General features: G+C 41.7%; 4 protein-coding genes across 8 annotated transcripts in view; 1 reads left to right on the forward strand and 3 right to left on the reverse strand.

The window, feature by feature from the left end:
* The first annotated feature begins 215 nt into the window (after window positions 1-215).
* On the forward strand, window positions 216-4,659 carry LOC133408716 (uncharacterized). Of its 3 annotated transcripts, none has more exons than XM_061687882.1 (3): window positions 216-1,140; window positions 2,237-2,632; window positions 2,709-2,893. In XM_061687882.1, the coding sequence occupies exons 1-3, from the start codon at window positions 945-947 to the stop codon at window positions 2,801-2,803; spliced, it is 687 nt and encodes a 228-aa protein (XP_061543866.1). In that variant the 5' UTR covers window positions 216-944; the 3' UTR covers window positions 2,804-2,893. The 3 variants fall into 3 exon arrangements, with proteins under 3 accessions (XP_061543866.1, XP_061543864.1, XP_061543865.1); XM_061687881.1 differs by having other exon boundaries at window positions 221-325; window positions 991-1,140; window positions 2,237-4,659; XM_061687880.1 differs by having other exon boundaries at window positions 218-1,140; window positions 2,237-4,659.
* A 5,040-nt stretch (window positions 4,660-9,699) lies between these two features.
* Window positions 9,700-43,723, reverse strand: trim62.1 (tripartite motif containing 62, tandem duplicate 1). Its single transcript, XM_061687188.1, has 6 exons — window positions 43,656-43,723; window positions 41,476-41,999; window positions 19,639-19,734; window positions 16,319-16,575; window positions 15,753-15,868; window positions 9,700-12,254 (listed from the first exon to the last, which is right to left on the reverse strand). Exons 2-6 carry the CDS (start codon window positions 41,881-41,883, stop codon window positions 11,704-11,706), a joined length of 1,428 nt encoding a protein of 475 aa, XP_061543172.1. The 5' UTR covers window positions 41,884-41,999; window positions 43,656-43,723; the 3' UTR covers window positions 9,700-11,703.
* Window positions 43,724-45,896: 2,173 nt separating this feature from the next.
* On the reverse strand, window positions 45,897-54,696 carry tnfrsf1b (tumor necrosis factor receptor superfamily, member 1B). Of its 2 annotated transcripts, none has more exons than XM_061687191.1 (9): window positions 54,577-54,696; window positions 53,234-53,339; window positions 52,357-52,482; window positions 52,110-52,268; window positions 50,496-50,589; window positions 50,208-50,425; window positions 49,032-49,124; window positions 46,627-46,685; window positions 45,897-46,526 (listed from the first exon to the last, which is right to left on the reverse strand). In XM_061687191.1, exons 1-9 carry the CDS (start codon window positions 54,646-54,648, stop codon window positions 46,134-46,136), a joined length of 1,320 nt encoding a protein of 439 aa, XP_061543175.1. In that variant the 5' UTR covers window positions 54,649-54,696; the 3' UTR covers window positions 45,897-46,133. The 2 variants fall into 2 exon arrangements, with proteins under 2 accessions (XP_061543175.1, XP_061543174.1); XM_061687190.1 differs by having other exon boundaries at window positions 50,196-50,425.
* Window positions 54,697-58,781: 4,085 nt separating this feature from the next.
* The window catches only part of miip (migration and invasion inhibitory protein), a 13,658-nt gene continuing 861 nt past the window's right edge, over window positions 58,782-71,578 (reverse strand). The window contains exons 1-9 of one of the 2 annotated variants that reach the window (XM_061687898.1): window positions 70,162-70,291; window positions 67,791-67,945; window positions 66,813-66,918; window positions 65,819-65,930; window positions 65,656-65,735; window positions 65,454-65,580; window positions 62,071-62,167; window positions 61,895-61,996; window positions 58,782-60,711 (exon numbers count right to left, since the gene is read on the reverse strand). In XM_061687898.1, the coding sequence (XP_061543882.1) occupies window positions 60,586-60,711; window positions 61,895-61,996; window positions 62,071-62,167; window positions 65,454-65,580; window positions 65,656-65,735; window positions 65,819-65,930; window positions 66,813-66,918; window positions 67,791-67,945; window positions 70,162-70,168 (912 nt within the window). In that variant the 5' untranslated portion in view covers window positions 70,169-70,291 and the 3' untranslated portion in view covers window positions 58,782-60,585. Of the gene's footprint in view, window positions 60,712-61,894; window positions 61,997-62,070; window positions 62,168-65,453; window positions 65,581-65,655; window positions 65,736-65,818; window positions 65,931-66,812; window positions 66,919-67,790; window positions 67,946-70,161; window positions 70,292-71,578 lie in introns of those variants that run through there. The other variant, XM_061687899.1, reaches the window with a different exon arrangement.

Consider the following 71,578-nt stretch of genomic DNA (forward strand, 5'->3'; position numbering starts at 1 on the left):
ATTAAAGTATATTAGCATGCAGTTGTCTTAACAAGTTAAATAATTCCCTCTCTCTTTCACCTTGTTTGTCTTGACACGCTCATCTTGTGTGCCAGCTAGTTGCCCGACTGGTTCCCCTAACCTGTTCAAACAGTGCCACGCCCGCCTTTGCTCCAGGTGCAAGCGAGCAAGGCGCCCTGGGAGGCAACAAGGGAGGGGGAGTGTACTAGGGGGAGGGGGGTTATTAGCAAAAGCAAAAAGGGGTTGGGGAGGTAAGAGGAAAAGAGAGCGTGTTGAAGAACTCCGGAGTGACATGTGGCTCTGAAGGCTCCCAGGGGGCGACCAGGTAATGAAAACTTAACAATGTTGTCATTTTTTCAGTGAGGTGGGTCTGTCCATGTCCACTTCACAATGTTGTGTTGCTGACTAAAGTGAATATTGCTTGAGTGTGTGCGCTTATGATTGGGGCGGGTAGGGAGTGGGGGACATGATTCAGGATCACCTCACACACAAAGGTGAAACATTCTCTCGCACACAACTGAAATGCATATTTCAGTGTATGAGCGCATTTCATTATGATGTGTGAAAGGATTTTAGCAGTTTGTGTGTGAGCGTTTCAATATGCATGTCAGTAGTGCGTGTAAGCTTTTTTTGGTTTTTAGTTGCGTGAGAGCTTTTCAGCAGCAGCAATTCGAGAGAGCACTTGAATAGTGTGTGAGCGTTTCAGTAGCATGTATGAGAGTTTTTCAATAGTGTGTGCGAGCATATCAGTAGCATATGAGAGCGTTGCAGTAGCGTGTACGAAAGTGTTGATGTCCCAGGGGCCCTCTCATAGTAAACAGTGCAAAGTTCAAGTATTGATCTCCAAGCCAGGGATGGATAGAAACAAGTGCAAAAATAATGATTACTTTCATAGTCTGCGGAGGAGCTGACATTCCTGAGCTCCTCCTGCACCTCGAGGCAAAATGTGGGAAACCCGTTTTGAGGTGCGCGTGTGTCGTGTACCCGCAGACATGGACGGCGTGTTGGACGGCGCGTCGGTGTTGTGCGTCTTCAAGCTGGTGTGCAGCCTGCTGTGCCTGCCCTCGCTGGCGACGTCGCGCAGTCCCGTGGGATTCTGCAGCTGCTGCATCCTCATCTTCACAGACTTCCTGCTCACAGGTGAGCAGGAAGTGTGCCTCGGGTGCTAAAGAGTTCATTGTATGAATGTGTTTCTAGACTGTCCGTGTTTCCTGCACCCTTATGTGTCCACCATTCCCAGGCTTTTGTAAGCGTCAAATGTACATATACAAAGGGTGTATTTGGTGACTAAATTGCAATAATTAATGACAAAAACAATTGGCCCACTGAAGCAACGGTGTTTGATGTTTACAAATTACTTCAGTGTCTTTGATGTGTACAGTACACATTAGGTAGATTGAAGACTTGAAATAATTTGTTCACAAATGTACACGTTAGATTCTCTGAAGATCAAAGTGTCATCAATGTTAACAAAAACACAAATGCTAGGTTAATTGAAGCATCAAAAGTGTCTGAGGTTTACAAAAATATTTGTTGGCCTCATTAAAGACCACATTGCTTTCAATGTTTTAAAAAACATTAGTGTCATCAAAATGTCTCCTATGTTTACGAAAACATTTTACCCTACGTTCGTTGTAGCAGGTGTCTTCGATGTTTACAAAACCACATAAGGTCATTCTAAGACCGAGGGCTCTGTAACTTCGTAGACGGCGCATCTGTGCGGGTGTGCAAATGCTGGCGTATCCAGATTTTGCGCAAGCGCAAGGCTCGCTGTGTGTGTTTGACAATTTGGCAGACTGGTTTAACTAGATGACCTTTAATGATTAAAAACTGTTAGTTCCATTAAACGTTGACAAAACCACATAAAAAAAAGAAGAAGACTAAGGCGTCTTTGATGTTGACGATGTATACTTGAACACTAAATTGCCTTAATGCTTAAAAACTGCTTCCATTGGCGACCAAGTGTTCTTTATGTTGACAAAAACGTGTTAGTTCCTTTAAAGCCCAAAAGTGTTGTTGATGTTTACGAAACACAACACTAAAAATGTCTTTGACGTTCACTTAATAGGTTATTTGAAGAGGAAATTGTGTCTCTGATGTTTACTAAAGTAGATTAGGTAGAATGAAGATCAAAATGTATTTGATATTTACAAAAATGGATAGACTAAATGCGTCTGTGATGTTTACAAACGTATGTGGGTCCACGTTATCATTTTCAAATCGTGTCTTTGTGCAGTTTACCTGAGCTTCCTGGGCCTCTTTGAGTCATGGTTCATCGAGCTGCCGCCGCTGCCGGGCGTCGTCGCTCTGCGCTTCCTGCTCTTCCTGAGCAACACCTACGGCGCCGTGCTGATGCTCATCACGCCCCTGGTCGCCGTGGAGACCCTCACTCGACTCCTGCGGTCGATGAGAGACGTAGAAGAAAAGGAGGAGGATGAAGAGGAGGAGGAGGAGAAAGGTGGCTGGCGGTGTTACGCGATCGGCTACCTGTGCTGTTTGTCGGTGTGGGTGTCGGTGGCGCTCAGCCTGCGGTGTCGATGGAAGTTGGAGGAGGCCAGGACGGCGGGTTGTTTGGTCGCCGGGGGCTCTTTGATGCGTTGCCTGCCCAACCTGCTGAGCCCCCTGCCCAGCGGTATGCGCCCATGCTGGGGTGCGGCTTTCCTCTACTTGATGCTGATCCTGCTCACATGCTTGCTTCTTCTCATCAGACGAACAATGGCAGGCCACGACCACGAAGAGAAGGGACACACGATGCCGCCTCTCGAATGGGCACACAGGCGTCAGTGGTGGGGTTCGGACTTGACCCTTGCCTCGCTGGCCGTGATCGGCGTCCTGGTGCTTCCGCTTTATCTCGGCGTCAACATCCTCCTGCTAAGGAGCGTGGAGACCCTCCTGGAGACCTGCATGAGCTTCTTTTTGGGATCCGCCCCCCGAGGCTCCACGGCCGTCACGCCGGTGTGAAGCGATTGGACACCTGATTTAAACGGGATTACTATGATGCGGGGACAGTGTTTACATGCGGGGATTGGAATCCCAGCGAGATGCTGAGGAGGCAGGTTGAGGGAGGCTAGCTGGCTAAAGCCGAGGAGGATTACAGGTCACTACGAGGACGAAGACGCAGCGACACAGGCGTTAGGAAATAAAAGTATGTCCATACGTGTGAATCTGAATGTGAATTGTTGTTTAACCACAATAACGTTTATAGTTTCCTATAAATGCCGCAAGATAGCAGCAAAGCACTACTTTTCAACTCGACGGAGCTTTAGACTGTCAAAATGAAGCTCCTCTCCTCACTTCAACATAGTTCCTTGGCACAAAGATGCCACATGATGGCGCCAAAACATTGGACTAACTAAATGAAGCTCCTCTCCTCAATTCAACATAGTTCTTTAGCACAAAGACAGAACCAAAGCATTGGACTGACTAAATGAAGCTCCTTGCCTCACATCAATGTAGTTCCTTGGTACCAAGACGCCGCCAAAGCATTGTACTGACTAAATGAAGCTCCTCCCCTCACTTTGACATAGTTCCTTGGCAGCTTCCCCCCTCTCACGTCAACATCATTCTTTGGTGTCGGAAAGACCAAAGTGCTGGACTGTCTAACTGAAGCTACTCCACTCACTTCGACATAATTCCTTGCTACAAGATGATGCCAATGCAATAAATTTGTCTTAGACAGGGCCTGAGTGCAATAACGGCAAATAGAAGTTTTTCAGTGAATAATGGAGGACAGGTTTCACAAAAATCTGCAAATAGCGAATTGTGAAAATTCGGGGGTTCACTCCTCTGCTGGGATAGGCTCCAGCGCCATGGAAAATGGATGGTGGATAATAAAAACATCCAGAAGGACAAAAAGTGGGGCAAAAAAGGATATACAGTACTAATTGTTTAATGCCGCGTTTGACTGTTACAACTAAAAATATATTAATATAGTAAGAGTAACAAAAGAATGACATCTTTAAAATCAAACACTGGGCAGACTGATTGGTCAGATAAAACAAGAGGCGTGGCCAATGAGGTCTGTTTAAACATATTGTAGTGAGACGCAGGTGAGGAAACAAAACAATGGGTGGATGATGGATAAAACCATAACACAGGAAATTACACGGAAAGTTCCACAGTATAAAATTAATCTTAAAATTAAAAAAAAATCAGGAAATCATTATTTTAGTAACAATAACAACACAAAGTGTAAAAACTAAAAATGAATTTGAGAAATTAGCCACGTGAAAGAGCATTTATTTAAATATGCCGAAATAACGTTTCTAAATAAAATTAGGTAATAGTTGAATTCCTTTTTTTTTTTTTTCTTTTTCTTTTTTTTGTTCCATAAAAAGTAAAATAATTGGGCAGCACAGTGTACTAGTGGTTAGCACGCCTTCCTTACCGTTTCCGGGTCCCAATCACCTCTGACCTTCCTGTGTGCCGTTTGGATTCTCTCCCTGTGCTTGCGTGGGTTTCCGCGGGGTATTTCGGCTTCCTCCCACATTCCAAAAACATGCACCCTACCTTCATTGGAGACTTTGCCGGTGTGGCAGGATAGGCTCCATCTCACCCATGTGACCTTAATGACGACTGAAGTGCTTTAAAAAAATGGATGGTTTATTTGAAAATTAACAATGTGTAATATGTATGCCAATTTTGTATTAAATTCATTTAAATATGAATTGCACTAGTTTCCTTGACTCCCCCCTCATGTATTTGTTTCCCTTCTTCACAAAAGCCAAAAACTTAATGAAGTATCATAGAACATTAGTCATGTTAAGTATGCTAATTTTGTATTACATTAACATGAATAGGAAATGCCTTTCCCCATGAGAGCAAATACAATTTCAAAATAACATCTAAAAACTTTTTTTTTGCTTCATAAAGACCCAGAAACAAAACATGATAAAGCATGAATGTATATTGAGTAATATGTATACCAGTTTTAGAATAAATGTATACATTTTTTCACTGAAGGAAATGACATTTCAAAATGCAACCAAGAAGCAAGTTTTTTTTTCTTCATCATAAAGGCCCACATAAACAAAACAAACAAAAATCAGCTAATTTGGATAATTATGCTTGTGTAATATGTATGCCCATAATTAGATTTTTCTTCTCTGTGTAACAAAGAAATCATATTTCAAAATATAACCAGCAGACATGCTTGTTTTTTTCCCTTTTTTTCTTCAGTAATGCAAAAAAACAAAACAAAAAGACATATTTGGATTATTTCCTTGTCTAATATGCAGAGGTGGGTAGATACAAATATTGTACTCAAGTAAGAGTACTGTTACTATTGAATATGACTCAAGTAAAAGTAAGTAGTCCTCCAAATATTTACGTGAGTAAGAAAGTACTCAGTGAAAAAACTACTGAAGTAAAGAGTTAACTCATGAGTTAACTTCTGATTGATTTAAAAAATAAATAAATAACATTATTAGCATTAACGTCAAATAAACACACAAAAACAAGTAAACACTCTCGCGGCTGTTTTTTCTCTCCCCAAAATGAGTCACTTTGATTGCCCTACGAAGGGTTTGCGCGCAGTCTGATGAGTGAATTTGAGTCAAATGACACTCGTGACCACGGTTGGATTGGCGCAACACCGCCCTATGCGGAAGTCGAAGATGGAGTCTAAAAATAGACGCGCACTACGCAATAATGGATGAATAAAAGTAGCGAGCGGCATGTCAATTATTGTAGCGGAGTAAAAGTAGCGATTCTTCTTCACATTAGTACTCAAGTAAAAGTAAAAAGTATGGTACTTTCAAACTATACTCTCACAAGTACAACTTATCCAAAATGTTACTTGAGTAAATGTAGTGCGTTACTACCCCCATCTGCTACGTATACCAATTTTGGATTCAATTATTTTTTTCAATAAAATAAATGACATTTAAAAAAAACCCAGTAAACAAGTTTTATTCCAATTCATAATTTTTCTTTATTTTGGTTCATAAAGGCCACCCAAAAAGACAAATCAACGATAACAAATACATGTGTATGCCGATAATTTATCCCCCAATGCTGATAATTTATCCCCCAATTTATCAATGAATTATTACATTTTTCAACGAAGACATGACATTTCAAAATAAAACCAGACAACAATAGTTGTAATTATTTATTTTAGGAGTTTTAGTCTACATTTATTTTTTTGCTCCATAAATAAATGGCAGACTAAACAAAATATTAAATAAGCTTGTAATTTTAAATAAAAAAAATAAAAAATCTTTAACAGAACATTTTTAATCTACAATAGATATTGAAAATTGTTTTGGGATGACATGTATTCAAAGTATTGAAAAGCACAGTGCTGCATGTAGCACTTGAACTCATCTTTCCATAGTGGCTAGTGCTAGTGGTTCTTGTGGTGATTATTGTTGCAAATGTAAACAAATACGAAACTGAACTCACTCACACACACACACTCACACACACACACACACACACACACACACGGTTACACGAACCTGCCAGCTCCCACGCTCAACGTTTCAGATAATGTACACACCAGAGGGCGCCACAAATTGCCTAGAACAGCCTGAGGATGGAATGTGAGGGGGAAACAAAGTGGAGCTGGGAAACTGACAATTTCCTTTCCTGTGTTGAAGTCAAAATGACATTACGTTTTGACAATCAGGTCCTACATCCTTTTCATAATTATTACAAAGCAGCCCACAGATGAGCCTGGTGTTATTTTAAGGTTAAATGGCTAAAGTATGTTGGCAACAATTGTTTTTGACAGCGCGCACACATACATTTAAAAAAATAAAATAAAGAAAGTTGAAAAAGGTGACACTCTCCATCAGGAACCCTCGCAGCCATCAGCGAGGAGTTATAATGAAGAGATCACTGACTTTTTAATGGACATTTTTCCCCTTGAATTAAGGAAAAGAATAAAGGGTGAGCTGCTACTTCTCAGATTTATAAAAAAAAAAAAAAAAAAAAAAAAAAAAAAAGTCAAAGATGAGGATGAACAGCTGGTTGAGTTTTAATAATAATATTGCCGCAAGACTGCATTGCATTCAAGTGTGAAATAAGGCAACAAGATCATCTCATCTGAAAAGTGAGGCCTCAAATGTTATGTCTTGCAATAACCAATCCTCAAGGATTGTACTGTACACCCTCACGAGGGTACATACAGTTGGCATACAGCATCCTCACAAGTATCCTGACACGGACACTGTACACTCTTCTACGCACAAATCGCACAAAGTACATCCTCATTAGTATCCCCTTATAACTATACATCCTTACAATGATTCTTCCTCAAAAGACCCTTCAAGTATGCGTCCTCACAAATAGACACTTCTATGTCTGGTTGGCAATGATTGGTTCTACCAAGTACACATTCTCAATATTATGTTCACAGGTATTGTCTAAGGATGTATCCACACTAGTATCCGCTGCAACATATAAACCCTAACAAGGATACCCAATGACAACCCACAAGGATACATACATGCTTTAAAGGATTCACCTAAAGTATACAGTTCTGAAAGGAAGCAGCCGTATAGAGATGCACCTAGTAAAAGATGCACCCTTAAATTTGAACTAAGATTCAACCTTAAAGGTCAGAGGACAAAGATGTTGAACATTTTCTTGAGCCCCTTTACAAACCACATCTGGCATTTCGACGTGATTATATAGCAGATATACAGCCGTTAAATTGATAAATATGATTCAGCTTTTTGCATCCAGTGCCTTTCGGTTTTTGGCTCTTTCCGGCGCTGTGACATCACACGAGTCAAACAGCCTGTTCATTCGGCATTATGTGCTATTGCTCCATGCTGTTGTTCCCGTCCTTGTATATTTGTTGTCGTATGATTTAGCGATTTCACGATGGTTTATTGTGTGGCATCTGGTTGTAGAAATGGTTCAGGCAGTGGCAAAAGTCTTTTTTTTTTTGGCTTTCCAAATGAAAAAGGAATATGAAAAAGGAAAGTCAATCGACAGGGGAAGACACGTGGTCAGCTATGGGTGCCTAGCAAGCATTCCGAACTCCGTGCTGATCACTTTCAACCGGCGTGTTTTGAGAAAGACTTGGATACACAGGTGTCGTCAGGCAGAGGCTGAAACCAGCTGCGGTCCCAACTATTTTTCCTACGGCCATCGGCCGCCAGTAAGAGAACTAAATCTCGTAGCCGCCACGGTGCAGCGGCGAAGAGGCGCAGACAAGAGGTGAATATTTCCTTGTATATAGCTACGACACTATTATGGTTATTATGCACTGGGCAGTAGGAAAAGAAGACCCACGCAGTACTTTTCAGTACTGTCGTCTGTACTTCTGCCTGTATGACAAGCCAACAGACACGGCAAAGACTTTCTGTGCAGCGTGTTATAAAGCTACTCTCGCGAGGGGCACACAATATATAGGAATACTGCATACTATGTAAAAGTTTGTGCCCTGTCACTGAAACATATGAATATATAATACGTAGAATCATGCAAAAAAAAAAATAATGGCACCCCTAGGGCTACTTGGCTGAATGAATCATGCACCCTGACAAGTATACCCTTACATATTCTCAAAGATACCCCCCAAGCGCATCCTGACAAGGATGCATCCCAACAAGTACATGTACATTTTGAAAAGGATAGTCTTACAAATATATAAGGATACACCCCAACAAGAATACATCGTTCCAAGTTCTCACAAAGTTACTTTTCACAAGTGTACACTGACAAGAACACGTTCTAACAAGGACGTTCTCACAAGGATATTTCATTTCCAGGAATTTTTACCTTACATAGATATACATGTACCTTGACAATGAACGCCCTCAATAAAATCGGACAAATACGCAATCTAAGAAAAAATTGTCCTGACAAGGATTCACCAATAGGATACACAATAGGTCCTCACGAGGAAAAATAAGCATTTGTTATAAATTCTCCCAAGTATGCATTCAGACACGGATACGTTCTTAAAAGTGCATATCGTCACTCATTTAATAAACTATCAAATGGATTTCCATGACAATTTGCTCACATGCACGAGTGTATAATCTCTCATAATCCTCTGCTTTTTCCTTGACGTTTGTGTCATTTAGTAAAACAGCTCACTATGATCCAGGCCGGAATCCTCAGAAGTCTTGTGAAGTCTGCCGAGTCACGACGCTAATGTTCAAAATAGGCAGAGGTGATGAAAGGCACAGACAGAGGATGATTTTAGCAGTCATTTATTGTACATTAAAATACATTTCAACACAAGCCTCCAGCAGCAAACTGGAGTGTTCGCAAGTCGATGGGAGCACAGCGGCCATCGTTCAAAGACACAATCGTCAATAGAATCGGAAAAGTATCGTAGACATGAGTGTCGTTAACATTTTTTTTTTTCTGCCATCCCCGCTGCCTCCATGGCATCGCACATGAAACTCAATTTAAATATTGAAACGCTTAACGGTCAACGATGACATCACTGAGGTATCGCCAACCTTTCAGTTCCAGTGTACTGATAGGTTGAGCCCTAGGTTGGTTTTTAAAGCAGACGAATGGATTGTATTTATCAGAAACGTAACCCTGACAGATTTGTGCGAATCAACAACAACAACAAAAAGACGAGAAACATTCCGAACATTCGCAATTGGACCTACCTGGTTAGCTGACACACAAAGGACGGCTGAGGGCACGGTTTGTTCCGTAGGATCCCAAAAGAAGGTACACATGGGTTTAATGAAGGACGAACTATGCTGGATTAACCCCCCCCCCCCCCCCCCCCCTACCAACACACACAGAAATCTCTCAGCATGCTGGATTTGGCCACAGGACAAGAAGCTCTTAGGACTCGTGTACACATGTGCCGATTAGGCTGAGTGCTTGGAGCACGTGGGGCCAATGAACATGACGGAATCATCTGTGATTTTGTCAAACGGATTAGCGCCACTAACCTATGATTTAATATCACCCCGGAGGAGACGTGTTTTAATATAGCTACATCAAAAACCATTGGGGAAGAACCTCTTGAACCACAGAACTGGAAACAGAACTCACCGTCACATAGGAAGGGGTCATATGAGCAATACAACTCATTAAATGTCACAAGGCTGAAACTATAAAATACCATTAGGTGTTCCCATGACCTCTGTGTAGTTTTATAGTGGGTATGCGTGTCATACAAATCAGTTGGCTTTATACTATTGACCTACAGGGAATTTAAGGTTTAAAATGAGAAAACCTTGGAAGTCAACAGCGTCACAGAACGGACTTTTCCCTCCCCACTGTGCTGTACAAGGAATCCTCGGTTTATGATGGTCATGACAAACCATGTTTCGAAGTGATGAACTTCACACAACAAACTAGTTGGAGTAAAAAGGCACGTTCATTTACCACTGTACTTAGTGTTTTTCATTTAATTGCTTTATATATATATATTTATGGTCAAGATTTATTTTCCATACAACTATTTTCTGTAATTAGGACTTCACTACTGAGTTAGCGTAGGTAAGTGATCGACTACTGCGGGTTCATACAAACTGGGGTTAGGCCGCAGGCGTAGGAACGGAACTCCATTGTAAACTGAGGACCCCCTGTATGTGAATTTATCGCAGTCACGTGTGTTTAAAGTCATGTCACTGCGTATACTGTATGTAGACATTCATGAGTCCTTTCTCTGTCAATAGCAGCATCGTTTTCCCGTATGGACACCTACGGGGTGGGGGGAAGGACACAAAAGTACAGACAGAGACTGTGGGCGAAATAAGTGAGGTTCCACAGAGAAAAACGATGCAAAAAGCCTTGCCCTCGACTGGCAAACAATCCAAGGTGTAGTCTGCCTTTCAAGTCAGTTGGGATAGACTAAAGCTTTCCGGACACCCTGAATAGGATAAGCGATCATCAATGGATGGTCACAGCCCCATTTCACCTCGAGGGACATGTGTGTGCCCATTTTGCGGCCCACAGTAAGGTTCCACCAAGGAAAAAGTCAAAACAAAGCAGAGCACCTTGCGATTAACTGACAACTAATCTTGCGTTCTGTGCCCATTTCAGCCAAAGTCAGCTGTGATCGACTCCAGCTTTCCTATCACCCTTAAACAACATAAGCGGTTCAAAATGGACGATCGCAGCCCGCTTTTACCTTCAGGTTCATCCCCTTTCTCTCCATTTTGCGTTATCTTCAGTTGGCTGCCATTACAAGTTGGACATCAGTGAGTTTCTATCGGGAAACCCAAAACAAAGCAGAACACTTGCGTTTGAGTGACGACTAATCTAGGGTGTTGTCCGAGTTTCGGCCTAAGTCAGCTGGGATAAGACTCCAGCTTCCCCGCCACCTTGAACGGGATAAGTAGCAGAAAATGGATGATTGCAGTCCGGTTTTACCCCCAGAAACAACACTCTGCCTTTGGGTCCTTTGTGTCCTCTTCAGTGGCCATTAGCGCAAATCAGACATCAGTAAGGTTTCAGATGGGAAAAACAAAGCAAAGCTCCCTGCGTTTAACTGGTGCCAAATTCAAGGTGTCTTTTGGTCAAACTCAGCTAGGATAGAGTCCAGGTTCCCCGCCACCCTGAACAGGATGAGAGGTAGAAAATAGATGATTGCAGCTCCATTTCACCTCCATTTAAGACCCCTTTCCCTCCAATTTGTGATGGACGTCAAATGGAATCTTAACAGAACAGATAAACACCTCATACGTAACATTTTAAACTAATTTCTTGAACTTATTTTGAAACCCGCATACGATTAATCAAAGTGAGGACGGCCACGCGGATCTCTTAAAGGCGCACGGTGTTAATGCGCAGAGGCTGCACGTTCTTGCCGTTGGCGTGGCTCTGACCTGGACTGAAGTAAGGGAAGACCTTCATTGGGAATTTCTCACGGTAGGTGTATAGCCAGGACATGTCGTCTGCATTGTAGAAGATGAGCAGGCCTTTGGGGTAGTCCAGGTACACACCCACCTTCTCCAGCTTGCTCTTGACATTGAGACGGGTCCAGGGCTCAGTGCAGGCGCTGTACTGGTTGCCGTCATGCATGACGATGCAGTAGAAGCCGCGGCCTGGTTGGATCTGGATGCTGCCCTTGCGGCTCACTGTCTCGCTCGCCACACCGATCATCCACTGCGTCTTCTCCGACACCATCACCTCCCAGTAATGCACGCCGGACGCGAAGCCCTCTGCGCCAAGGACAGACACTTCCACGTCAAAACGCCGTGGAGAGTCCTGTAGCGGCTGCGGGTGGAGGTTTCCGTAGGCGACGATGGTACAGTCGTCAGATAGGATCAGTCTTTGGTGGGCCGTGATGGGGTCCAGCGTCAAGGCGGCAGGCACTGACAAGTAAAAACAGAAGGTGGAGTTTAATATTCAAGTATTTGTTTTTGCTCAAGGGCACCCCCTACAGTTGAAGGTATAATGTTGTTGTTTTTTTTGTTGTTTTTTTTTTTAGTACACTGAAAGGCGCTTTGTAAATAAAATGTAACAACACACCACTGCAGTGAACACAAACTGCGTAACCAACTCCACGCTAAGATGGTAGCAACAAAAGACAAAGAAGCTAAAAATATGAGCAAACATGCTAAAATAGCCTTAACCCTAACCCAGTGTTGTATCTTGAATTTTTTGTCTGTCAGTGAAAGCGCTTCACCAAAAACATTTTAGCACAGATGTTAGCACTTTTACAACAAGAGAAGAAGTGTCCTGGCTGATGACCAAAAAAATTTAAGAAGCTAAAAATAAGTACTAACATGCTAACAGAGCTTTAATTATCGTTCATATATGGGACATTTTGTACACACTGCATGCAACTACAGATGTTAGAGTTTAGCACATACTAATACCACAACAAGGGGTGACCTGGCTGGTCCAAAATACGTAAAATGCTAGAAACGTGTGCCCCCCAACATGCTAACATAGTCCTGTCCCAAACCCATCCTTGTGTCTTGAATTCTTTGTCTTTCGTTAGAGTTTAGCACAGATGCTAGCACTAGCACAACACAAGAGCTGTCCTGACTGGTCCCAAAAATATGAGGCTAAAAATGCTAATATGCTAACAAATCCTTAACGTTAACCCAATAAGCACTGCACGCAACTCCCAATAGTAAAGTTTAAGACTGATGCTAGCGCGTAATGCAACAAGATATGTCCTGGCTGGTCCCCTCTCAAAATAAGAATCTATAAACGTGTTAATGTGCAAATAGAGTCTCATTCCTACCCAACCATCGTGTCTTGAACTGTTCGTCTTTCGGTAGAGTTTAGCACAGAACTAATATCACAACACTAAAGGTGTCCTGGCTGTCCCCCCAAAATTAAGTTAAAATATTTGTTAACATGCTAACTGAGCCTTGTGTGTGGGGAACTTTGTACAAACATTGTACGCAACTCACAATAGTAGAGGTTAGCATAGTCGCTGGTGCTAAAATGTCTAAAATCCCCTGGATGGTCCCCAAAAATGTAAGACGCTAATATGTGCTAACACGCCAACCAAGCCCTAACAGTAAGCCATCATTGTGTCTTGAATTTTCATTTGCGTGTGGGAAGTTTTGTACACACACTGCATGTAACTCCCAAAGGTAGAGTTTAGCACAGATGCTACCGCTAACAAAACAGGAGGATTCTTGGCTGGTCCCCCCAAAAATTATACAAACCACAACAGTGGGTGAGCTGAGGTGCTATTCTCTTTATTACCAGCTAGCGCATCTTCAAATGTCAATTTTTAAGATGATTTGTACAGATTGAATTACAGTACTACAAACTGAGTGGCGTTAGACAGAAGAGATAGAAATGCAAGTGCGTAGTCTTTATTTATAGTTACACTGCCAACTACTCGCCTGGCATGTGTATTACTGCAGTCTGTGTGAAGGGAGGAACATTTAGATAAACTTTTCCTTACCGACAGAGGGGTATAACGTTTGGGAGTGAGGGAAATGATGCACGCTGATTATATGGTGTTTACGCTGGAGGGAAAGAGTCCCCATTACTGTTTTGATAATAAGTGCACCCTACCAGAAGATTCCTTCTCTCTTCAGTGTAGGGTGAACTCACAAAAAGAAAGACAACGCTGCAGGAGGCGATCACGGTGCGTGCTCCGAGCACAAAGATGACTGATGGCTTGTTGTTATGCGGCACGCCCAACTGGCAGCTCCACTTCTGCATGATTCAAGTGCTCTCCAGTGTGCAAGAATGTTGCTCAATTTCGGCAAAGCAAAGAGCAAGCAGAAACAGTAAGAAGTAATTGATGGGAGTTGATGCTAGGTGCCATTTTGGGGTTAGGGATTTGATCCTCCTACCAAGTTGGCTAAATTGGTCAGTTTTTGCCGAGGAACAGTTTGTTGCTTAATTTAGCCCCTTTTACGCTACATACAAAAGTCGTATTTTTATGCCTCCCCCCCTTTTCACGCTACATACAAAACTTATTTTTCTTCCCACCCCACCCCGCAATGTGGTAGTTCTGTAAGAATGGGACTGACATGAATGTGGGATCCCAAGACGACCCGGCAATATTCGCTTTACGAAGTAGTAGTTTGTCAGTGTTGAACAGTTTGACAGTTGAAACTCAATTATCTCACTCTATTGCGTAGAAAGCAATTCAAAGCAAAGCAAAGCAAAGTCATGTTATATGACACACGAGACCAAAGGCCAATAAATGCCAAATTTTGGGTGCCGGATTTTTTGTGACAGTTTTTTAAATTCTGCATAAAAGAGGCCAGGGTCAAAAGGAGCAAAGTGGTAAAGTAAGTGTCTGTCATCCAGCCGGCGGACAAAATGGACCCTTTGCCACTTACACAACGTGATTGGTGTTTGTTACAGCCATTAAAGATTTACAATCCAAAGCGTGTGTTGTTACAGACACACGGGAATAACAAACAACAGCCCCACGCTGAGCCTTGTGGTGAGACCTACGCTTTGTTCTTAGCAGCTAGCCAAACAATGGTTGGATGATGGGAGAACGTCTTTGTCTCATCTCTGACAACCACCCCTGATGGATTGGAAACAATTGTTCCATTTGGCTGTCAGTCAAAGGAAGAAGGGGAAAAAAAGCCTGGACTCCCCTTCGCGAGCACCAGGTTGAAATAGAAGGACTGAGGGAAGGATTAACAAAAATTACTCTGCACATTATTTGAATCGTCTTCAATCGTGACTGATGGAGGCAGGCAGAGCTCCTATCAGCACTGTTAGACGCAAGAAAGACAAGGCGGCCCAATGGCTCCGACAACCATTTCTAAGCTAAGGGCGGGAACCATACCGAGAAAGGCCAAGATCAGTTCGTGTGCATTCCTTGAGGCTAAGTGTTTCCAACACAAACGAAATAGCCACGATTCTAACTAGTGTGATACAGTAATGAAATTGTTGTCTCCAATGTCAATCGTTGTTAGATACCAATAACGGAGGCTGAGGAGGTTGTTACTGTACATGTGAACAGATTGTCTTGAGAGATGCACGGTTTTGAGCTTACAAACCGCGTGCAATGAACTACTTCCATACTTACAGTTTTACACGTATGGCCACATAGAAGTGTTTATCTTACAAGTATTTACTGTAACTGTTACTTTCCTTCTGATGTAGCATAGGTTAGTGATAGAATACCGCCCATTCTGACTTGTGAACAAATCTGGGCTGTATGGTTTGTCAATAAATATTGCCACAAAAGTACGATGATATCCATACAATAACACAGGTTTACAGAGGAGCATCTGTTCCTTACAATAACATGAAGGGAATGGAAAGAGGGACCATTGTTGTCCTGTGTTTGCAAGTAGCTAATGCACCAATGTTTACTTCAAACCGCACCATGGTGAGCTTAACCATACATTTCCTATACCCATGCTTACCTGGAGAAATATCCTGGAAGAGCGACTTCCAGATGGTGTATTGCAAAGGCCCCATGTACTTGGATGTCGGGAAATCCTCATACGTCAGATTGGTCTCGTGGATCTTCCCTTTAATCCTGCAACAGAAACAGAACAATGCCTGTCTAAACCCGCTCAATTACCTCAATGATGGGTGATTAATCTTGTACGTCGGTGAAATGCCAGGCTTTTATTAGCATTAAGTAACTTGAGTGCCTGAATGGGGTTAGATGATGATCTCAACTCCTGTAGGACCTTGTGAGTGGGTTACTTCCTGTAATGCAACGTGGGCGCAGAAGGACATTCTGCAGGTATGTTATACTGTACTGCCAGATGTGATATAAACCATGTATGTAAAGATCTGTAACCATCCTAGATGAATCATTACAGGTGATTTTCGGGGACTGAAACGTCATCTGCTCTGAGATTATTGGAACCTGTTTTACAAATCTAGTTCCAAGATTTAAAATTTCTTTTAGATGTCACCATTAGTTCGATCTATCCTCTAAATGTAGATATTAATGTTGTTCTCATGAGGACTGCCTTACCTCTCGGATGTGACTGCCACCCCCTCCAGAAAGTCGTGCCGGCCCGTCTCGTTAAGGCGCTCCTGCAGGATTTGGATGCCTTCCTTGACGTCGTGCAGCTGCTGGCTATAGCGTTGAATCTTGTGCTCAATGTCGGTGAGCTTGCGCGCCGTGTCCATCTCCAGTTCTTCCAGCATGCTCTTCTGACGCTCACGCAGGAAGCGGTGGAGACGCTCAAAGGCTTCGCCAATGGTGGCACGCAGACCTTTGGCTGAGGACTGGAAAGGAGATGCAAAAACACCTAATTCTTTGCTGTCTGCAAACATTGGCTAGAGAAGAGCCAAATAATAACGTACATTTCCCAAATGAGACGGTAAGGAATTGATTAATTTAAGAATGTTAATTATTGTGCTTCATAGAGTGACCAGAAAAGAGTCACACAAAGCACATCCTGGGTGTGGTTTTCAAGAGCTGCAGTGAGCAAGACAGGCTCAAGTCAGCTGAACAATTCGCAGGGAACATCAGGTGGTAAAGCAGAACAGTTGAGCTCACCAATTTGAGAGATAAAGAGAATGGATCTCAAAGAGAATGAGCGTCAGAAGCGACAAAAAGAGCAGTGAGGATGTTGTCAAGTCTAAACATCGGGGAAACAAAACAGGATGCTTGCTCTTTATTCAACATTTGGTTAACAGATTCTTCGAGTATCTTGGACTGTCATTAATGATCAGTCATCTTTTTGCTCTTGAACTGATTGTGACTGTTTGATCAATATGAAAATCAGTTGAAAATTGTAATTAGTGGATATGTGTCTTCAAGGAACCAGGTGCAGACCTCTACCAATGCTAAATCCATAATGGTTTTTGATGCGCCAGGCGTTACCGTTCCACTTCCTCGTCATATAAATATTTAAATGCATGTCTTTTTATCCATCACAGGTCCATCAGCTGAACTCACAACAAAAGCTGAAAATAAATCCCTAGAGCATCCAACTATCTATTTTTCTCCCGCTTTTCCTGTGTTAATAGTCCATGGGAAGCTGGAGCCTTTTGCAGCGGACTCTGGGCGAAAGGCAGACTACACCGTAGTTGGATGACAGACAACACCTACAGTCAGTGAGCGAGAATCGATCCAATGCTGGCTGCAAGAAATGTGCAACAACAGCACACCAACGGTGACCTTCAATCTAGACCTCTATCTATATGGGTTATTCCTTGGCCCAGTGTGCCACCTCCCGTCAAGGATATGATGAAATTGTTGTCTAGTGGTGTGTGTTCACACAGGTGTTGCGGTTTTGCGCATTCAGATAATTAGATGCTCTTCACACTTCTTCCTGAGATACAGTACAGTAATCCCTGAAATCCTGTACAAGACTGTCACTTATGTAGTGCTGTCAAGTAACCCGTATAGACTTGGACCAGGTGTTCCTCCTATGAAACAATGTAGGGTCATTTTGGTTTTCTTTATTACGATCATTAGGACACTCGGCTGCACAAAAATTATTTTGCCTCTAGATACTATCAATCTTTCCTCTGAACTTTAAAATTGAATTACATTGGTCTAAATTTCTCCCTCCCTTTCCAAGAGTGGGTATGCTCTCTGTGGGAGCCGGTTAAAGGTGGCGATTTGTCAAAGAGTGTGACAGTTAAGACATTAGGGCGGGCTGCGTCCCAGCCCTCCTAGCTAGTCGATGAGTTGAGTGGGCGGATGAAGGGGTTTGATGATCAGTGTCGCTGACGTGCTGCTGAGGCCCAGCAGATCGTGAAGATACCGAGCAGGTGGCTGGAGCACTTGGAAACGAAAGGCTGGCAAACTTTCAGGCAATCATATGATGATTAAGAGAATTCCCTGCGGCTAAGTGATGAAAACACAATGTCTATCCCTCAGAGCAGGACCCTACAAACAAGTATTCAAAATGTATTGTGAGGCGGCCACCTTTTAATCGAGAGTTTAGCGGCTGCTGTGCTTGCTCCTCCATCTCGCTGCGTACAAGAACAGGCAATGTCGGCCACAATGTGACACATTGACAGAAAAATTAAACAAGTGGCCCTTTTTGCGAGGACGTTTCCTAAATGCCTCAGACACTAATGTTGTGGCGGTGTGGCAGGCTTCCAGGCAGGGAAAAATGGATGGAAATCTAATGAGATTAGCGCACTGAAGCGTGACTTAAAGGACAGTATTCTCCAGTTAGGGCACATCAACAGAGTGGGTTGGTGGTGCTCTGACAGGAAGTGATGAGATGTTCCAACTCTGCACAGCAGGTGTGCCAAGGCATTTCAGTCTTGATGTGTGTCGTCTAGTGTAGTGTGCAATGGTAACTGTCACTCCAACTCTCGAGGGAAGACAGCGTTTCTTGAGAAAACGTATGTTCCTTTCTCCCATCGATGAAACCAACAACAATGTTCAAATGAGCATCACCCGTGGCAAAAAAAAAAGCCTCGGTGGTGCATTGCAGGGTACACATTTTCACGAAAGTGTCTGATTGAACATTTAGGCAGTAGGATATTTAGCAAATAATCTGCTGTTGTCTGATAAAATACAAAGGACGCTCAGACCTCAAATACAATATCCCCCATACCAGAGAAATTATGAATTATAAGAAGCAGGTAATGTTTTCAATATTTTATTTTGTTGTCATTTATGTGAAAAAATATACTCCATATATTATAGTATAGTGGTTCTCAAACGTTTTACAACCAGTACAACCTAAAAAATACTAAGCTCTCCAACTTCCACTATAATGACCCACATTAAAAGTAAAAAGTACTGTATATTTAACATTTTTGTAAGCCACTGTAACATTATGTACATTATATTAATCAACACTGCACTTGAATATAGGAAAACAGAAAAACTGCACTTTTAAATGATTCAATTAAAAAGTATGGCATGCAAGTTAAATAAAAATAGTATCAAAATAAATGTTTAAAAAATTGAACCGTTTTTAAAGACTAAATGCAAATGTATTGTACTTAAAAGTTAAATACAACAGAACTGTAACTACTTTTATTTGTATATTTGTATCTCCCTTAATTATCTTGGCATTGGTTAAAAAGATAATTTTATTCATTCAATATGTTTGACTGTATTTCATGTTTTAAATGCATTTTATTTATTTACATTTAATTCAGTAGTTGTCCTATTTGGTTGGAATTCTGGTAGGTTGGTAGTCAACAATGACACACTTAACACTGTCTCCTATTTTTCAGGACAACTGACTTATTGTCCATCTGCGCTTCTCTTGTGTAAAGATTTACTGTTGTTTTGAAATGTATAAATGTGTTTTTTTTCCCCAGGGTAACTGTGAGAACAAGAAGTGTTTTTAAGGAGAATTAATGCAGTACCTTAGTCTCAGTGAGTTGTCTCTGCAAGAGCTGTAGGGCCTCAGTGTGACCCTTCTCGCTGTCCTGCAGGGTGGCCAGCTGCTCCTTCATCTCCCTCTGCAACACAACCAAACGACAAGCAAAGGCGGGTCAGCAACATGTGATCAGGAACTAACAGACTAACAGTAACAGATAACAGCATTCAAGATAATATAACACAATCCTTGATTCACTTTTGGCTTGCTCAGCTACATGGAAATGCTCATGAGTAGTTCCAGCTCAACTACATCCAGTTATGTTTATCCGACTTCGTATTGTTTGTTGTTCCTGCTTGTTCTGCTTCAGCGCAGATTAAAACCCACAGCTACAAAACAAGGAATGCAGATGGAGAGCCAAGACATTAAAAAACCGCATGACATCCCAGGGGACGTCGGGTTGCGTCAGAGGAAAGAGGCTCTTCGTCTCTCGTCGAGACCCACGCCGGTTCCGCTCAACCCTCCTCGGGTCTCCTCACGCAAGGGGCAAGACTCCACAGGGGCCGGTTGGGGTGGCTGTTACAAATAATGCACGTTTACACGGATCCTGTAGTCTGGAGCATGTACGCACATCTGGGATGAGCAGATGTTTCTTCATTTTTTAATTAACACCTGGTTGATGTTGTTTGGCTCAGTTTCTTGTGCAGTATTATTTAATCTATTCCACTTTCCTGGTTGGATGGTTTGATTTAAATGGTGTAGTGGGTTACATACCTATCCTGGGTCTATCACACAGGTGTGACCAGTTCCAAGGGTCATTCAAACTTGTCATTCCATAGGTAACGAGCCCACTTCTAAAGTAACTCGTCATAAATATCAAAGGAGTAGTAACTCACCCCAGATTTGAACCTCCGTCTGTTTTGTTGAAAAACCTGAACCTAGACAAAGACACCAAAAGAACCACATTCTTTGGGTAAGGGAGCCTACATATGTATAGTAAACTGAATAAAAGCAAGCATCATCCACTTCAAATTCCACAGTTGAGGAAATCATGCCGCCTTGTCACTTTGCTCGGTTGTCACCTCCCTTGAACACCTACGACAGCACAAATCCTCCAAATGGAGCTGCCAACTCGGGCGACTAAGTGGGGGTGGTGGTGGTAGTGGGGTAAATCACTGAAGTACTCAGCTGAAATAAATATGAGACTAAATATCTGCTGACAGAGGGAAAACCATGACAATTTAAAGCATCTAATGGGATGTATGCAACAGGAGGACTTAAAACACACAAGCTATTTATTAGTGTGTGCTGGAAACTCCCTGAGCTCAAGAGCTTGTGACAAAATTAGTCTACGCGCTGGCTGACGGCAGTTAAAAATATGCTGCATTTTTCCTCTCAAGGACATAAGGAGGGGAAAACAAACGGCTCCTGTACAGGGTGGGGCGGGGTGGTGGAGAGCGTGACTCTCCATGTTAATGATGGCAGTGCAGCAGCTGACAGACTGACCGAGAAAATGTGCTCCCCGGCTATTATGTTGAACATCGGGGTACTGACTGGTGCGAAAATCGGCAACAATTACACGGCAAGCTAATGGACTCGATACAAGCTCAAAATGACTGAAATCCCTAAATCAACTGCTCTTTGGAACTTCACCTTAAATTTCCTCTTGCTACCATTAGGCAAGAGCATTTGATGGTGGGTGTGTTGCGCCTATATCCCCCACCAAAACCCAGGCACATCATGTGTCTTATTCACTGCCTACACCTCGAGGTGCCCTGAAATTGGAGCCCATCAATTTTAGCTCTGAAACCTAGCGACCCCAGTCCAGAGACAAATGGAGCAGAATTGTTACGCTATTTAAAAGTAAGCTAAAATACAAATGACAAGAGATAATTTATAGATGCAAAGGCACATCATGGGTGAATATAAAAAATCCAACAGCACACTTAAATGAACTGCCTTCTACTTAAACTGTATCCTGATCGCTACAAATATGTATGATAGGGTAGCAACAAGTGGATATAGAAAGCGAACAACACACACCCGTTAGAATACAAGGCTTTCTGATGAGTAAAATAAATCAAACAATTTCAAAAACATGTTTTTGCAGAAAGTAATATGAATTAAAGCCGGGAGCAGTAAACAGGACAGGCAGAGGATTTAATGCAAGTACAGTATTTATAGTTTGAAGGAAATGTGATATAATCTTATACAAAGGATGTTTGGTTAAGTGCTGACCTTGTGAAGTTATTTGACTCATCAGTATTTGCTGCCATGTTCTTGGTCACCAGCAGTGATGAAAACTACATTTATTTTGCAATTTAGTGTCATCCATTTGTCTAGTATCCAATTTTTTTACTCATTGGAAAAAAATCTCTCAGGCAAATTTATTTTCAAAGGTGGGTTTTGGGGTGGGTTTCTATGACTTTTCTATGACTTTTTTTGTGAGTCTACTCATGATTGACCTCAGTACCAAATTTTTTGTTGAAATTAAAAAAATAAATAAAAATAAACAAATTCATCATCATGTTGCGTAAAGGTGATTTGCTCTGGCAACCGGCAACTTTAAACGTCCATCCTTAGTAAATACAATGGAATGGATATACTGCACGCCTACTTTGAAGCCCAGCCTGCAAAGTTGGCTTCATTTTTGCATTGTTTAAACCTGTTAAAATCCTCATGCATACATTGCAATGCCTCCACTCTTCCATAATGTGCAATTGCATAATCCTCTTTAGTCTTTGTGCTATCGAAGAAAAGTTCTCTTAGTGTCCTACAGACATTTTCTTTGGTAGTGGAAAGCTCTTGAGTTTTATTACGACGTGCACAAGGAATTGGATCTGGAGTGCCGGTGCGCTGCAGATGCCCGGAGAAAGATAAAAAGCAGGTGGCTGAATCCTAAAAGGGACGTTTGTGTTCGCTAGTGTGTGTTTTGGTCTGGTGTTGAAGGAAGTCTCTCACCTCTCTGCCTGATGCCAGTCTGAAGGGACATCTCGCCAGGACGCCAGCTTGCAGGAAGGGGCGAGCAAAAGAAAGAGCTAATTTGATCCCGCCTGAAACCCTTGCACTGTTTTTAAAGTTAATACACAGTGGAACTCGGGTTGAGTGTTTGATTACATGACCTGGGAACAAATTAAATTTCTATTACCACCTGGGAACAAATTACATTTCGATTATTTCCTATGGATAGATTTTTTTCCAAACACAGCCAAATCCAAGACTGATCAGTGTCCCGGAACGCACACACATACCAAGTTTTATAATGTGAGAGACCCTTGACATGATGATGGGAATTTATTTTCTTTTAAACTAAAATCAGCATTCATGCGTTTACTGCTCTATATCTATTATAGTGTGTGGTGTACTGTACTCGAGATGACCAACACAGTACACCACACACATAATACATACATCTTTTGACAATTGCAAGTTGCTGTTCTAGTACCAAGGCTGCCACTAATTACCAGAACTGCTGTACATTTAGCGTAATGGTGAGTTGTACTTTTAATAATTTGTTGTTGTTTTGTTTGTTTCTATGTCGGTCCATCGAAGTACGTATGTATGTATTACATGAAAAACAGTAAGTGATACAAAAAAGGGACTGCTGGACTGTGCTGAAGAAATATCAATAACATCGATTAATCAACTTTGACTGGACTTTCATCACATTAGAATCAACTTACCAAAAAAATAAATAATCTATAGTCGTTCAACGCCTATTCACATTACATGAAATTGACTCAAGATAATTTTTTAGAGACAATTGTTTTTGCGTAATTAGTTATTTGAATAATGTGAAGGAGGAGTGTTTTTACAAGTTCAGTTTAAAATGTTTCTCTGGCATACCTCAGGAACATAAATATACATCACTGTTAACATACCATAGGATTAAGAGACTCATTCCTTCACTTATTTGAGTTTTCTTGAGGCAATTTTACCAGAATGAGAAGCAACAGCGAAAAATTGTCAGAATGGATCATTTCATGATTTGTATGCATGACACTAATAATGTCGTCCTTCCCAGATGAAGGATGCCAATTTCAAGGCTCAAAATCATTCTGTGCTCCATGCTGAAAGGCTTTGTTCATCATTTATAGTGTCTGAAAGTGCATGCTTCCCCGTGGCCCTGCATTAAAAGCCAACACAAATCCCTCTAACCGTCCATACTGATGCCATCTTTATTATTCTCTCCAGCTCCTTCAGGATATATAGGAGAGTGTTGGGTCAGAGAGATGAAAAATCAAACAAAACATGCACTTTCACAGGCATGAATAATTATTTTAAGAAAGCTTACAGGATGGAAAATGTGCTCTAAATATTATCTGACATCCCACAGACTTAATTCCCCATATGCAGGTTGACTAAAGATGAATGCTGCAAACTCGCACACCACTTGGACATGTGTGGTTGGCCAATGGCCATGCATACGTTCACATGAGATAAAAGCCAGTCAACATGTTGCAGAGGCATTAGCTTTAGCTGCATGAAGAGCGGTGTCCTAACCCGCAGACTGGGCTTCTCACAGGAAAATTATTATTATTTTTTAAATTTCATATTGTATTATACCAGATTGAATTGCTTTATGGTTTTATGACTTAATGACAAACCGTGTTAACATTTCAAACAGTTATTATTACTGTTTTATATTGTAGTTATCATTCATACCGTATTTAGCAGGGCCCAACTGATTTGTTTAGGCTCATACCAATTCAGATATTTGGCGGGAAAATTCTGATAAAAGATTAATTGACCAATTAATTTAAAAAATATATAATGAATCAAATAACTTGTTTTTCTTATTCATTTTTAAAAATGTTTTCCAGAAACAAAGTTTAATGTCAAGAAATGTGCGTCAACAATCACACAAACGATGACACTTAACAAAAACTTGCCCCTGTTTGCCCTTCGGTTGCTATACGCGGTGGATTTAAAAATGTGTTTTATACTGTTCCCCATCTCTACTCATTGCTGAATGTATGAAGCAGAAGATTTTGCTGTAAAAGCAAAACATGCTCAGGAGCTTTTGTAGTACGAACGTAACCCGGTAGTTATCCATTGTTGTTGAACAATGGCGGTGTTCACATACAGTATATATAGAGTAAACATGCATTGGAATTTAAATCGGCAAAACGCTGCCGGATTAGGATAATTTTGAAAAGGGCTAATATCAGCCGATAAATCGGTCAGGCACTTGTATTGAATGTCTCTGACACGTAACAGCTCTGCCACTGGCTCCTCTCTGCATTCTGTGAAACAGTGATATTGGGCAGGCAACGTTTACCATAATTTCCCATGGCCATTTCCCCCCCCTAATATTGTCAAAAGTCAATAGTGCGCATTGTACATAGGTATAGGGGAAAATGTGAAAAACTTTCACATTTTATAAATGTATGCCGCAACCAAGAGGTTATGAGAAAGGTGTACACTTTCATTCTAATAATATGCCACCGCCACCTAGAGGTAATGAAAAAGGTGTAGCCTACACTTTCATTCCAATATGATAGGGGTACGTATGACTGCATATATGTACAGTTGTGCTCATATGTTTACATACCCTGGCAGAATTTGTGAAATATTGTTATTTTAAATACGACTGATGACTGAACAATGAACAATTTATTAATTGAAACACATATATTATGTTATCCAGTTTGGGGTGTTGCATTTGCACACATAAAACAGAAAACATATATTATGTGTTTCAAATTGAATTTTGAATTTTCTTCATGTTTTGTTTTAGGCTAGTAAGCATTTATTTTACCCCAAAGAATTATAGCATACACTCAAAATCCCACGATATGGCAAATTATGCGCTATTTGAATTTAAAAAAAAGATCTGCAATGCACTCAATCCACAATAGGTGAACCGCAATATTGCGAGGAAACACTGTACTCAAGTAATTTGAAGGACTAACTTTTACCAGAGTCATACAGTAGTATTATAATTAATGCTTACTTGAGTAAAATGTATGATTACTCTACCCACCTCTGTATTCTTTTGACCAACAAGAGAAGAGACCGATGTCATGTGGTTTGCTGTGACACATTTTGGGATCTTCTATGCATGAACATTAATTTTGATTGCTTTAGTTTACAATTTCTAATGTGATAAAGGTGCCTAGGGTTCCCAATTCGATATTTTTTCCCCCAATTTAAAAAAAAAAAAACTTGTTGCAATGCTGCAGAGATGCATCCATGTACAGTATTTCCTTTGGTAATGCCATTATGATACCAATCACCAAGCTAATTTGTCAATACTAGTGATATTAAATTTTCATACCATTTAATCTCTAGTATTATGTATGCCATGCAGCAACATGAGGGACTTGACCTTTACACCAAATGTTCGGTAAAAGAAGTCGTGAGGAAAAGAGGCGTTTGTGGCCTCTTGCAGTCTTCGGTATATAGGGCGCATCATGCAAATGATGACTTGGGGGTCTGATGCTCTACTGCATAGACATAGGAAGCTCACGCGGTATGCAAATGCAACACCCCAAACTGGAATACCGAAGGAAAACAAAACAGAATGAATATTTGAATATTTTTTTTCATCCCTTCACTGTAAGGAAATACTTTTCAACTACTGAGAAACTTAAACCCCTCTCACGCTGCTACATAGTTTTGCTGGCTTTTGTGCAAAAAGCAGAGGCAGATGATACTTCTGTTGAGGCAATTTTAGGGGATCTCTGTGTGTAGAAGCAGCTTATGACACTGTACTGGAAATTTACCAGATCAGGCTGCTACATACAATGTAGTTGCGCGCAGAAGCAGCATGCGGCTCATTATACGTGACATGAGTGTGACAAACAGCTGCCGTGTTAGTCAGAAGCACTTGTACACTGCATTCAGTGCTCTCTGCAATTTATCTTCACTTCTGGCAAAGAAATAAAGCAAAAATGACAAGTACTGCCAAAGCAGACACAGATAAAGTGTGAAAGCCCGTGCTGTGGTAATCAGAAGACCTTGTATATTCTATTGCTACAACAGACACACACCCAGACAAGAGTTAATAATACTGTGAGGAAAAAAAAAATCCAATCCAACCTCATCTTAAATGCACACAAACAGGTTTGTTGATCAGTTTCTCAGCATAAAAGTGTCAACATCTTGAGCCCCCCCCAAGTGTTTTTTCTCCAAACAAACAAACCAAAGAGGTGGTTGGGTGAAGTCCACATGGAGATAAATGCACAACACAACGCTTTCATCTCTTGGCTCACCCTTGAAAAGTGGGGAAAATGAGTAAACACATCCTGAAAATGACCCTTAGATGTGTTTGACTGCCAGAGGAATTTCACAACAACCCAATGAATGCCAAAAATATCTTTTTTTGTTTTTTTGTTTTTTGTAAAGCCTCTTAGGATTAGTCAGGCTTCTAGTTGTCAGCATGTTATTAATATAAAACCACGTAGAACGTGTCATGAACACGTGGTTTGATGCTGCTTCGGCTTGACGGAACGGACGCAGTGAAGGGGCGATTGTATTTGACATGCGCGCAATAAGCAGGTCTCAATTCTCGCAGAAAGAACTGGCCAAATTAAGAGTGCGCCTGGGTCTCCTTTCGCTCAGTGCCGCTGACAGCCAATACATATTCGAAATAAAGTCCCACTGTAAAACAACAGCATGGCTCTGTGAATTTTCAGTGCAGCCTGCAGTCATGGGTTCATACGGTAGTCATATGATATCAATATCCCCTGATGATTTTTAATCATACACAAAAGAAACTGGAACATACTATACAGTAGTATTTTGTATGTTTGTTTCTTTTTACAAATTTTGATTGGCATCATGAGGTACAACATGAGGTGGAATCTCGACTTAACGGACCCCGATTTAATGGTCCTCGGATATAAAGGAAAGAAGATACAGAAGATCCTCAATAAAACGCACCCCGATATAATGGATATCGGATAGAACGGACCGCAGAGACTGAATAATGTGTCCAAAAATAGCTTCCATTTGTCACATAAAATGCCGTTGACAACGTCTGTTAGTTCCAGAATTGAACTGTTAAACTGTTGTTTACTGACGCTATGGCGCAATGAAAGCAGAAAATGGGACTGACGTATTTCCGGGTCACAGATGTACAATAGAACTAGATCCAATTCCCAAAGACGTGTTTCCCATGCCTACGTGGCGGCCATGTTGAATGTGGGGCATTGACGTGGCGGCCATGTGATGATGGTTCCATCTATTGTCTATTTGTACTTAGAGCGCATGTAGAGAGAGTGTGACATGTCTGCGGTGTTAACTCTGAGGAATACAAAACAAGACTTTGGAGTCTGGAACATGCCAATTTTGGTACAGTAACTTTTTTTGTCAAGCCGTTTGAAACTAGGAAGCACACCAATTCCTCGCGGTACTGTACGTCAACAATGTCACCATGACAAAGCACACCGGTGTGGTAAATTTGGATAAAAGTTTAAACTTTCAAACATTTTCAAACTTTTTAAAAAATATTTATTTACAATAAATTTGCACTGGACTGGACGTTTTAGGCCACAAAAACAAAAAAAAAAGAAAACAATTTTGTACAGTATTATGGGTGCCTATGGCTTCAAAACAAAAGTGCTTCAATGTAACTGACAATTGGCTATATCGGACAACCCCCGCCCCTATTTATCTGTTCTATCGAGGTTCCACTGTAGTTGGATCTCAAAACGCCCCTTTGTAGTTGACAAAGTCTGTTAGTTCCAAATTTGGTCACTGTTGTTTACTGGCGGAATCAACAGGCAGAGACTGGTAGGTCTACCCGTATTTCTAGGTTGCGCCGGTGTTGTCACAGATGACTGAAGACGAGATCCAGCTAACAGATGAGCCTACTTGGCGGCCATATTGGCAGGGGTGAGGTTCTCATCGAAGGCAATGCATGGGCATTAAATTAGCGTCGCTGTAGGAACACAACTCAAAAGAGGCGTGTCATATCTACCTATTCATGTCTATGGCTGTTGTTCGAGTGCTCGTCGTGCCTCGTCCGTCAAACAATCTATACTGCTTTTGGTACAGTATAGAGTTGTTGTTGTCAAACCCTTCTCATGGCATCGAATTATAACGGAGGTGAAATTTACGAAACATTTGTAGTGTACTGGGTGTTTATAGGCCACGAGAAAAGGTGCTTCAATTTAATGGACAAACAGCTTTAACAGAAGACCCCTCCCCCTATTAGTCCGTTAAATCGAGGTTCCACTGAACTCCTGAATGTCTGCTACTATTTTGGCAGATAGCGAAATTCTTCGCAACAGTTCAACTTTTTATCTCATTACTTCCCATGAGAATTTTTTTCTTAAATTAGAACAACTTTGAAGTCAGCCAGCATCACAAAAAGATTGTCTTCAACATCAGAGCTTTCATTGTATTTGCTACATTTGTACCAGCTACCCCGACTCATAGGCGATTAATTAGCACTTACAGCGGGAATTCATAATAAGATGCTGGTTATATTACTGCAGCACAAATTTGCAGATGCCTGAACCATGTCCCCACTAGAAGAACTGCCTCACTCTCGCACTGCCACAGGGAAGCTCATTTGTTATAGAGTGACACAGCCGTGTGAGAACCTTCGCTTATTAGCCTGACCATCAACCTAAATGGGTATGGGTATCTAATGGCATTTTGGGTAATAGGAAATAAATTGTGAGGGACTGTAAAGCTCATCAAATGGCAATTCGGGCAAATTGGTGGTTGAATTGCTAATATAACTTAGAAACGCTGACTGGACACAAGGTACTGTACACTTTCGTATGATGAATATTCATGAAACATTCCACATTTAAAAAGCTATAGGTTTTCCAAGATGAATTACTTTACACATGAACCTCTACAGTTGGATGATCCTGAGGTTGTGAAATTTGGATTTCAAATTTCAGGTTTGAAGTTCAGATACTGTATCTGCAATTCAGTTTTGCCTAGTTGAAAGTCAAAACTGAATTGCATATCTGAAACATAATTTTACCTAGGAATAATTACGTAAATTTTGCAATTCATGTGTATGGGGTTTGTCATTACAGATATCTTCTATTCAACAGCCAATATCCGGTAGCGAATTACAGAATCAGCGGCTGAAATAAGCATTTAATATGTCATCATTTTTCTCACAAAATATATTTTCAAAAGGTGCTATTGACATGAACATTTCACCAGATGTTGGGAACAACCCAAGTAATCCATACATACAAAGAGAGTAGAACAAATAAACTCATAAATTAAGTTATAAATTATTTCAAATTCCCTTGTTGCACAGCAAAACTGTTCCAGCACAAAAGGCATACAAATCCACCATTCTGCATGGCCATGCAGCTGAACAGGACGGGTTAAAAAAAAAAGAAAAAAAAAAAAAAAAAAAAAAAGGGAAATCCCAATTGTGGATAGGAAGAATGATGTTACGGATATCGCTCATGTTTTTTTGACTAGGTAAAATTGAATTACTGATATCTTCAACACATATCCAGTCCAGTTATTAAATGTTAAAATGGCTTGCCATAGCCATAGCCGTGGCCATTAGTTATGCAGTGATTCAAAATTGGAATTGCCTGCGAACGCCGTTGCTATGTCGCAAATGTAACAGCCAATCAAAAATGCATATTATATGTGTGGCGTTTGCATGTTCTCCCTGTGCCTGTGTGGATTTTCTCCGGGTACTCCGGTTTCCTCCCACATTGCAAAAACATGCGTGGTGGGTTAATTGAGGACTCTAAATTGTCCGGAGGTGTGAATGCGAGTGCACATGGTTGTTTGTTTATATGTGCCCTGCAACAGGTCAAGGTGTACCCCGCCTCTCACCCAAAGTCAGCTGAGGTAGGCGCCAGCACAGCCACATCCCTAGTGAGGATAAGAGAGTTGGAAAATGGATGGTAGGAGTGATATTCAATGGCAGTCAATACATTTAGAATCTCCCATCCCTTCAAAGTCAATACAATTAAAAATTTATTAGTTTAATTTTCTCCATGATTGAGGAAATATTGTTAAATGCTAATCCTTCACTTAATGTTTATGTGATTTTCCTTTGTAGTGGCGTACAACTCCACACAGAGGTTTTTCTACTATTTTGCCCATCTCAAGTAGCTACCACCTACCAATGTTATCTTTTGTATTGGATCTCTGCTCTTGTCTACCTTATGTGGCTGGTTAGTGGTGTTGAAACTAATGCCAAAAAAATGTGTCCCTTCCAAGGCTGGTAATTAGTCAAACACTGCTCTTGCTAAATGTGACAAGATTTCAGATTCAGTAGATAAGACGAGACTGAAACCAAGCGTGTGGGAGTGCCCCGAGCTCTGCCCGAGTCATGCGGTGTCCTTCTGCAGCAGGACTGCAGCTGGAAACACAGGTTGGCAGGCAAATAGAGATCAGCCATCAGTCCCTCAGTTCGACAAAATACATGTTTAACATGTAAATAACCTATGGCTTCAATTGTGAAGGCAGTTCGGTGATTGGGAGCTAGAGTGAGGACTTTCAATAGCAGCTGGTCAAATTAAATCATCTGCTTCAAATCACTGGGAAGGGGGAATTACAACAGATTATAGTCCGGCCATGCCCGCTGCCAGGGAACAACGGCCTCTAATCAGTTTTAATTCCCTGGCTAATCAAGAATTCAGCAGCGGGTCCACAACCAAAACATCGAGTGACATGGTCAAAACTCATAGGATACATATTTATATCCTTCTATTTACTGGTCTGTCCGCCCTGAAGGGAGGTGGAGTGAAAGCAAAATATTTCGCTGCCTGCTCACATGCATTTAATGTCATCTGTGTGCTGCTTTCACTACGGATCTGCGTCACATTACATGGAGGAAAGCCACAAACAGGATGCCTTGCTTTAAGCTGCAGAACTTTAAAAAGGACCGCACTTCCTCTTTCAATTACTCAGTCCAATAGGAAGCATCAGGGTTAAAATTGTTATATAATTACATTTAAAGTCACAAAAGTGCTACTTTTTTTATTTTTATTTTATTTTTTTTTAAAAAGAGTTGAGCCAACATTTTCTGGAGAAATATGCCTAACAGAAGTCTTGGATGTGAGAGATCACACCAGGCAAAAGCAAATCTTGTGAGACTTCAGCTCACAGTTTATCTTGGAGAATTTTCCAAAGAGCATGTTTTTACTGTGCCAATGACGTGCGTTTTTGATTGATTAATTAAAAAACACAGCGATACAACAGATATAATTTCAGCAATACCTAAATGACCAAGTGACAGTATCAATTTACAAACACCTTCTTGATCTTTCTCCATTACGTATCTGTAAGAGTCGTTTTAATGTGGTGCCGTAACACAAAAACCGTACCGTGCACCGTAGTCCATCACTCACGCAGTGGTAAAGTCAGAATTACAGGAAATATTGTGATGGGACCTTCTTGCGGCACTGCTCAAACTAGTGCATTGCGTAACCTCGCAACGTTGTATGTCGGTACTGTCGTAAAATGAGGACTCCTGTATAACACATTGGTTAACTTCTCGTTTGACAGAATGTTAAAAATTGCGTATTGAGTTGACAGAGGTTTTACGATGGCGGCATAAATCCTTGGAAAAAAATGCTTTGAAATTAGAACTTGGACGTCAACTAGAGATACTTAACAGACACTGGAGGTTCCACAGTATACTGAATTATCAGCATACATTGGTCACGTTGCTTTTAGCTCCGTGCCATCTATTAACCATCAAAGCAATCTTTCATGTCTTTTATTAAAATGGCTTTAAGAGCACACACACGCGACTAATGCACTACACAACATTTCATATGCACAACAGATATACAGACTTCTCTCACTCAAGCTAAGTGCGGGCCAAAAGTAATCATCTTAACAAGACAAAATGCCTTTGATGGACGCGCTACCAGCTCCACTTTCTCGCATAAGTGCTTCTGTTTATCTCTTAATCTAGAGACGATACGTGTCGAGATAAACACGCTGTCCTGCCACGTGCAACCTCCATTTTATCAGTAAAAAGAACTTCTTCCCCAATGAGATCCTTAGGACTTCCACTCCTCTTTACTCCAGTTAACCTACCATGCATGTTTTGGGGATGTGGGAGGAAACCAGAGTACCCGAAGAAAACCCAGGCAGGTACGGGGAGAACATGCAAACTCCACACAGGCAAGGCCAGATTTGAACCCGGATTCTCAGAACTGTGAGGCAGATGTGCTATCCAGTTAACTACTGTGCCACCTGAAACAAAGTCATTTCAAAAAAATTGCTTAAAAAAGGGGTGTGTGAACAATGAACCACGATGTAGTGAGTGAACACTGTAATGTGTGTAAAAATACAAAATTGTACATGGGTGCTTAATCGGAATTTGTGACGATAGTTATCCTACTTGGTAGGCAAAGTTCTTGTTGCCCGATTTTGTATTTTTTTTTCTCCATACAGTCACTGCCTTTGCGGGAAAAATGGATTGCTTTGCTAAAGAGACAGAATGGAGACTAACTCAGTCACTGATAATAATAACAAATAAAAAAATAATTAAAATTCACAGTGTAAACCACTAAAATGAGGCGAAGACTCCAAGTGAAGCTGCTGGGGGAAAAGGAGGGCAGGTGAGGCGATGCAAAACCACAAAGGTGGTGGGCGCGGCATCCGTGGGTGCCCTTGAGAAGGCCTGACTCATTACTGCAGAGGCACAGCCAAGCGTGATGGCAGCATTGGGAGCGACAGCCGGGAGAGTGAGCGGCTGCTTGGAAGAACACTTCAAAATGGTAATGAAGACCGCCCGGTGCGGCATTGATGCAGGTGGCAGAAATGCAAATCCCCTTTCATATTTCATGTGTCTGGCAGCTGGTAACAGGCCAACAGGAATGGTGTCAATAGGAGACAACATGCAAGGTGCATCTGGATGCTTTCAATGGCAGACCTGCGTGGGTGGATCCACCATTGCAGTCATTTAAGTCTCCAGCAGCGTGGGCTTTATTCTACCACACAGCTGCCTGATGCTCTTATTACTTCACATGCCATCCACGGTATCCTCTAGTCCCCAATTATGCTCTAATTAAACCCCCCCCCCCCCCCCCCCCCCCCCCCCCCCCCCCCCCCCCTATCGTGCATGTGTTTATTCGCTGCTGTCAAGTAGAGTGTAAAGACTTCTTTCGGGCAAACGGACAGCAGGAGTGCTTAGTCGCTCACTCACACACTCACACGCCCACGCACACACACACACAGTCTCAATCATTAATTAAAGAGATAGGACTTTGTGCTACTCTGCGACTACGTGTAGTGCCATAATTAGATTTTTTTTTTTTTTAATGGTCATATTTCATATTATTGTTGGCATTTTTAGCACTCGCTGCAAACGCCTGAGTAGCTAATTTTCTTCCTGGCATGTACAAAATAAGATTGGGAGGTGTACCAGACCGAGGACTCAATGCGACTACAGAATTTTACGGAATTCGGAGTGTCAGGAGCAGCTGCATTTACAGTGTTCCCCCGCTATAGTCACGGTTCAGTGTTCCCACCCCCGCTGTATCACAGATTTGAGTGAATCAGTCTAACACAGAAATCCCGAAATACTACAGAAATTTGCTGTTTATAGCATTTTTCATGGGGTTTTACAGTATACTTGCTGTAATGCTCTCACATGTTGGAAAGGAGAGCCACAGTCGCCTCAGTACTTGTCAGTTGTTTACTGAAACCCGGGAGAACAGCAAAACACAAACACAATAATTACGTTCACGCAGGAACTGCTGCCGGCCACAGCTCACAACCAGACACTCACCACACACTCACAGTGTGTTTTAAAGAGTTTACATGTGTTTAAAGCGTGTGGGAAAAGCAAAACTATTTATTTATTTTTTAAATTAGTTTTTTTTCGAGCTGCTCCTAAATCACATATTCTCACTTATGCTGCCGGGTCTGGATTGTATTCCCTGTGATGAAAGGGGGTTCCTTGTATACATTTCTGCCAGTAAGGGGCATATAGGAATCTCTTCAGGGTATGACACACATAAGAAAAGATGGCTGTTTATTGGGGCTTTGTAGTTCATTCCCCCCCAAGGTGATAAAGACATTTCTTAGCAATTTTGCATCATCCATCTGTCTAGTATATGACTCAAATTTGGTAACAATTGGATAAATTCTCCAGCAGAAGTTTGTCTTTGAAGGACTCCTGGGAATGTCCAAATTTATCCTAAAATGGCAGCTTCAACCAAAATGGCAGACTTCGTGTGTCTACTCAGGCATAGCTTCTTGAGACTTTTGTGTGCATCTACTGATTAATTTTCATCCAGATGAACATGCCTGCAAAACTTGGTTTTCGAAAACAAGAAAGTCGAAATGACAATATTTTGGCCTAATAACGATGATGCAAAACAGTTTCAACAGGGCTCTAAAATCAGATTCTTGAACCCTGATTAACTCTACTAAGGATCTGAATCCATAGTTGCGAGTTGTAACAAACTCTCATAACACAGCTCCACAAGGTCCGACCTTAACTGAATGTAGTGCGAATCAAAAAGGTCGCGCACTCCATACAGATCCATACATCATGTTCAACACGTTATACATTGACCTTCTCATAGCGGAACTACTGGATCTGTTCCAAATTCAGGTAGGGTATATTTCACATTAAGTGTTCTTACACTGCACTCTCCCTCCCATCGTGTTGAATTCATTGGCAGCTTACACTGTGTCCTTTGCACTGATATAATGTCATGTCACACTGTTCACACATCAGACCCAGCTACCTAGCATAATCAGCATCCAGCCTACACACCTTGTGTTACAAACAAGACAGATCAGGGTTTACATGTACATACATATCCTACCGTGGTGAACTAAACTTAACTGATGCTGGGAACTTGGCTTTTATGTTGAGAAATCACTGCACGCAAGCGGTTATGTGTTGGATGAACGTCTGACATATGTGCGCGTGTGTGCGCGCACTTGTCATCTTGCTATTGGGAGCTTTTGGAGACTTGTATGTGCATTGCAAATTTGGCTGAAGGATGCAAACCAGCGGGAGGTAAAAACCCCGCATGCAATACGCCTTAAGGCTAGAGGTCAGCCGAGTGACATGCCAGGCTAAGGAGATTAAAGCCTGCTACAACCCAACAAGGGCTGCCCTCTTTAGTGACCACCAGCTAGCATAACACGTGGTCAACATGCATAAGTATTCAATGCAGGGGATCTTCGGTTTATAGCGCATTCCATTCCCACGGTGGTGACGTAACCCGAATGTGTCCGTAAATCGGAATGGGTCGTAGTCTATTACTAACCAACGGTCACGCAGCAGTAAATGCATCATAAAATTTGATATCAGTATGAAAACGCTTCTTGGCCTTTAATATAAAACAATCAAATACAACACAGTAAGTAAGGCAGTAACTAAGCATACATTATTGTACCACGTGACGTATTATGCTGCTACGAAAAAATAGTTAGTTGCATACCATTTATAACCTCGAAATGTTGTATGTTGGTATTGTTACAAGAATGCTGTAGTCAAAACTGGTTGAAACCTGTCTCAAGACCATGTTTGATGTTTCGGTGTTAGGATTTATATAGGTTTAGAGTTAGGGCTCGGCTGGGTTGCTCTCAGAATGGATCGTCTTTCAGCTTGTTCTTGTCTCTTTGAATGTGATGACTGTAATCTGCTGTATCTCCGGGATGAGATTAAATATACATTTTATATGATGACTGCATGTGACGACTTAATGTTTATTGGCAATAACGGATAACAATTTGCGTAAACTAACTGGCGTATTTATGTTCTTTTTCTATATAGAGTTCACTGTATATTCTGAACATGTTCATTTATGTGCACTGTCCCATCAGAATAAAGCATTAAATGAAATGAAGGTAAAGGTAGACCAAAGTCTAATCAGGGTTAGAGTAGCTCAGTTTATAGAGACTGAGAGGAAATTGAAATGTGACTAGTTGTTGGAGAGATTCCTGAACCATACCAAGATGCATATGAGCATCTTGAGCGTTTGATGTATTTCTGTCCAGTGTGTATAAAACATTCAATAATAGACTGAACAAAGTGTTGCTATTGTTCTCTTATTAATGAGGCTTTTACAGGAGTATCCTGAGCAAAATGAGACCTTGTACCATGTTCAGACCAGCCCAAACCTGAGTCAGTAGAAAAACGACAGGCCTTTATATTTGTTTTGTCTTGGAACACAGCTTGAGAAAGAAGACTAACAATGACACACCTCGGCAAACGAACACAAACTGTGCCCTAAGCTCTTTGTCGTTCATTGTGCAGAAAGAGTAGTTGGTTATCTTTATCTGTATTGTGTAGTGTCTACCGCATGTGTGGAAAGATATTTGTAGCACTGATCATGCAACAAACCACAATGAGTCAGTGGAGGTCGTGCTTGGTGAGAGGGTGATTCAGTGAGATGATGACGCAAGCTCACAGCACCGACGGTAATAGAGGACACAATTGCAGCAGACATCAGTAGTGCTCCCTCATAGGTATTCTGCTCGATGGGTGCTATACCTATAAAAAAGTGTCTAGAATTCTAAGTACATCAATCCATTTTCTATTTTCAGGGTCACAGGTTGTGCTTATCCCACCAGACCTTTGGAAAGAGAAACAGGATATTTATTTGTATGTCAAAAACACACAAGGTTGTCTCCTGTAGTTGGAGCCGCTCTAGTACGACAACAGACAGCCATCCATACATCCATTCATTCATTCATTTTCTGAGCCGCTTCTCCTCACTAGGGTCGCGGGCGTGCTGGAGCCCATCCCAGCTATCATCGGGCAGGAGGCGGGGTACACCCTGAACTGGTTGCCAGCCAATCGCAGGGCACATACAAACCAGCAACCATCCGCACTCACATGCACACCTAGGGGCAATTTAGAGTCTCCAATTAATGCATGTTTTTGGGATGTGGGAGGAAACCGTAGTGCCCGGAGAAACCCCCGCATGCACGGGGAGAACATGCAAACTCCACACAGGCCCGCTCCTCAGAACTGTGAGGCTGACGCTCTAACCAGTCGGCCACCGTGCCGCAACAGACTGCCATTTGACTGAAAATACTTTTGAGACATAAAAAACACAGTACAGAGAGTCACTGAGCAATGAAAGGTTACCAGTAATGCCGATACATTATTATTTATTTATTTTTTTACTTTGACATATACTGAACTGTGAATATGAACTATTAAACTTCATCCAAAGATACAGTACAAGGTACCAATATCCAAATATAACAAAAACTAAACTACTCAGTCAACTAAATTAATCAACATGAACATCAAATAAGATGATCTATGTATGGCTGGGGATGACATGGTGTATTGCACTAAAGTACATGTATGTGGTGTTTATTTGTGATATTGATGTATGATTGTTTGTATTCGTCTACGCAGCTATCCCTCGTCCAAGACAAATTTCTCCTTCAGGGGACAAATTAAGAGAAACCTTGAACCTTGAAAAAAAAAACTCCACAAAGGAAGGAGTTATCTGAGATTTGCAACCAGAACATTTGACTGTGATAACATGCCACTTACTCTTGGTCATATGAACAGGAAGAAACAAAACTTCCAGTGCTGCAAAGCCTCAACTTGAAGTTCTGGCACGTGAGCATTGTTGATAGTTTGTGCCTGCAGGTGACATTCTTAAGCATGCTTCTATCCAACACACTGTTCCTATTCGTTCGTTGACCACATCATGATGTCAAAGATTAATTCCATACAAATTCACCTTCTAAAGCTTTGCTTTGGTGTTTTTCCTTGTAAGAAAATTCCCACATGAAGACACTTGTCGGCCTAAAACTCACCCCGGGACACGGCTTTGTTTTCAGTGCTCATACTTCCTTTCAGCCCTGCAAATCTGGGAAGCCTCCAAGGCTACGGGCAGAACACAAAACGGCAAATTGTTGAAGAGCTTCCGAGCCGTGGGACAAACTAGTGGAATCCGAGGAAAGCGAGACATTTTGTGCTGTGCCTGATTACATGTCCTCTATCTCTGCACAATTTTAAGGTTTCTCAGGCATCAAACACAGAGACTGATTGTTACTTAAAAAACAATACACATTTGAATTGAGAGTAGGGTGGCAACATTTTTTAAATTGAAACCGAAATTATGGGATTATTAATGGGAATTAATAGGAATTTATGGCCATAAACCAGGAATTTACCAAACTGAAGTTTGAGTCTTAAGGGTGAATATAAACATAGTTGTGGAAAATATAGTTCATGCATTTCCAGTGGTACCTTGACTTTCGAGTGCCCCAATTTACAGGTTTTTCGAGTTACAAGCCGTCACTCAGTTGATTTTTTCTTTTTTTTGGGGGGGGGGGGCTTTCTGTTGCGAGCCAAAAATTTTGTTACGAACAAGCATCGGCCATGGTGCCACTTGAGTGAAATGTTTAAAAACAATTTTTTAGCAAATGTGGGGAAGGAGAGCCATATATGTTACAAAGACTACTGCTTATGACAAAACAAAATGTTTATTTATGCTTAAATATGATACCGTTCCATGAAATTACTCTCAATTCCCAGTTAACTCCCATAATTCCCATGGATCGTTTCCAATTTGAAATATTTCCAACATTCCCATCTTAACTTCCATTGGAAATTTACATGGAATTTTCCATCCCCTTGCAACCCTAATAGGGTGTGTCACTAATTATGTAATGGATCACTCGCCTGAATTCGGTGCAGGCAGCGTGGCTTCAGGTCCCACTCTGTGGGGTTTTTGAATGAGAGTGTGAATGATTGTCCACCAACACGCCCCCTTTCAACTGCGTGCCGACGGCGAGCCAAACTACGGGGGCCAAAGTCCTTTGGCCCCCGGACGGCAAGAAAACCAAAGGACCAAGGATGCCGGTACATTGTGCTGCATGTGGCTGTGTACAACACCGTACAATTACGACAAGGAAACTGGGAGTAACCTTTCACAGGTAAAATTGGGATTATGGGATTTTTTTAATGTGTATGATAGCATACACTTTGACATTGACAAAAAGGTAAACCTCATAAAAATCGGTTGAGGAATGAGCGAGTTACAACTTAACTTCAGTGTCCAGTCACTGCCATTGATGGGAATGTCGACCTCTTCAACATGGCCGCCACGTAGGCAAGTCAATTAGCCGCGCTGCAACAGCACGCTGATGTAGCTAATCTTCATATCTATGGTTGTGACAGTTGACATCAATTTGAAATGTGACTACTGTTATCAATGAGACTTTAGAATATTTGTGTGAAAAACAATTGGAGGCCTTAAATATAAAACAATCAAATGAAAAACACGAAGCACGGGAGTAACCGATCTTGCCTTCTTGTGTTGCCTGATGATTTATTATTACGCCGCAGCACAAACTAGTTCATCTAGCGGCTTCCCTAACCTCAAAATGTCTTCTGTTGTACAATAATAAATCGAGGTCCTTCTGGAGTTAGATCAGAAATATATTTGAGGCATCAATGCAGCAAATTTACTTGGAAAAAAAATCACAAAAGAAACAACCAGTACAATCTGAAATAAACCTCAAAGGGCCACGTTCAAGGAAAATGGAACACATTTTGCTAATTTACCCAGCGACCCACATTACTCTACAGGGAACCATCACTGGGACCAGGCCCATTCTTTTGGTAGAACATCCTGAGCCTTTCTGACATCATTTGGAAATTAAATCTTTACTGCATCAGATGTCTAGCACGTTTCAGTGGAAGGACTCATCTTTCCATGAGAATGGTGTATGGGTTGTGTTGTGTGTAAAGGTCATCTCACTGACTCACCAACAATATTTTAAAAATATATATAAAAGGTAAGATAATGTTGTTTTTATGTCATGTGCACATCAGATTATGTGCATTGTTCATGTGTATATACAGCGCCTTTGCCCTAAGTGGTCGTTGAGCTTCGGGATTACGACTGCTGGTGTGACCCCTTTAGAGCGCCTTGTTGTCGGCCGTGAGTGCGCACACGTTACGCAGAAAGAAAAAAAAAATGGAAGAGCGAGGAGGGTACATAAACTTTATTAAAGAATCCAACCTGACAGGCACTGTGTGGAACAGGGATTCGGGCTGGCGTCGCTGCTTTAGAGTGCCTTGTTGTCGGATGTGAGTGCGCACACGTCACGGAGAAGAAGCGCGAGGTCCTTTTTTTCCAAAGTCCAACGTGACAGCTACCGTGTGGACAGGGACTTTGTGCTGGCGTGGCTGCTTTACAACGCTTTGTTGTTGTGGCGTGAACAAGCCCTATGACGACCCAGTGAGATATACCAGAGGCTTACAGCAGATATATTTTCGCAGCTCTAACATGCAGTTAGTTACCTGTACGCATAAGAAAGATGCTAGGCGAAGTAGCATCCATTTTCCAGGTTGTAGAATTGGTATTTGATTGACAGTGGACTGTTGAGGGGTGCGTGCTTTCAGCAGACATGCCCACAGGAAAACCTTGATTTTTCATGATTTTGAAGCCTCATTTGATATACTTGGCAATTTTAATCATTCAAATTTGGCATGGTTATTAACAGCACTCTTCTCTGTGGTGTGTAAAATTTACAAGAGATTTATTACCACTTTACATAGATTTCAAAGCTGTTCCTGTATACACAAAACATAAGCATTTTGTTTTGCAATTCCTTCTCGTACTGTACAGAACCGGAAAATTATTACAAAGGTACATAGTGAACCGTGACTTTTAGCGTTACACCGGTAGCCATTATACATTTGTGGTTTCACTGTTATAAGCCCCGCCCCCCTCTCTTGACTGAACCCAACTTAATGGATCTACATCACTACTTAGACATAACGCTTGAATTGATTGTACAAGACATGTTAAATAAATTTCATTTCCACAGTGAGCACCACAGTTTAAGGTTGAGTCCGATGGAGGCTCAGAAAATGTCAGCCTCGCTATAGGGAACGAGCAACAGTGTGCGTGTTGTGTGTGTGTTGTGTGTGTGTGTGCGTGTGTGCACGTGCGTGTGTGTGCGCATGACCGACCTGGATCTCCTCGTAGGCCTCGTCGATGGTGGTGACCTGGTGTTGCTCGTGGAGCGCCGGCTCGTCGCAGAAGAAGCACACAAGGCTCTTGTCGGTGAGGCAGAAGAGCTTGACCTTCTCGTGGTCCTTGCAGGGGTACGAGCTGCGCTGGGCGTTTAGGATGGCGTCGAGCGGGAAGGCCGAGTAGCGCTCCACGATGTTGGACAGCTTGAGGCTGGGCGACAGTAGCGGGTCTGGGAAGGTGCGCCGGCACTCGGGGCAGTCGCGCGTGCCGTGCGGCTCCTGCCGACTCCAGTGCTCGGTGATGCACTTGCGGCAGAAGTAGTGCTCGCACCCGAAGCTGACCGGATCCTGATAGATGCTGAGGCAGATGGAACACAGGAGCTCGTCCTTCAGACAGCAAGCCATTTGCAAAGAAAAGGGGTATGTTGCACCACACTCCGGGGCACTTTAATCCTCAATTGTGCGGTTCACTGCCATGGAGAAGGAGCAATTTGGAATCCTTTGTTGTTGTTTTTTTAAATCTATGTTAAAAGACAAGAAATAAAACATTAACCACAGCGCAGTTTTTGGTTACACATTACCCTCGGTGAGAGTGCAGTGTCATGTAAGCTGTCACGGTGTAACCCAGCAAGAACTCCACAAAGAAAAAGAGAAACATGATACAATAAACAAAGTACAACAATGGAGGATATTTTGTGTTCTTTCTTCTTGCCATGCGGCTCCTCCATTGTGCACAGTAGCAAGTGGGAATTCCCTATCAACTGCAGTTGGATGGAAGCTCAATAATTGTATACCTCACCAGGGTGAACTGTACAGCTTTAGGACTTTATATACAGTGGTAATTTGACCTATGAGTAGGGCTGCTAAACTTAAGGGATGTTCCAAAATTTGAAACTTTCCATGGGAATTAACAGGAAATTATAGGACTAAATCAGGAATTTACAAAATTTAAAGTTGGCTCTTCATAGGCAACTTGAATATATTTGGTGAGAATATATTTTATCATAATCCTGACCATGCAAGTACAGATGTACCTGGATTTACAAAGTGCCCCAATTTACCGGTTTATTGAGCTGTCACTTGGTTGTTTTTTTTGCTTTGTGTTGCGAGCAAAAAATTGAGGTACGAGCAACCTTCAGATAAGCCACAGCTCGAGTGAAGTGGGGGAAAAAATTGAGAAATGATGATATTGTCATGCCCTCACATGTGGGAAAGGAAAACCATCCAATTTTCATACTGTGATGTCTGCTTGTGATTAACCCAAATGTTTATATTTATGATGAACTATGATACATTTTGTCATAAATTCCCATAACTCCCATGGAAAGTTTCCAGTTTGGAACATTTTTGAAATTTTGTATTCAAAAGTTTCCAAAAGCAACTTTATAATTACAATTACATTTTATTTTGTACAGTACTTAAATTACATAATCTAGTTACATGTAATTAGTTACTACCAAACACTGGTATCAGCCATTTCGCATTCATACAATAGCAGACAGCAAAATAGATTATTTCTGAGATATGTATTAATTTGTGAAAGACTCAGAACAATTGCATGTCTTTACCATTATCATGCATTTATTAAGAAACGAGTGTAAAGAATTTAATGAGCAGTTCATTTATGCACTTGTATCCTCAGAGGGTGATGGGCAACACCCAAATTGCGCAACTGGGACAAATTTTATGAAGCCACCCTCAATCAGAGGTGGTTTTAATAATTTTTTTTTAATTTCTCATTTTAATTATGACTAATTAACTGCAGTAGTCAACTGGCTGCAGTGTCCCAGGTCCTCCCTGCCGGGGTCGCTATACAACAAGCTGCTTTCCTAAAGTCACCTTTTCGTGGAGTTTCTCAGCTTGGCTAAGTCACGGAACGCTACGGACAGGCAGGAGAAAACAAGTTTAATTTCTGGGTCATTTAATTGCCATTTGCCCGGCTTGTTTGTGAGTGAGCCAAATTTGTCAACACAAGCGAGCACGGCCACCGGCAAAAGCGGCTGGCGAGGGCTGGAAGAGAAGAGAAGAGACAGGACACAGCCCCTTTAAATAGTCCTTTAACGAGCAACACGTGAAGCCGGAAACCTCAAGAGGACCCATTTAGAATTAAAGACAATGTAAATTCAACAGTGACGAGTGAGATAACCGGATAAAAAGAGAGCAAGCGTTCGGCTTACCAGAAGCTGTGAGGAGACACAAGCAGCTCCTGCGAGGCAAGTCTCCACCAGGAAGGAGAGCAAGCAACACACAGCGGCAACAGGCGCAACTAACTGGCCGCAAATACGAGGGGTGCGCCAGGCTCAAATATATTTATAGGAGATCAGTAGCTCGTCCTTTTGTACTAAAAACACACGACAGTCAAATTAGCTATGATGTTTTAGGTTTTTTAATGTAAAATATCCACTGAAGCGTCTCCGTTAAATGTTAAAATAGAAACTTTACTCTCTCATATCCCCCGAATGATTGAACATTCAAGATTTCCTCCAGGTTCTCTTCTTCGGTTTTGCTGGTTTTACCTTAACTCTTAAAAAAAAAATTAACGTAGCGAAGCACGCTAACTGTAATTTAAAAGTTAAAACGTCCGAGCAACGTTTTAACTTTTAATACAGTTGAGCTGAAATGCAAAATGTCCACTTGAAAGTATTTCTTGGGCATTAGGTTGTCAAAAAGCCTGCAGTGTCCACGCTCATCCAGCAAGTGGGAGCATTATTTTACCAAAGGCTAATTGAAAGCGGCTGTCGTATGGGAAAAACATGAATGTTTACTGTTTGTATACACGTAGTTATCTGTAGTGCATGTGCACCCATCAAGTGTGAAATAATAAAAAAAGAAAAAAACAAGTCATTCATTAGTTGTCTGTCAAGTTCTGAAAATGTGTCTGTGAGCAAGCCATTCTGCACTTATGCTCCACTGTGATGAAACAGTAGGGCTAAACAACCTAATAACCACTCCCACACCAAGTTTCTCCACCAATGACTTGGAGACCAGGCTGGGTGAAGATTCAGAGTCACTTTCAAGCAATGCAAATGACTCTCTGAAACACTCCCATGCAGAAACACCCACATCCCCCACAGGTGCGACGCCCCTTCCATCATGCCAAAACGAAAAGGTAAGTTGAGCTGCATTCAGTTTGTCTTACAGCCAAATGCCGGCAGGAAGGCGGCGCTGAAATCCAGCCCACAGGTTGTCAATCGAAAGAATTTTGGGCATGGGCGGGATGAGGGTTTGTGCACTGCATGAAACACAGTTCTCCCTCAAATGAGCTGATTTAACCATGGCAGGAAATATGATTTTAAAATGTCTAGAATTCTTGATCCTATGGCTCTTTTGACAAAAGCATGTTCAGTTCTGAGGACCCGGTTCAAATCCGGCCTCACCTCTGTGGAGTTTGCATGTTCTCCCTGTGTCTGTGTGCGTTTTCTCCGGGTGCTCCGGTTTCCTCCTTCATCCCAAAAACATGCGTGGCAGGTTAATTGAAGACGCTACATTATCCGTAGGTGTGAAAGTGAGTGCAAATGGTTGTTTGTTTATATGCGCCCTGCCATTGGCAAAGTAGCAACCAAGTATTTATGGCACTATTTTAAAGTTTCATGCATACACCTTATCACTAACAAACAATATATGCATGTGAGGTACAGGTATTATTTGTGTCCACTTGGCGTCGCCATTCACACATTCTGCACTATATTAACTATGGCTTTGAATGCCTTTTAAAGGCAGGTCGAGTCTGTTGAGTGACGTGGATGTAAACATATGAGGAGGCAATGTTAGGTGGCTACAGAACTTCCTGGCTATAGCATGAGAGACTTGTGGTGCTCAGTGGTGGTGTCAATTGAGGCTGCCAGCAGGTGTGCTAAGAATGTGCTTTTGATTACTGCATTGTTACCACTTGTTTAATAAAGTGATTGAAAGAGCAAAATCACCTCTTATGCAGGTAGATGACAATTTGTCCTAATTAGCGGTGATTGGATATATTCAATTAGCTATGTTTACTAGAGACATGCAGTTGAGTAAATGTACTGTGCTTTACAATAAATATAGCAAGGGACGACTGTATATACACTTCATTCAAACAAGTACTATGGAACATGGGGAAGGGCATTTGCTGACCTAGAGCATAAGCAGGCACGCGCACACAAAGCCACTAGGTGGTGCTCAAGCATCCCCCCTTTTGCCCTGAACCAAAAAAAGTACCATTTTTGCAGAAGCCTTTTCCCCCCTTCATTCATCAATATTGAAAATAAAAAAAATACCCCTTCTGTCATCAATTTTACCAAGTGTTTTGAAATCTGAAGGGCATTCATTTTAGTCCTTCGGAGAATTGTACATATGCTCCCGCCTTTCCCCCAGCCCCTCTCCTTCTATTTGAACAGGGGTGTGTTGACTTTTTATATCCACTGTAGCCCCACTTCACCCCCTTTGGTAATAGTTGTCTTTATTCGCTGTGTTGAATATGTCAACAGAAATAAACACACAGGTTAATACATGTTTTTTCTTAATTGCATGACTAATTTTGGCGATGGGTGGCCTTTTTTGGGCTAGAGCACCTGCCCCCGAAAATGTCTGTGCACGTGCCTGAATATAAGACGGGGAAACATGTTCAAATTCGGCCCGATTTTATGTCCAAATCTCACTTTAGGTGGCGTTCGTGCATTTTATTTCACACTCTCCTGGTCGGGCAACTCTTTTCCCGCTTCCTGTTTCGGCGTACGGAAGGACTCTTCCTCCTGTCCAACGTGGAGCTCCGAGTCTCCTGGCGGTGAGGGTGAGCCTCCATCGCCTATGTTGAACGTGATAGTGACGTTGACGTGCGGACCGGCGCTCACGGGGCAGACGCTGCACGAATAGACGCCGGAACCCGATGGAGAATCCTGAGGGTGGCGAAGGGCTAAGGTGGACTGCACAGGTCCGATGGACTCCTGGCTGCTGTGTGACGAGCGAGTGCCGCCGCCGCAGTGGCTGGAATCGCAACTGCCCTCCGTACTCTGCAGTAGGCGGCGTTGCTCCCCCGGAGAGATGGCCGCAAAGGAAGTGCGCAGAGTCTCGAACTGCAGCAGGTGGAGGGAATCAATATCTCATTGTTTCGGGTGCGCTACAAATGAGCCAAATGAGATGATGATGATGATGATGATGATGATGATGACTCACTTCATTTCCGCTCTCAAAGTTTCCATTCGGGGCATCTTTAGGATGCAAGTTCGCAGTGCCTGACAAAGACAGCAAGCAGTAAAGTATCACGTAAGGACGGGTGTGAGAGTTTTGCCAATGGAACACTTGTATTAACAAGAAATTTAGCACACCACAAGGGGAAGCTTAACTTGTATGCTGGCTAAGAAATGGTGAATCCAGCAATGCAATTAAACCAGCTAGTCAACCATAGGTTTTTTTGTAATTGTTTTTCATTATCATCTATGTTCCTTTTAAAAAGATAGATATTTTTGTTTTTAACTGTTTTTACTTAGGTGCGGTGGCCGACTGGTTAGAGCGTCAGCCTCACAGTTCAATCCCCGGTCCCGCCTGTGTGGAGTTTGCATGTTCTCCCCGTGCCTGCGTGGGTTTTCTCCGGGCACTCCGGTTTCCTCCCACATCCCCAAAACATGCATGAATTGGAGACTCTAAATTGCCCGTAGGTGTGAGTGTGAATGGTTGTTTGTTTGTATGTATGTGCCCTGCGATTGGCTGGCAACCAGTTCAGGGTGTACCCCGCCTCCTGCCCGATGATGGCTGCAATAGGCTCCAGCACGCCCGCGACCCTAGTGAGGAGAAGCGGCTCAGAAAATGATGGATGGATGTTTTTACTTATTCTATTTGAAGTTCTTTTAAAAATATACTGTACACAGTATTTTTTTGTAATTAATTTAGGTGTTTTTTTTTAAATCGTTTTGAATTTTTTTGTTTATTATTTTTAGGTTTTGTTTTTTTCATTTTCCAAACTTTTAATTATTGTTTCTCAAGTTCTTCAAACATATATTTTGTTGTTCTGTAATTATTCTGCAGTTATTTTCAAAATGTTTTTTTATATAGTTTTTCACTTTTTTTCATTATTATTTTTAGGTTGCTTTGTTTTTTAATTTTCCAAACGTTTTGTTATTGTTTTTAAGTTCTTTAAAAATATATTTTGACGTTCTTTAAGTATTCTGTAGTTATTTTAAATTTCTTTTCATTTTTTTTAATATATACATTTTTTAGTTCTCAAACCTTTTACACCAAGTACCTCCAAAAATACATTCAGACATTAAAATACAGTAGTTTAATAGGCCCAAGCATTGATCGAAAACCAGGCTGAGGTTTCATTCCTACAAAGTATATTTAATATTCTATGCCACTGTAACATTATGCACAATTTAAATATTAACATTGCGCTTAAATATACTTAAATAATGACTCAATTCAAATGTATTGCACATAAGTTAAATAAAAACTCTACCAAGATAAATGTTTGTAAACAGTTTTAAAAATTAAATGCAGATGTACTTAAAAGTTAAATACGACTGAGCTATACTTAAATGTACTGTACTGGATTAAACAACTTTTTTTAAGCCACACAGAAAAAAAACACAAAAATAATTAACATGTAAAACATCTGTTTTAATAAAACATCTGTTCAATTATTTTAGTTTTTGGGGTGTTTTTTTCCAATCATGTTTTTGTCGTTGCCCTGCGATTGGCTGGCGAACAGTTCAGGGTGTACCCCGCCAATCGCCCTGAGTAAGCTTAGATGGGCTCCAGCATGCCCGCGACCCTAGTGAGGATAAGCGCTACAGAAAATGGATGGATGTTTTTGTTGTTGATTTTCTGCACCTCCCGTTGCAGACCTTAATCAAGTGAATGGCGGTAATGGACCTTAAAGCTGATATGAGAATCGCCATGTGTGTTAAGTAAAATGACTTTTTTTTCTTTCTTATATATCTCTGGTGTCTCCAAAAGCATCACTTTTCAGGAAACCAAAAAAAAAAAGAAACCCCGGCATGCCAAGGCATTTTCAACATTTTAGATTTGTAAACAATTTCGAAATAAATAAATAAATAAATAAATATATAACATACCCATGTTGTGACTGACGAATTGTATTAATTTTTGAAAAAATATTAAATTGACGGAATTTTGATATAGAAGGTTTTGGCTCGATGCCAGTGTTATGTAATTGCTATGAAGTGAATTGTATTGCTCATATTGCACAGCTGCTGCTGTGCAAGCCTGTATCTAAATAAGTTCACATTTCCTGTTCTACTGTTATTACATGTTCCAAAACAAAGTCAAAGAAAAAGCCCACCGTTCCACATCCTGTGCAGTTTGGGGAAACACATAATGTAGGAAGGTGTTTGTAGAGTGACACTGTCACCTGGAGGCGTTTTGCAAGTATTACTGGATTTAATAAATTTGGTATTTGTGCATGTAATTGCCATTTGATTCATTGCATTGTGCTCAAGCCAGAAGCTTTCCTATGTCTCACCAAGGTGGTAATGATTATTATTACCCTATTCCTCTTTGTCAACAGTTGTACCCTTGATTTAAAAAACAAAACCCGAGAAAGCCAAAGAAAATGCACAGACCTTTGGTCCAGGTGGTCTTATAAAGGACCAGCAGAACGATGGCGACGATGACGAAGAACACAACTGTGGCGACAATGCTGGCTACTGCTGCAACTGAGGTAAACAGAAACAGGATGATTTAAAGGGGCCATAGGGACAATTGGCCCGCCAAAGATTCAGAGCCACTTTCAAGCCACGGAGGGACTACACTGTCTGAAACGCACCAAAGCCAAAGGGTAAGCAGAGCTGCGTTGAGTTTTGTTGGATGCACAGATTAGTGTTAGCTTCTGATAAGATCACATACGTGATTGCTTAGTGATGTCGTACTTGTGTTTGGCAATGTGTCTGTTGAATGTGTCACATGCATTAATATGCACACTAATTAGCAGGTGTAATTCGCCGGCTTGGTGATGAAGTGCTGCCTCCATCAAGGAAAACACAATCATGCTGTCTTTGTGGGGGCTCCCATGTGCTGTGCTGTTAGAAGTTGCTTTAATATATTCTACTAGCAGGGTTAGCTTGCAGAAGACGGAGGTAAAAGGTGTATATAAAATATGTAAAATTTACATACAATTAGTTTTTTTAACAACAAAATAATGCATTTGTATTAATTCATTGTACTATGTATAACTAATTTTAATGAATTAATCAATTTATTAGAATAATCTAATACATAAATATTTTTTGTAATATTATTATTTACAATAAATAAATAAATTCACCAATTATTTAAAGAGCTAAATGAATAAAAAATAATTTAACCATGAATAGATGAATTTGAATTAACCCATTTTCAGAGAAAAAACAGGATTCACCATAATGCAAATGCTCGGTGGGCCGAATCAAAGAACGGAATGAGCTGCACATGGATCCACGGGCCATACTTTGCCTACCCCTATACAATTCTACAAAAGTGTAGTCACTCCTAGTTCCACCGCTCTTTGGCATGGTAACAAAATCCGTAGTCGCCATTTGCCCAGCCGTATTGGGGAGGGGAGCTCTGGCTCACTGTCATGAGACAGGGCTGCCGCCTCAAAACAGGCTGTGAGATAAAATTCTTGACCCTTGGTGTATATTGACAAAAGCATGTCACAGACACGTTATTAGGATATTTGTTTTGTGGGAAAACAACAACAACGCATCATGTGTCTCATTTAAGTCACATTTTCACAGATTAGGGCTCACGTGGGATCGCACCCAGTTCACCGTCAGCTTTTGGGCTTTTTGTCAATGAGTTTGAGGATGAGCCCTCCAAAACAACCGGTCCAAGGAAAGAGTCCACAGTCCCTGAGACCACGCTCGATGGGCTCATGGTCGGAGTGCGATTAGGATGCCCACTTGTCTGCAGCGGGCCAGGCTTGCAAAATGTGTCCGACGTAGAAGTGCCTTGTCTTAACACAGGTCTGCCGTGACAGCTGCACACAAAAAAAGTCTGATAAGTAAGCTGTGAACAGTCACACATGGCCGAGGGGGCACTTCACTCACTTTGTATGAGGCCGACAAGGCTCTTTTGAAGAGGACGTGTCGGAGAATGTCCCATTACGGCACTGTTTGCACTTGACGTTTGAGTACGCTGTTCCTGGAAACCACAACAACAAAAATTCAATCTACAATGTCCAACGGTGTAGAACTGCGGTGCATCATCATAATGAAGGGTGTTTCTACTATTCTGGTTGCATTGAATTGTCTAAACCAGTTATTTTCCAAGTGTGGTACTCTCACCACTCTCTCGAGTGGTATGTGAAATCATCACAGTTTAGTTGTATTTAACTTTGAAGTACAATGCGCCTGCATTTACTCGTTTAGAACTTTCTGTTGCCTGTGAACTGCTACGCTAATCACTAGCCCAATGTGCTGCCCTGCTCCAAACTACAAGCACAAAAACAAACATACTGTAATCCCCTACATATTTGTGGTTTAAAATTTGTAAATTCACCTTTTCAGGTATTTTTTCTTTGGGGAACCCATCCTCTGTATTCAGCTATTTGCAGCTTCTGGTCAAGTGTATTTTGGTAATCCTTCTTTCTATAATGCCCCCCCAAAAATTGCTACAACATGGCACCACAGCCCTAAATAATAGGAAAGTAGCAATTGGTGTCCAGGAAGTACTGTATGTTAAAGTAACATCTTGGCAGTTAAAGATCTTTGCGTGTTGGGAAGGATCTAGGCTTACCCTGGGTTGTCTTCACCATGTGTATATTTTTGCTCTGCTGAAATCAAAACATTGATAAGCTCTTCATTTTTAAGACTAATGTTGAAAGATGAGTTTGGAATAATATCAAAAGAGTTTTGAGATCATAGTTTGTGGTATACTTACAGTTAAAGTTATTAATATCAGCAATTATAATCATTTTGAGGTGGGCGGAAAGCACCAATTATGTGTAGTTTTTCACTATTCACGACAGACCTCAGTTCGTATCCGCGCATTACCGTAGTATTTGTTACACCGGAACTCGTAGGGAGTGAGCAAGGAGAGGCCAAAGTCTCGCAGAATCCTGCCGTTCATTCAGCTTACGGTGCAGACGTCTGCCCGTTTCTTGCCGAAAGTCACCTGAGATTCCTCGTGTGAAAAAGTGCTTCCAGCGAGAGACTGAAACGCGTCATTTTTCATGAACAATGTGAACAATTTTTTAAGCTACTTTGCAATTTTTATTTAACTATTAACATTTTAATTTGGATGACTTTTTTTTTTTTTTAGATTTTCAAAACATCTGGTGTATTTTAGTGTGTATATCAGAATTTATTACAATAATAATAATGATAATCAAAGCTGCAAGCAGGAATTTACAGGGTGTCCTGAGAAGACTAATGTTTTATCTTATGCTATTAAACGATCTTAAATGTAATGTTATTTTCTTCAATTTAACTAATTTGACTTGTATATATGTCAATAAACACCTAATCGAAGTGAGATGGCAAGAGTGAGTACATTTCTTTGGGGCACTCTGTATATCTGATTGCATTTTTTGCATGGGTCTGTATTATCAATTAGTCCCCTTTTCAAGCCCATGACTAGCTCTAGTTCAATTGTATTTGAAAGAGTTGCCCGTATACAGTTCTCGAATACATTAAAAAAAAAAACGATGCGAATCTTCACACCTGGCACAGAGACTCCATAACCAGCTTTGCAGGACGTGTAGTGTTGACAACTAGTGCAGTGTTTCTCATCAGACTCCATGATGCAGTACATGCCAAGTCGACATGCACACTTGGACATGGCAGTGGAGGAGCAGTTGTGGGCGAACTGGAGCCCTTTGTCTGATCATACACAGAGAAAATGGAAAACAAAACAAAACACTACAACGAAGTAACAAGTACAATATTGTAGGAATTTGTAGCTACTCACAAGCTTTGCATTTGGCACAAGGGAAGCAGTTTGGCGCGTAGTTCCAGCTCTCCATGTACTGCTCGCGTTCACACGGCTCACACACGCTCTCCGATGTTCTGTTGCACTCGCGCGTCAGTCGCATTCCTGCGGGGGAAAGACCAAAACTCGCCACATTTGATTGTTTTAATGTCCATTTCTTCTGTTGTATTGTTATAATGTGCCAATGTAATCTGTTACAGTCAGTCAAGAACATCTTTTCAATCAGGTTCCGGTAAAACAACTGCCACGACAACCTCAGAATTTCCTCGGTGACCACCTTTTTTTTCTTTTTCTCTTTCTTTTTTTATAATACTGGATATGTTCACATCTGATTCTACCAAGATTAAATTATAAATAATTTGAAAACATTTGTAACATAGTGGATGTTCAAAATGGAAATAGCACATGTCATAAGGCAGTAAAACCACTTCTTTCAGTCAATTACAGAAAAATACAATGGGGAAAAATATGTAAAAAATACAAAATACAGTATTTTTATACATAAAATGTATATACATAAAATACTACTTATATTTTTTCATATTCAAAAGATATCATTTTTGGCACAATAGTTTTCTTATTTATTTTTATTACTGCTAAATTATTAATACTTTTCTACTTATTTACTTAATTTGGATGTTTTCAAGTCTCTGAAAATATACTTGGATACAAAAAATAAAATCAATTTCAATTTTTAGGTACTATTAACATTTTTGTCATCTGTATCTTTATAAAAATGTCCCCGCTATCCAAGGTTATTGGAGTAAATGACTTTCTATTAAATCATATCTCATTATATTGCTTTACAATTATTTCGTATGTGTGTGTTCCTTGGCGAACGTATTGCAAAACTTACCAGGGGGACACTTTTTGCAGCATAGGCCCAAAGCCTCTAACAAGTATTCTCGATCTGGGTTTTTGCACTTTGTATTGGACTCTGCATGGTAGGGCAGCGACAACACCTGCCAGAAAGGACAAAACTTCAGTAAGTTATGTAAAGACCTCTGGCAAGGCCGGACAATACTGTTATTTAAATACAAATAAAATACCAACAAAATATTTACTTTTCACTCTTGGTGGGATTATAAATACAACACAATACAATTGGGTTGACAAAATTTCCTTGATCAACTATGGGCAAAATTCACAACTGATAATTCGATTATTATTTTTGGTGAACAATCTTTCAGAAAGTGAAGGTAGTCTCGTTCAAATGAGCCACAGCTCACCCTGCTGCTTCCTGTATTGTGGAACGAATGCAGAGTTGCAGAGTATGTTTGTTACCATGACAACCATGACTTGGCGAGCCCCCATAAAGACAAAAAGCAGTGACTGTACTTTAACTCATGGCTGCAGCACTTCATCGGTTATTATGTAAATTCGCCCCAATCTTGCATCACACTCTGGTAAAAATCAAAGCGGCTCGCTCACAGACACATTTTCGGAAATGAGCAGACAAATAATTTACGTGGTTGTTAAATTTCACACTTGCAGGGTGGGCAGACACTACAGAGACCCAACTGTTCTTATCCAAACCAATAATAATTAAAAAAAAATAAAAAATCTTATTTCCATATGTGCACTTTGGGAAAAAGAAAAACAGAACCCGCCAAACAACATACTCTAATTAGGTACATTGAGAAGGTGCCTAAGATATGTAAAGCTAATAACCAATGATGGTGGAAGGGCTTGAAAAAGGAGCACACCACCTTACAAAAAACTACAGGAACAAGCACAGAGGCGGCCTTTGTTCTCCACCTGAGGAGCCATAGCGACTGTTTATCTCTACCATCGCTGGAGCCCTCGAAAAATGCTCGCAACCATATTTGTTAACTTGCACCGCAACAAAATACTGAAACACTTGGAGTTGACAAGCGAATATGCTGACAGCAGCAGAGGAATTATTGTGCGACAGGAAACGGAGATGCCAACAGAGAAGTCCTCGTTTAGAGTGCAGTTACAAAAAAATAAAAAGGCTCGATGAAGCAACTAAGACTCCATATTTAAAAGACAAGCAAGCGTATTTATAACTTTAAAATTGACTCCCCACACCCCAGAAAAAAAAACAATATTGTATTTAAGTAAATTGAAAAGTATTGCTAAAAAGGCCAAAAAGTAAAGCAAGTCTTATGTATGAGCGTATTCTAAAATGCTACAAACAGAATTGTAAAGACAGACGTCCAAACAAAAGTAACACACCTTGAATGTGTGCACATCCAGCAGCATCACCAGCAGCACGAGTATGTCCTTCATCGCGTCGCGAGGAAACATTCGAGATGGCAGAGTGGCGCAAAAACATCAGCGGGTTTCTTGAAGTGATTGTTTGGAGGAAGGAAATGAGGCTGTCACTTGCATGCACCCGCTCCCATGTGTGACCCACCCCCCCTACACCTTGTGAGTTGAGCTGAGCACTCTATTAGATTTGCCACAACACAGCAAAGCACGTGATTTGACAAAATTACTTATATTAACATTTAGAAGGTTTAATGCGCGGCACGGTGAAAGATTGGTTAGAGCGTCTGCCTCACAGTTCTGAGGACCGGGGTTCAATCCCCGGCTCCGCCTGTGTGGAGTTTGCATGTTCTCCCCGTGCCTGCGTGGGCTTTCTCCGGGCACTCCGGTTTCCTCCCACATCCCAAAAACATGCGTGGTAGGTTGATTGGCAACTCTAAATTGCCCGTAGGTGTGAATGTGAGTGTGAATGGTTGTTTGTTTGTATGTGCCTTGCGATTGGCTGGCAACCAGTTCAGGGTGTACCCCGCCTCCTGCCCGATGACAGCTGGGATGGGCTCCAGCACGCCCGCGACCCTAGTGAGGAAAAGCGGCTCAGAAAATGGATGGATGGATGGTTTAATGCAGAAAAAGACTTGCCAAAACACAGGATATTGCCACAACGGTGTGTGCTCAGCCTTCACACAAACACGCTCACAATCAAATACAGTGGTGCATTGAGATATGACTTTCATTTGTTCCGTGACCACGCTCATAATGCAAAACACTTGTATCTCAAATCCTCTTTCCCAACTAAATTGAATGGAAATGCCATTATTCCGTTCCAGCCTGCCCCACAAAATAACAATTTTTGGGGTTTGTTTTTTAATAAGGAAAAATTGCACGCTAAAATATTGCACTTCATAAAACCAGAGTAATAACATAATTAAATAGAACGTAAATACTTTTGTGTGGCAGTTTGTGCATCATGGTTTTAATGCTCAAATCCAAATTGATGCGCTGCTCCTTTTGGTGTGCCCACCTTGGCCACTGGGAGGCAGTATAATACAGTCATGCAGACACAAACGAAGCATCAGACATCATCTACTGCTACTGTGAGTGACTCGGTAAGATGCTGTGATAATAGTCATTTTTAGCAGAAGATAAAAAATATGACTTGAGTGTTGTTACATTGTCTGTTCATGTGTCTCTCCACTTTTTGTGTTCAAATATCCATTGTTAAGGGGTTCTAAAGCAGGAACTATCAATGCTAACGGTTAGCATGTCAATGCTGTTTTGCATTGTTTTACAGCATTAAGGCATTACTGAGGGCAAAACTATGATTGTTCTGAATACTGTACACATGTAACTCTTTGTTTGATGTTTAGTTTGACAGTAAACCTAAACTGGGACTGGCAATAAAAAGCTTGAACTCTTTTTTTTTTTTAAATAGTTCACTATCTGCCAAACTGCTGCTTATTGTGAAGTGAGTTGAATTGAGTTCACCGCCACCATGCTGCGGTTGGTGGCATATAGCGGCTGTATCTCAAGTTTGCGCTTGCGAGTCAAAGCAAAAATATGGCCAAATGACAGTTTGTATCTCGAAAAACTCTTACGTCGGATCACGCGTATCTCAAGGCACCACTGTAGCTGTATGTGTGACATCAAGGAGGGGCAGAGTATTTGTTGTCATTTTACAGGAAGTGTGAAATGGGCTCAACTCCAAATCAATGTAGGACAAATGAGTAAAACTGAAAAATGTATGTACCTGTAGGCCTCTGATGAGATCTCCTGTGGAATCTACTATTACTGAGAGAAAGTGAGATCACAGGCTCAAGAGAACTCAACGTGGCTCACAAGTGTGATCACATTCCTGTACACTTCCTACAATGTCCAGGCATGCTCCTCATGAGACGATGGATGGTGCCCTGCGGGATAACCTCGCAGATGTGGATCAGACAGTGGGTCCTGCTGCTGAGTTCTTGTCCTCTACAGCCCCTTCCACCTCTCCTGGTGTACAGGCCTGTCTCCTGGTATCTCATCCATGCTCTCGATCCTGTGCTAGAGGACACAGCAAACCACACAGCGAGTCTGGATGTGCCACCAGCACTCAGCGATTGACTTGGTAGTTGCACTGTGATGATGATAACCATTTGTTCCATTTGTTAAACAGTAAGTGTGAACTGTAGGCCACACTGTGGTAGTATCGTTTTGTGTTTGACCTCTTGAGTTTCGCCCACTGACTTCATCACTTCCCTTTTGAAGTTTTTAGAAAAACATGCCAAAGTTCTCACAAACTTGTCATTCTGTTTCACAAGTCAAAAAGACTATTTTTGCAAATAGTGGCTAGCCTAACTGGAAGTAGATCCTCTTCATCTTACTACTTCTTCTAATTAGGTCATTTTATCATTTTGTTTGTGGTTCAATTATATAGCAGCTGAAGTTAGCTGAGATTTTTTATTTATTTTAAAAGTTTTCTTTTTCTCCAGCTGCTGTGCTTCTCTTAAAGTCATCCGGACTCAGACTATGAAAACCGCTGACTTCATGGAAAACACAATATGTGTCCCGATCAAAACCAGACAATTTGGCCTCCCTATACAGACCAATTGCACAGTATAAAGGCTGCTTTCCTCCAGTTACATTATGATGACTTAAAAATAAAAAATAAATCCCCCTCCCACAATTTTTGAGCATCACCAAAGATCTTAAAAGCACAACAGCCACAGAAGCAACAGTTCTGAAGTTCACTGTTATTTTGTGCTGACAACACAGTATGTCTTCAGACTTCCTTCATTATGACTTCATGAAAGACAAAAACCGCATCCTGGCAAGTAGTATAAACATATTTTTTTGCCCATCTTGTGTTTCCATGGTGTCTTTTCTTTACATCCATGAGACTGCTGACGCTCACTTCAAGGCTTCAATGACAAGGATGTTGGTTGTAAGTTTAGTATTGTTAACGTTATTGCTATTGTTCAGTTTTAAATCATCTCCAACTTGATCCATTTCAAACCGCTTTATTTAAAGCAACAGAATGCAATGACGTAATCTTGTAGTAACAGCTTGAAAATAATGTTGATGGTGCACTGGTTTATAGGAAAGAGTGCCAGCTCAAGTCAGTTCCCTCTTTTACACACACATCCCACAAAATCGCCCGTGACACAGGAAAGTCAAGAAAATTAGTTTTTGCAGCAGTAATCCCGCACATGTTCGCAGTTAACTATTCACAAATTCACCCATTAGTGTTTTTATGCTCTTTCTGAAATGCCCCACCAAGGCCATATTTAAATAGGTAAGGAGTACAGTATTTGCTGTCAAGGAAGTATGTGGTCAGTGACAGAGACAAGCTTTGTATGTCGGGTAGCAGCTAAGTTTAGCTTGGTTTGTTTGAGGAAGTCTTCGCCACAAGTGCATTTACATGAACATTTCCAGTACACAGTGGGTACGGAAGGTTTTCAGACCCCCTTAAAGTTGTCACTCTTTGTTATAGTGCAGCCATTTGTTAAAACCATTTAAGTAAAATTTTTCCCCTCAATGTACACGCAACACCCCATATTGACAGGAAAACAAAACGTAATTGTAGACATTTTTGCTGATTTATTAAAGAAGAAAAACTGAAATATCACACAGCCATAAGTATTCAGACCCTTTGTTGTGACACTCATATATTTAACTCGGGTGCTGTCCATTTCTTCTGATCATCCTTAAAAGCGTTCTACACCTTCATTGGAGTCCAACTGTGTTTGATTATACTGATTGAACTTGCTTAGGAAAGCCACACACCTGTCTGTATAAGACCTTACAGTGCAAGTCAGACCAAATGAGAATCATGAGGCCAAAGGAACTGCCTGAAGAGCTCAGAGAATGAATTGTGGCAAGGCACAGATCTGGCCAAGGTTACCAAAAAAATGCTGCTGCACTTAAGATTCCTAAGAGCACAGTGGCCTCCATAATCCTTAAATGGAAGACGTTTGGGACGATCAGAACCCTTCCTAGAGCTGGCCGTCCGGCCAAACTGAGCAATCGGGGGAGAAGAGCCTTGGTGAGAGAGGTAAAGAAGAACCCAAAGATCACTGTGGCTGAGCTCCAGAGATGCAGTCGGGAGATGGGAGAAAGTTCTAGAAAATCAACCATCACTGCAACCCTCCACCAGTCGGGGCTTTATGGCAGAGTGGCCTGACGGAAGCCTCTCCTCAGTGCAAGACACATGAAAGCCCGCATGGAGTTTGCTAAAAAAGCACCTGAAGGACTCCAAGATGGTAAGAAATAAGATTCTCTGGTCTGATGAGACCGAGATAGAAATTGTTGTAACTAAGTGGCATGTGTGGCGAAAACTAGGCACTGCTCATCACCGGTCCAATACAGTCCCAACAGTGAAGCATGGTGGTGACAGCATCATGCTGTGGGGGTGTTTTTCAGCTGCAGGGACAGGGAGACTGGATGCCAATCGAATAAAAGATGAATGCGGCCAAGTACAGGGATATCATGGATGAAAACCTTCGCCAGAGTGCTCAGAACCTCAGACTTGGCCAAAGGTTCACCTTAAAAAAAGACAAGGACCCTAAGCACAGCTAAAATACCAAAGGAGTGGCTTCAGAACAACTCTGTGACTGTTTTTGAATGACCCAGCCAGAGCCCTGACTTAAACCCAATTGAGTATCTCTGGAAAGACTTGAAAATGGCTGCCCACCAACATTCACCATCCAACCTGACAGAACTGGAGAGGATCTGCAAGGAGGAATGGCAGATGATCCCCAAATTCAGGTGTGAAAAACTCATTGCATCATTCCCAAAAAAGACTCTTGGCTGTATTAGCTCAAAAGGGTGCTTCTACTAAATACTGAGCACGAGGTCTGAATACTTACGGCTGTGTGATATTTCAGTTTTTCTTTTTTAATAAATCTGCAAAACTTTCAACAATTCAGTTTTTTTTTCTGTCACTATGGGGTGCTGTGTGAACATTGTGGAAACAAATTTAACTTAAATGATTTTAGCAAATGGCTGCAAAATAACAAAAAATTAATAAAAAAATGAAAATTTTAAGGTCGGTCTAAATACTGTCCGTACCCACTGTATATTTTCAAAATTTAAACATCTCAAAAGCATTTTTATTAGGGTAATGTAGATGAGTTTGGAATGATATTGAACTGTTTTGGGATGACAGCTTGAGATACATTTACAGTTTAAACTATTCATTCTACAAATTTTTGGGGGGTGTCAGTGACTTGGTTGTTGTTAGTTTTTTCACTATTCCCGACAGGGCTCGTCCCATATTACGGAGGTCAAAGTGGAAAAATCAGATCACGGGCTGATCCCAATTCTGTGAATCTCCTAAAGATGACTCATTAAAAGTGTGTATGACTACCAAGGATCAGTCTGCACCCCCCACAAAGTCTGGGCAAACTCCAGGCGAGACGGGCTACTGCCACAGTGCCCCCGATTATCTACTTCAGGGGTCTGGAACACTGGTTGACCAGTCAGGACATCTCACAAGTTGCGTTGGCGCTGGTGCCTGTGCCGAAGTGTACCATGCACTAAAATGATCACTATGTTTATTTGACATGACTTGACACACATGAATACATAACATTTATAATTTCTTCTAAAATCAACTTTTGAGCCAGAACGGTGTCTTAGTAGTTAACACGTTTGCCTCACAGTCAAGAGGATCTGTGTTCGGATCTCGGCTCGAGCCCTCCCGTGTGGAGTTTCATGTTCTCCCTGTGATTGCATGGGTTTTCTCTCGATACTTGGGCTTCCTCCCACATTCCAAAAGCATGTTGAGTTCATTGAAGATTCTAAATTGTCCGTAGAAGTGAACGTGATTGTGAATGGTTGTTTCTCCATGAGTGTCCTGTGATTGGCTGGCAACCAGTCCTGGGGGTACCCTGCCCCTCACGCAAAAGTAAGCTGGGAAAGGCTTCGGCTCACTTGCAACCCTAATTGAGGACAAGCGCTACAAAAAAAGGATGGGTGGAAAATACATTTGAAGGTCTGTCATCCGCTGCTTGAAGGTGAGGGTCTTTTTTTTTTTCTTTTGGGTGAGAAGTGCTGGAAGTGGTGGCGAGCCAATGGAGTGAGAACTGGCGCTTGGTCAGATTGAAGGCTTCTGGTCACCTGATCCTGGAAAAAAAATAAAAATAAAAATAAAAATACAAAGAAAGCACCCTTAAGAAGTGTTCAGTAAACAGTCGATTGAGGTACAAGTTTCATTTGTTCTGTAACCACCCTTTTAACTCAAAACACTTCTTGAATAAAGTTTTCCCATTGAAATGAATGGAAATGACTTTAGGCTGTTCCAGCCCCCCATGGCCCCACCAAAAAATTTAAATTTTGTAATGTGCATATTAATTAGTAAAAATAACACTCCGTAGCATTGTACTAACAAATAATTAAAGACAATTAAAGATAATTAAAAAGTTGTCACAGTGCATCAATTAAATGCTGCTCCTTCTGTCCACCGAGGGGCAGTAGAAGACAGACATACTGTTTATTGAAGCGTTATTATGACTCCCACTTGCCTTGCCTCTTTGCAGCAGCCAATCATATTGCAGCAGGGAGCGTCCTGTCTAGAACTCCACTGGGATTGATAATAACGTCTCAACTCCTCTCTGAACTCATCGGTATGGCAACTAATATTAGTTGTTCTACACAGGGCACTATTTTCCAAACTTCCGCTTATTGTAAAGTGTTGACTTCACTACGAACATTCAGCCCTGGTATCTCACGTCTGCGCTCGCATGTCAAAGCAAAGATTCAGTTGAAGGACAGCACGTATCTCGAAAAACTCATTAAGTTGAGTCACTCGTATGTCAAGGCACCAATGTATTATAAGCATACATGTACTGTATATTCTTCTAGATTCAATGGCCACTAGATCAGATACACCTGCACAATATAATAAACCAGTGATTCCCAACCAGTGTGCCGTGGCACAATAGTGTGCCAAGAGCGATCTCCAGGTGTGCTGTGGGAAATTATAAAATTTTACTTAACTACTCAAAAAATTATTAATTTACTAGAAATAATGTATTTTTGTTCCTCTATTTATACCAGTGAGGCAAAGTGACAGACAGAACAAATAAATGCTCTGCAATTAGATGGAAGGAAGTACATACAGTAATTACTGTGCATCTACGTTTTGTGACATTTTTGTTTGTTAGTGGGCAGTGAGATTTTCCAATTGTAAAATATGTGCCTTCGCTCCAGCAAAGGTTGGAAATCACTGCAATAAAAAAAAAAAAATATTGATCTCAATAGACTGTGCAGGTGTACCAGCGCATGAAGTCAGAGTAGAGGGTCTCACCTCTGGTTGCTCAGTGCTCTTTTCCAGGTGACTTTGGAGGTCAAGGTTGCTGGGTGGGCGCAAGTAGCTCCGAACCGTGTGGGACCAGCCCAAGAGGCAGTGCTGCATAACAGCAAAGGCGAGATGTGAAGAACCAGCTAATCGTGGTACACTAATACAACATCCATTTTACTTACAGAGGGTAACCCCAAACTGTCAGCTGGGTCGAAGCTGCTGCGGCGATGCGCTTTGTACTCGTAAGGGGGGAGGAGAGTGGAGCGAGGGATGCTGACCCTGAATAATGACCCCATAAAACACACACACACGCACGTACAAATGAATTCAAGTACCTAAAACTATTCACCATAGCTAGAGAGTGGATTGTCTTTTGATTCTATTTTTTTCACCACCAAATAATGAATTGAAATTACTCTCACCAGCACATTTAACATTGGCTCAGTGTTTAGTAATTCAGTTTTACTTATTTGTTTGTGTGTTTTTTTGGACATATTAAATCGTGATATACAAGTACATCTGAATAAATTACCGTGGAAAATGTAATGAATTTCAGTAGTTCATATATTATAAAGATTCACTCGACAAAGTGAAATATTTTTTATGATTTCATTTTTTCAAATATTGAGGAGTAGAACTAAAACCTCATAATAAACCACTTTTGTTTTTTGAGATATGAGCCATTGTTTAGATGATTTATTTGCTTTGACTTGCAAAAAAAATGTTGAGATTGCGGTCTGGTAGCAGCGGCACGGTGTACGACTGGTTAGAGCGTCTGCCTCACAGTTCTGAGGACCGGGGTTCAATCCCGCCCCCACCTGTGTGGAGTTTGCATGTTCTCCCAGTGCCTGCGTGGGTTTTCTCCAGCCACTCCGGTTACCTCCCACATCCCAAAAACAAAAACATGCATTAATTGGAGACTCTAAATTGCCCTTAGGTGTGAATGTGAGTGCGAATGGTTGTTTGTTTGTATGTGCCCTGCGATTGGCTGGAAACCAGTTCAGGGTGTACCCCGCCTCCTGCCCGATGACAGCGGGGATAGGCTCCAGCACGCCCGCGACCCTAGTGAGGAGAAGCGGCTCAGAAAATGGATGGATGGATGGATGGATGGATGGGTCTGGTAGCGGTGAACTCAACTCAACTCACTTCACAACAAGCTGCACTCTGGCAGACAGTGACCAATTAAAAAGAAAAAGATGCTTCAAGCCATTTAATGCCACTGATGGATTTGTTAATATATTTTTAGAACATAAGCTACAAACTATACTGTATGTATTATAAACTAAAAAAAGTGGTTTTATGACCAACAATGGATACAGTCACTAGGAGGCAGAATGTGTCATTTTACGGAAAGCTTTTTTTTTTTATTTCTTAGTCATATAAATGTATCATATACATTATATAATATTCATATATTCATACATTATAGAATTTTTTTTCCCTTTTCTTCTTTTGGCGGGAACCAACACCAAAAAGGCTTATTCGCACTTAATCATCGCTTATTCAACAAAGTTTTGGGTTAAAAAAATAATAATAATTAAAAAAAAAAATCCTACCAACGCAATTATAATTCCGCAGAATTTCGCTATTCGCGGTCCGGCCCAGTCCCTATCCCCCGCTAAACCTCTGTAGTTATATATGTATGATTTATTCATTATTTATATTATTAAGTTCTTTATTTTATTAAATATTTTAGATATGTTTTAGTTATTACATATATATAATATAAATAATCATTATTATAATTTAAAAAGCCTCAATTGATCAATTCACTACCAGTTTATAAAGCCAACCTTATGTACTATACTTACAGTGGGTATAGAAAGTATTCAGACCCCCTTACATTTTTCACTCTTTGTTATATTGCAGCCATTTGCTAAAATCATTTAAGTTCATTTTTTCACGCAATGTACACACAGCACCCCATATTGACAAAAAAAAACAGAACTGTTGAAACTTTTGCAGATTTATTAAAAAAGAAAAACTGAAATATCACACAGCCATAAGTATTCAGACCCTGTACTGTGACACTCATATTTAACTCAGGTGCTCTCCATTTCTTCTGATCATCCTTCGATGGTTCTATACCTTCACTGGAGTCCAGTTGTGTTTGATTATACTGATTGGACTTGATTAGGAAAGCCACAGACCTGTCTATATAAGACTTTACAGCTCACAGTACATGTCAGAGCAAATGAGAATCATGAGGTGAAAGGAACTGCCCGAAGAGCTCAGAGACAGAATTGTGACAAGGCACAGATCTGGCCAAGGTTAAAAAAAAAATGTCGGCTTCACTTAAGGTTCCTAAGAGCACAGTGGCCTCCATAATCCTTAAATGGAAGATGTTTGGGACGACCAGAACCCCAAACTGAGCAATCAGGGGAGAAGAGCCTTTGTGAGAGAGGTAAAAAAGAACCCAAAGATCACTGCGGCATGGCTCCAGAGATCCAGTCGGGAGATTGGAGATTGCGGCCCTCCACCAGTCAGGGTTTTATGGCAAAGTGGCCGGACGGAAGCCTCTCCTCAGTGTAAGACACATGAAAGCCCGCATGGAGTTTGCTAAAAAAAAAAAAAAAACACCTGAAGGACTCAAAGATAGTGAGAAATAAGATTCTCTGGGCTGAAGAGACCAAGATCAAACTTTTTGGCCTTAATTCTAAGCGGTATGTGTGGAGAATACCAGGTACTGCTCATCATCTGTCCAATACAGTCAGTTAAGTGTGGTGGGGCAGCATCATGCTGTGGGGGTCTTTTTCAGCTGAAGGGAGAGGACGACTGGTTACAATCCAAGGAAAGATGAATACGGCGAAGTACAGGGATATCCTGGACAAAAGCCTTCTCCAGAGTGCTCAGAACCTCAGACTGGGCCGAAGGTTCTTCTTCCAACAAGACAATGACCCTAAGCACACAGCTAAAATAATGAAGGCGTGACTTCAGAACAACTCTGTGACTGTTCTTGAATGGCCCAGCCAGAGCCCCGACTTAAACCCAATTGAGAATCTCTGGAGAGACCTGAAAATGGCTGTCCACCAACGTTCACCATCCAACCTGAGAGAACTCGAGAGGATCTGCAAGGAGGAATGGCAGAGGATCCCCAAATCCAGGTGTGCATCATTCCCAAAAAGACTCATGACTGAGTAGAAGCACCCACGCATCAAAAGAGTGCTTCTACTAAATACTGAGCAAAGGGTCTGAATACGGCTGTGTGATATTTCAGTTTTTCTTTTTTAATAAATCTGCCAAAATTTCAACAATTCCTTTTTTTCTGTCAGTATGGGGTGATGTGTGTACATTAATGAGGAAAAAAATGAACTTAAATTATTTTAGCAAATGGGTGCAATATAACAAAGAGTGACAAATTTAAGGGGGTCTGAATACTTTCCGTATCCACTGTATTTTGCCTTAAAATCACAAAAAAATTAGATTGACGAAATGATGTGAAATTAGAACAATATATAATGTTAGTCAAGCCTTGTTATTATTATTTATATCTTCTTTTGCTGATGTTACGCGGGGACGAAAATGGTTGTGTAAAAATGGTGGTTTCAGTTCACACGGTTGTTACCTGACGAGAGCTGGTTTGTCTTTAGTGTGCGGGTGTGAGGATTTTGGCATTTTGCACACGGGACAACGCTCCTGGGGGTGAATGGGGATAGGGAACAGTCTACTGTTCAGCCTGTACAAGAAGGTGCCTGAACAAAAAGTGGCACGGAAAAACATCATTAGCACACTTCAGTCTTCATAGCCGCAAAATGATGAAGTCTTACACTGATGAGTATCTGTGTCAGCGTCCGGACTGCAGATGTCTGCAAACAGCGTCTGGACAGAGTGCCTATCCGGGGAAAATCTACAGGATGAGGTGAACCGTGTGATGATCATTCTCATGTGACAATGACGACAACAAGACGTGTGACAGTGTAAAGAACTCACTTGGCTTGGGGATGGTGCATGCACTCGCTTTTATTTTGCGTTCGAAAAGCCTGCAGTTCTTCATAGAAATCATCAGAGTGTTCTTGCAGGGACTTTTCCACATCAAGGACACCTGAACAGGAACAGACCAGAATGTCTGTAGGTCCTTAAAAACTCTCACATTCGATTTTCCTAAACGGTGGTCTTAATGATCTTTAAAGGGGACATACAGTGGTGCCTTGAGGTACGAGTTATTTCCTTGCTTGACCGCGCTCTTTGCCCATCGAAATGAACGGAAATGCCATTAATCTGTTCCACCGATCAGCAACCAAGTAAATCTGTTATTTGCCCATTCCTGAATATGTCTTAGAACAAGCTGTTCTGAATTTTGCCAAATTGTGACATCACAATCCGGCTAATGTACATAATATCTTCCCTCATGGTGAGCTTCTGTGCCCATGACATGATCAACTAGGCTGGGAGAAGACCCAGAGCCACGTTAAATCGACTCTGAAACACTGTCTTTCAGAGGCACTATTAAGCAGGGGCAACACACCCACATCCCCCAAAGATGCGAGGCCTTTGCTATCATGTCAAAGTCAAAAGGTATAAACAGAGCTGCACTGGGTTTTGTTGCATGCACAGATTAGCGTTAGCTTCTGATAAGCGGTATATAATTGATTGCTCAATGAAGTTGGGGGGAAATGTGTGTTTGGTATTGTATCCATGCACCACATACACACAGTGTAGTCTATGAAGTGCTGCCCCCATGAGTGAAAATGCGGTTCATGGTTTTTGTCTTTATGGGCACGTCTTCCTTTCCACACTCTTTTAGTGTCTGGTTGCAATGAAAGCTGGACTCACCGTTGCTCCAACAGCATAGGACGCAGGTTATAGTCAAAGACTTCCAAGAGACCCCTCATAATTGACTAATTTTAGCAAGTCAAGAACAGTTTTAAATGAAACCTGACAACTGTGCTTATAAAAAGGCACTAGAGTCAAGAAAGATGGGTACCTGCTATCCAGTCGTACCCAAGTAACGGCCGCAGACAATGGCTGCTGTCTGAGGCCGGTTCCTCTGTGTGTTCTCCGTTCTGAAACGTGACTCGAGTCCCCTTCCGCTGTTAAAAAACAAACAAACATTTTAAGCATTTCAAAATGCTTCAGGGGCAAAAGTGTCAACAAGGAAAGCAGAACTCAATCTATCTCAATGATCAGAAATAGGAGTACAGAACATAACGTGCTTCTATGCATCAAGCCCGGCCACACAAATGTACTAACTCAAAATCGCTAAAACTATGCAGTAATACTAGGAGTGAATGCCATCGCATCAAAAATGCCTTAAAGTGTTTGGATTTTGCAAAGCACTAAATAAGGTGACGCTTTAAGTAGCATTCATCCCCACTGTCATACAAGTATTCGAGAAAGTAATTTTTTTTTGTTTTCTTTTTTAAAGGTGCCACATTTTGGCTATTTAGACCTCCTATAGAGTGACTCGCTAACATGGACTTAATATAAAAGTGTTAGTTCCATTTCAATAAACACCTTGGTTTTGTCATACGAGTGTCCAGAAAAGGCCCCTCTGACAGCTACTTCTGTTTAACCCAGTTTTGTATCCGCTTTGTCCGTATATGGTTATGACCGCCCCCTTTCCTCTGATTGGCTGCCTCCATGTAGAATACCCACTTGTGAGCGCACGTGTTTGTTATGTTGACAGCGCGGACTCTGGAGCGGAGAGGTAGGCAGAGATCTTCGCTAGTGATGTAGATAAGCTCGAGAAATTCAAATGACCTGATTTTAGGTCTCTCGGCAGAAAACGTCTGGAACTCAGGAATGCGTGGACGATTTTATTTCATATTTCACATGTTCACTAGAGGGACCACAGAACAAAATATTACATATGAAATACAAGAAAAAGTTGGTTTGGTAAAATATGGCACCTTTAAACAGAGGTATCCATCCTTCTGTCGCGACATCACATATCTTTGCTCACCTGTTCTTTGCTGTGATGCGCCAGACATGACTTAATGGCAGAAGGCCCAGGGTCGTCGCCATCTCCGTTTGATATTTCTGATGGCTGGGCGTGCTCAGCGGCCAAGGATGACGACGAGCTCGAACCTCGGGTGCCCATTTGTCTCTCACACATATCTGAGAGGGAAGTAACAGATTTTTTTTTCCCCCCCAAAGTGAGAGCATCATGGACAGCAAAATATTCTCACTATCTTATTGGGTGCTAAGCTTATAGTGTACATGGATTTTTAATGACATTGTATTACTCAGTATCCAGGAGGAGTGTTTGTATTGCAGTATCCAAGATGGCGCCTACCAGTGTGGTCGCCTCGGTAACGCGCTCTCTAGTATTTGTCTTTGTTTTTGTGTTTTTCGTCCGTCTTTGGAGACCTTACACGACTCACTTACACAAGGGGAGACCTGCTAACCATCAAGGAGGCTACTCCGGACTTTCTGTCACCAACTTTCGAAAATCCGCTCAGTTTTTTCCCCGAGTTACTCACCGGAGCGGCGTCCGGTTTTCGGCGCATGGATGCGGAAGCGGCGCCACAGAGGAAAACGAGCCGGCATTCAGGTGAAACTCCGCAAGAGAGGACACAGATTGGCGTTCCCGTCGATCCACCTCGCGAATGTACGCTCCCTACCCAACAAAATGGACGAGCTTCATCTTCTGTTAAAGACCAGTAAAGACTTCGGACGTTCCGCGGCCATGTGCTTCACGGAGACCTGGCTTTGCGACGCTGTACCCGATGGCGCCGTCACGCTTCCCGGCTTCAACATTCATCGAGCGGACCGCGACATGGAATCATCGGGAAAAACGAAGGGCGGCGGGACATGCCTCCATATAAACGAAAAATGGTGTACGGACGTCACGGTGCTCAGCACACACTGCAGCCCGCATTTGGAGTCGCTGTTTTTGAACTGTAAACCATTTTACTCGCCATGTGAATTTGCATCGTTTATACTGGCTGGAGTCTATATTACACCGCAAGCTAACACGAACGCCGCATTGCTAACGCTCGCCGAACAAGTCAACGAAATTGAAAAAAAACACCCTGACTCACCCCTCATTATTCTCGGGGACTTTAACAAAGCTAAACTCAACCACGAACTCCCTAAATACAAGCAGCACATCGACTGTCCTACCAGGGAAAATAATACTTTAGACCACTGCTACACTACGGTAAAAAACGCATACCGTGCTATACCTCGTGCAGCCCTGGGCTCGTCTGATCACTGCTTAATTCACTTAATACCGACGTACAAGCAAGAACTTAAATGTGCGAAGCCTACAGTGAAAACAGTCAAAAAGTGGACCAATGAAGCAAAGATGGAACTTCAAAGCTGTTTAGACTGCACAGACTGGAGTGTCTTTGAAAATTCAGCTGGCAGCCTGGATGAATATACGGACACTGTCACATCCTATATCAGTTTCTGTGAAGAGGTTTGTGTACCAACAAAATCATTTCGGACATTCAACAACAACAAGCCGTGGTTCACTGCTAAACTTAAGCAGCTTCGCCAAGCTAAGGAAGATGCATATCAGAGCGGGGACAGGGCCCTGTATAATCGAGCTAGAAACCAGCTTACTAAAGAAATTAACATTGCAAAGAGGATCTATGCAGCAAAGTTGGAAAAACAGTTTAGCGCGAACGACTCGAAATCAGTCTGGCGTTCATTCCAATCGCTGACTAATTACAAGCGACGATCCCCCCAAGCTGAGAACAATAGCACACTAGCCAACGACTTGAATACCTTCTATTGCAGATTTGAAAAGGACAGTTTCACTCCACACACCCACCCGGCCGCGACCACAACCACACCTCTGACTTCTGCGTTAACCATCCATGAACAGGATGTGAGACGCATCTTCAAACAACAGAAGATTAACAAAGCAACAGGACCGGACCATGTGTCCCCATCCTGCCTCAAAGTCTGCGCGGACCAGCTCGCTCCAGTCTTCACTCAGATCTTTAACAGATCTTTGGAAATGTGCGAAGTTCCATCCTGCTTCAAACGCTCCACCATCATTCCAGTCCCCAAGAAACCTGCAATCTCTGGTCTGAATGACTACAGGCCTGTCGCTTTGACATCTGTGGTCATGAAGTCCTTTGAACGTCTCGTGTTGGACCACCTCAAGAGTGTCACAGGTCCCCTGCTGGACCCCCTGCAGTTTGCCTACCAAGCGAACAGGTCTGCGAATGATGCAGTCAACATGGGACTGCACTTCATCCTAGAACACCTCGACAGTGCAGGGACCTACGCGAGGATCCTGTTCGTGGACTTCAGCTCAGCGTTCAACACCATCATCCCTGAACTCCTTTCAACCAAGCTTCTCCAGCTCAGCGTCTCACCTGCCATCTGCCAGTGGATTTACAGCTTTCTGACGGGCAGGACACAGCAGGTCAGGCTGGGGGAGGCCACCTCATCCACACGCAGCATCAGCACTGGGGCGCCCCAAGGTTGTGTCCTCTCTCCGCTGCTCTTCTCTCTCTACACGAACGACTGCACCTCAGCGAACCCGACTGTCAAGCTCCTGAAGTTTGCAGATGACACCACTGTCATCGGCCTCATCAAGGACGGTGACGAGTCTGCATATCGACAGGAAGCGGAGCGGCTGGAGCTGTGGTGCGGGCGACACAACCTGGAGCTGAACACGCTCAAGACGGTAGAGATGATCGTGGAATTCAGGAGGCATCCTTCGCCACAGCTGCCCCTCACGTTGTCCAGCTGCCTTGTGTCAACCGTCGAGACCTTCAAGTTCCTGGGAATTACAATCTCTCAGGACCTGAAGTGGGCGAACAACATCAACTCCGTCCTCAAAAAGGCCCAGCAGAGGATGTACTTCCTGCGGCTTCTGAGAAAGCACGGCCTGCCACCGGAGCTGCTGAGACAGTTCTACACAGCGGTCATCGAATCGGTCCTGTGTTCTTCCATCACAGTCTGGTTTGGTGCTGCTACAAAAAAGGACAAACTCCGACTGCAACGGACAATCAAAACTGCTGAAAGGATTGTCGGTACCCCCCTACCCACCATTGAGGACTTGCACGCTGCCAGAACTAAGACAAGGGCGTGCAAAATCCTCTCGGACCGTCTGCACCCCGGTCACCAGCTCTTCCAGCTCCTTCCCTCAGGTAGGCGCTACCGATCAACGCAAACTAGAACTAGTAGACATTCCAACAGCTTCTTCCCTCTTGCGATCAACTTCTTAAACACCTAACCTATAATTCCATTACAACAAGCTGGCAATTTTTTGACTTGAGTTCGTTGTCACATTTCTGTGGGGCTAATTATGTATTACTCGTGCACTCACTGTAGTTGTCTCGCCATGCTGCACTATTTGCATATACTGGCCACTCATGCCAGAGTAGCATCTGCTCCATTTGCACACTGATTGAGGAGTATCTGTAACATTTGCACAACCAACATTGTCCCAGATGATCGCACTACTCGTCACTTTAAACCGCATACACTCCTTGAAGTCTCAGCGCCCTTTGCACAATGGTCATTGCACCGGACTATTGCAATATTAGTCGTTCGAACTGCTCTAAGTGCTAGAGGACTCTGCATCTTTTTGCACAATTGTTTTTTGTCAATGTCTTTATGTCCCCAAAGTGTTCTGTAAATTGACTGTTTGTTGTACTAGAGCGGCTCCAACTACCGGAGACAAATTCCTTGTTTTGGACATACTTGGCAAATAAAGATGATTCTGATTCTGATTTTTGGTTGAATTCATGTTTCGGAAATTGAATGTTTAATGAAACATTATCA

Source organism: Phycodurus eques, chromosome 10 (genome assembly GCF_024500275.1).
Source record: "Phycodurus eques isolate BA_2022a chromosome 10, UOR_Pequ_1.1, whole genome shotgun sequence".
Taxonomy (NCBI): Eukaryota; Metazoa; Chordata; class Actinopteri; order Syngnathiformes; family Syngnathidae; genus Phycodurus; species Phycodurus eques.

What these genes read in the sequence shown, in the direction of transcription:
- trim62.1 (XM_061687188.1), bottom strand. Translation starts at nt 41,883, where the DNA reads ATGGCTTGCTGTCTGAAGGACGAGCTCCTGTGTTCCATCTGCCTCAGC. An exon ending in AGGCCTACGAGGAGATCCAG is followed by an intron (nt 19,735 to 41,475) that starts GTCGGTCATGCG and finishes GTTGTGTTGCAG; the next exon opens with AGGGAGATGAAGGAGCAGCT. An exon ending in CTTCCAGGATATTTCTCCAG is followed by an intron (nt 12,255 to 15,752) that starts GTAAGCATGGGT and finishes TTTACTTGTCAG; the next exon opens with TGCCTGCCGCCTTGACGCTG.
- tnfrsf1b (XM_061687190.1), bottom strand. Translation starts at nt 54,648, where the DNA reads ATGTTTCCTCGCGACGCGATGAAGGACATACTCGTGCTGCTGGTGATG. An exon ending in CCTTGTCGGCCTCATACAAA is followed by an intron (nt 50,426 to 50,495) that starts GTGAGTGAAGTG and finishes TTTTGTGTGCAG; the next exon opens with CTGTCACGGCAGACCTGTGT. An exon ending in TGAACTGGGTGCGATCCCAC is followed by an intron (nt 49,125 to 50,195) that starts GTGAGCCCTAAT and finishes TGTTTACCTCAG; the next exon opens with TTGCAGCAGTAGCCAGCATT.
- LOC133408716 (XM_061687880.1), top strand. Translation starts at nt 945, where the DNA reads ATGTGGGAAACCCGTTTTGAGGTGCGCGTGTGTCGTGTACCCGCAGAC. An exon ending in CACAGACTTCCTGCTCACAG is followed by an intron (nt 1,141 to 2,236) that starts GTGAGCAGGAAG and finishes GTCTTTGTGCAG; the next exon opens with TTTACCTGAGCTTCCTGGGC.